Below are 72,089 nucleotides of genomic sequence, written 5' to 3' on the forward strand. Positions count from 1 at the left end.
ATCACGGCATTATGTAGGCTACGCTGACAACGCTGATATGAGTGTGATGAGAGCTCTCGCAATAGCCAAGAAGTTCCCAAGGAATCTCTCCATCTCGTCGTAGTCATGGATGTGTTGGTATTTGTTTACATCAGTTGTGGACATGAGACGCTCTCAATGACGTCATCTCACGGCGCCCTCTTCTTTTACGGGTGTTCTTTTGCATTTTCATTTTTCATGAGAAGCGCCACCTTCTGCTCGACCTGTTGACTTCCAATACTTGCAAAACAATAATGAATGGAAACGTGCATAAATTCGCATTTTCTTTTGTGCATTTTCACAAAATTCGCTTAAAATTTGCGATACATTTGGATGGAAACACAGTTACTGTGACTTTCTGGAATGGTGCCACAAAAACCATTTGTTATCTTTCAGACGTCACTGCTTTTCCAGCAGGGATAACGCCATGAAAAGCAGCATTTGCTCTTTGCGCTTCTTGCTGGGATATTACTATGAAAAAGCAGGTGTTCTTCCAGAGACCTTGCAGCATTTCCTACTGGGATAGTGTCATGAAAAGCAGCTGTTTTTTACAGACATCAGTGCTTTTCCAGCAGAGATAATGACAAGAAAAGCAGTTGTTTTTATCGAGACATTGCTGCTTCTCCAGTGGGGATAATGCCACGAGAAGCAGCTGTTTTTTATTGAGATATGGCTACGTTTTCTACTGGTTTACTTTTTACCGAGATGTCTCTGCATTTCCTGTCAGGATAACACTATGAAAAACTGGTTGTTTTTTTACTGAGATTTTGCAGCGTTTCCTGCTGCGATAGTGCCATGAAAAGTGGCTGTTTTTTTTTACAGACCAGTGCTGCTTCTCCAGTGGGGATAATGACAATAAAAGCAGTTGTTCTTTACTGAGACATCTCTGCGTTTCCTGCCAGGATAGTGCCATGAAAAGTGCTTGATTTTGATTTTGACATTGCTGCCTTTCCTGCTCTGACAGTGCCACAAAAGCAGTTGTCCTTGAAGCGGTTTCCCTTGTAAAAGAGATTGTTGATCTCAATGGGACATGCCTGGTTAAATAAGGCTTAAATAAAATGAAAAATAAAAAATTCTTCACGGAGATCTTGCTCTGTTTTCTGCTGGAATAGTGCCAAGAAAATCAGATATTTTAGGCCAAAACATGAACTTTTCTTAACCATAACCGAGTGGTTTTGTGTTTAAGCCTAACCACTCGTTAACCACAGTGTTGCTGAAGCGTAAAGTAAAGTAATGTATCTGCTATGTTACAATGTACAAATGTTACATGGTTTGCAGAAACGTACAACACCAACATGTCTTCTGGAGACTGGGTTGCCTCTGTCCTGGAGTGATAAAGCACACACTGAACACACAGAGATAGAAAGCTTGAGACTGACATCCTTCTCACCCTTCTCTCCTCTGCTTCATCTCTTGCTCTGCCTCCCTTCATCAAACTATGTATCTCTTTCCTCCTCTTTTTCCCCTCTCTCTCTGCTCTCCATCTTAATACAGCACGCTCTTATTTAAGCCTGTGCTTTCAGGGGGGGTCGGCGGCGACACTGTAATTTAACAACGGGTCGTCCAATCCATCACACGGACAATGTACACACACTGCTGCCATGCATCACCTGCAGGCGAGTGTGTGCATTTGTGGCTGTGGTGTGTTTGAGTAAGAGAGAGCAAAAGAGTGAATCAGTAGGAAGCAAAAGGGGCAAAGGAGGGGAAACAGAGGAGGGGAGGGGGGGTTGAGAGGAAGAAGGGGGAGGAAACGACGGCAGAGATAACACAGGGTGTAATATAAAGGCAGGGAGTCAGAGCCACAGAGGAAACACACAATAATGGCTGTGAGCAGTGTTGGACAGAGCAGGCAGTGATAAAAACAGGAGTGGTAGCTTGATGATAGGATTTAGAAGGAGCAGATAGAGACATGCAGCTTTAGCTAAAGTAGCTGGACAGCAGGAGTGGGCGGGACACAGAAGCCCCCTCTGCCGCAATCAAGCCTCTGTCACCATCTGGACGCCATTTTAAAACCATCAGCTCTGGTTCCCCATGTAAACAAGGGCGCGACCCCAAACATGCTCCCCTCACTAAATGGGCTCTTTCTGGCAGCTGCAGACCCCAAAATGGCTGACCTTGTGGGGTGAGAATTGGAGCCAGAATGGCTGACGGACTGTAATACAGGGGGAGCACGTTCTGTTCTTCATTATTGCAGCGTTTCTGACTGTGTACAAAAAGATGTCAGGTTGTCATTTATCCAAAATGTGTCAGTGGTGGTGAGTTCAGTGCTCCAACAGCCCCAGGTGACTTTCATGAAAAGGGGATGCATGGTGTCTGGTGCGACTGAATTTTTCATTTGCTCCAATCTGGAGACAGATAGGCAAGACAAGGAAAGATGTGACGGTTTCTCGATAAATTACAGATTTTTTAAAAGCAGAATCAAGTAGAAATTTATTTGTACGGACATAATTATCATGAAAATTCAGTTAAAATGATTTAAAAATGGACACTAATTCGACTAGATTTGTCTGCAGTCTGAACTCAAATGTTGAATTTGTCAGATTTTACAGTTAATTGTAGACAATTTCCCCAATTTATTCCTAATCAACTGGTTGATAAAATGTCAAAAAATGGTGCATCACAATCCTCATAACCACAATTTCTCAACGCCAAAGTTCTCTACTAATTGCCTGTTTTTCTTTTCTGACCAACAGTTCAAAATCAGGAGATTTTTTATTTGCATAGACAACTATGAAAACCAAAAAATATTCAAATTGCAGAAGCCAGTGGAAACTAATCTGACATTTTTATGCAGTCTGAATCCAAATGTTTGTCCAATTTCCTCCATTTAGCCAGTAATAACAGTCAGTGCTACAGCTGATAGTTTGTTTTGTTATTGGTTAAATCTGACAAGTTGATCTAATTAGTGTAGATACACAAGTATTCATCTCAAGCTGTTCACTTATTAGTGAATATAATTTGAAATTAATGGTTATATTTACTTTTTTAATGATTTTTTTTTTTAAAAGTAGGATCAATTTGTCAGATCTTACAGTTAATCCGCCAGCGGTTTTCCAAATATGCTGATAATCAGCTGTTCAATAAATGATAAAAATTCACATTAAAATTGTCATGATGCAGGGGCGTATATAAATATAGACAGTGAAGGGTCCCTGGGGTGGGGCGGGGGGGCCCATAGTGTTGGGAGAAGGATGGTCCCTTGGAGTTATTCAGATTGCCACCTCAAAAAAATATATATGAATAAAATAAAAAATAAAAAATAAATAAATTAAATAAATTAAATAAAATAAAAACTCACGTTAAACTAAAAAAAAGGGGGCATTTGCCATTTATTCCCTTAAAATGGCAAATGCAACTCAAAATTAACTTAAAAAATTATATGCTTATTCTACAAAACTTTAAAAATTACACACTTAAGAAAAAACTTATTCTGTTAAATGAATCATTTGTAATTTCCTTTGGAATTTTTGTCATATACAGATTTCTAGGCTGTTGGGTAATATACATGTTGTCCAATGTAAAGTCTTTGACGAGATACAGCAGCTAGTTTTGACTCAAAATCCGGCACCAGGGCCTTCATAATATCAAACAGTGTGGCCCGTCCTCACTAATTTATGCTGGTGTCTCAATCACAATTTGACGTCTTCTAATTGCCTGTTTTTATTTCTGACCAACAGTTCACAATCAGGAGGTAGTTAATTTGCAATCATAGAGGATTAGGGGGGAAAATCAAATTTGAAAAGCCAGAAGCAGTTCCTTTTTTTGCTTAAAAATGACTTAAACAATGAATCAGATACTAAATTTGTAGATTAATTGTCTGTCTGTCAACTTATCAATTCACCTACTAATATTTTTAGGTCCAATAACAGTAAAATAGGAAAATTATTTTAGTGACATTCAGTCAAATCACTAAAATGCAAAATGTATATAAAACAAAACAGGTTGGCGTCCCTAAAATAAGCGTCAGCATTTGTTGCCATTCCACTAACAGGTTAGCTTTAATTGGCATTTAGATTAACACAAACAAATAAGCAAACACGGATCATGAATGGCAGATTATTGAGAATTATGATGTGCTTACATGGGTGTGGGACAGAGATAGAGAGATAGACTCTATGACAGTGAGAAACAGAGGGAGCGTGTCAGAGGGGTGTGTGTGTATTCCTGTGGGGGATTGTGTGTGTGTGCGTGCATGTGTGTGTGTGTGAGAACATGTGTGTTTGAGAGCAACACAAAGAGAAACAGTTGAAGATCTGATGCAAAGTTCAGACACACGCACACGGGCGTGCACGCACACACACAGGCACGTATCGCAGGCAGAAGTGTGATAATGACATGGAAATGATATGGTAATGATATGGTAATCTGGCAACATTATTCTGCCCACCAGAGACTGGGAGGGAGAAGAACCTGCCACAAACTGCACACAGACACATATACACACACTCACACACACACACAGAGGCGCGTGCACACAGCAGCACAGAGGGATAAGGTGAAATCTATGGACTGACATGGCTGAGGAGAGTTCGACCAGTGTGGGGGGAGGGGGTGTGTTGCCAAAATGTTGATATGTGAGAGGACTGTGATCACACACTGACACACACTTTGGCACTAAACTGTAATATAACTGTGTATGAGTGTAATATATGGCTATATATAACACTTTTTAAAACTTACATATGAGTGTTGTGCTGCAGAAAGCAAATTTTACATGTTAGTTTGACAAAAATAAAAAACCTCACTCAAGGGCCACTTACTTGATTGTATTTAGCTTTAGCTATTTAGCTTTTCATGACAACTGAAGTGTTCGCTGATGAACTGCAACAAGATAAGCTCTGTCAGAAGACTTGTAAGTGGATTTAAATAAAATTTTTTGTTAAGCTACCTTTTCTGAAGTCTAAAATTAACATGTAGCTCAAAATATAATGTATATTTGTAATTATAAAGACAGAATATATGTAAGGAGATGTCTGAGATTAACCTAAAAACAAAACTACAGCACCAACACAGAGAAGTTGGCCATAAAGCAGTGGACTATTAATAGACCTTTTATTACACAGGCTGCAACTTTTTACATTGAATGCAACACTGCCACCCTCTGGTTGAACCTCCACACTGCAGTAGTTATGGTGTACAGTACACCAAGGCTGTACAACTCATTTTGGTTCATGAGGCATAACGAGCCCAGTTTGATCTCAAGTAGGTCGGACCAGTAAAACCATTACATATAAACCCATATAGCAACACCTTTAAATTTTTCTCTTTCTTTCAGTGTAAAGAATTGTGCTGTGCTCAAATTGTTCATGTGGCCAAATTTAAAGGAACTCTTCACCCCAAAATTATAATTTGTAAATCCATTCCTCACCCTGTGTTATGTTAAATCCGTGAAGAAAACTTTGCTTTTCTAACATGCCTGTGGGCAGGGGTGTCAAACTCATTTATCGCAGGTGGGCTGGACCAGTAAGACCATTGCATAATGTCCTATAAATATAAAACATCTCCAAATTTTTCTGTTTAAAAAAAAAAAAAAAAAAAAGATAATCCATTCACAAAACAGATGACAAACTGATTTCTTCAGAAGAATAAATGCAATTTCAACAATATGTCTCAGTTTTGCCACATTCAGTCAGTCTACTACTCATTATATGTTATTACATTTCCACTCTTGTAATCCCAACACATTCTCACTCCGACCTCGTCACATATTGACGTTTGGTTCCCACGTCAACATACGACATGAAAGGTACCCTGGGTGTGTTGGTTGCTGACGTTCTGGGACGCTGAGTCAAGTTCTGCCTGTTACATGCATTGTCTTCTTTCAAAAGACACTTTAGTTTTCACAGGAAATGTAACGTTTACATACAGTCTCTTTCAAAATAAAAGCACTATGTCAGTACAGCACCGGAAATTGACTTTTTTTCCTTCAACAACAAACACACATGGTTAGGCAACAAGAGCAAATAGTTAGGTTTAGGAAAAAAGAACAGGGTTTGGCTTCAGAATCTTACAGGACGTGAACACCGCTCTCTCGGATGAAAGTTGTGGTTTGTTTGACTCATCCACCACCGCTCCCGCCGACCCACTTGGACTAGCAATCTATTCTACAATAAAATCATATGTGCACTTTACATAAACTCTAAAACAACAAATAACTTGAATGACTACCTTCTCATTTTATTTGTTATTTTTGTCATATACAGATTTGAGTCGTAGGCACTTAAGATGCAAAATCTTGCACTAGGGCCCATCATAATAATGTGTACTTACTGGGGCCCATCCTAACTACCATTACACCCTTGAACAAAACTATATCAAAACATCAGTTTCTAAACTCTGACACAACTTCATCTTCTTCTAACCGCTTCATCCTCTTGAGGGTCGCAGGGGGGCTGGAGCCTATCCCAGCTGACATCGGGCGAGAGGCAGGGTACACCCTGGACAGGTCGCCAGACTATCGCAGGGCTGACACATAGAGACAAACAACCATTCACGCTCACATTCACACCTACGGACAATTTAGAGTCATCAATCAACCTAGTCCCCAATCTGCATGTCTTTGGACTGTGGGAGGAAGCCGGAGTGCCCGGAGAGAACCCATGCTGACACGGGGAGAACACGCAAACTCCGCACAGAAGGGCTCCCACACCCGGGATCGAACCGGCAACCCTCTTGCTGTGAGGTGACAGTACTAACCACCACACCACCGTGCCACCCCTCTGACACAACTTGTACAGTATAAACCAAGTGTCACTTATTGAGTCGTATGCTCAGTACTTCTTAAGCACATGCATTTTTGCAAAGACAGTAATATTTAAAGGGGAACACCACCTAAAGTAAAAATTCAAGTATGTTATTACCTAGAAAGTTGGATCAATAGTAATGAACATGAGAAGTAAGTCTCAAACTTGTGATGTCATCAAGTATAAAATCTGGAGCTGCTCCATAGACAATGAATGGGAGACTGATTTTATGGACCCAAAGAATGTTTGTTTTCTTTTTTCATACTCAAATGAGCTGAAACAGAAAATGTCCCCATATACTCAGAGTGTTCCCCTCAGTGCTCCCAGTGTCATCTAGAACATCTTCCACTATTCATTGTCTATGGAGCAGCATCAGACTTTATACCCTATGACATAAATTTGAGTTTTAGCAATCTAGTTTTTGGATTTTAGAGAGACTTGTTAATGTTTACAAATATTTTTTGGGCTGTCTTAAACCATAGGGATAACATGTACGAATTTAGAAAATGGACATAGTTCCCCTTTAAAATGCTTGTGCATAGACCAGGAGTGTCAGACCTATTTTAGTTCATAGGTCAGACCAGTGAAACCACTGCATAATAATCTATAAAACACAAGACTTCCAAATTTTTCCCTTTCATTTACTGTAAAGACGTACACATTAATTTGCAAAACAGATGAGGAACAGCCTCAGATATCTTAAAAAAATAAAATCGATTTAAAAAATATGTCTCAATTTTTCAACATTAAGTGGAAATCAGACACACATTCAGACTCAACTACTGTAATGTCCTTTTTATTGGCCTCCTGAGGAAGAAAAAAAACATTGAGAGACTGCAGCTCATTCAAAACTCTGCAGCTCGGCTATGAACCAGAACCAAGATGAGAGAGCACATTAGGCCAGTCTCAGCTGCTCTGCACTGACTTCCTGTATATGACTGTCCTGTAGAATTGATTTCAAGGTCTACCTCCTTATACACAGAGCCATAAACAAGCTACAACTCCCTTGTTAACGATTTGCCTTCAAGAACACTATGCTCATCTGCTGCTGGTTTATTGGTGGTTCCCAGCAACAGCTGAAATAAAATCGGGGATGCAGCCAAAAGTTTTGGCAGTGTCTTACCGATCAGGTTCCAACCAGTTCTTTTGCATTAAAGCTGCTGGTTGACAATATTCTGCACAATGTTCTTTAATTTTAAATATCACCACAGTAAGTATTCATACCTGTTTCAGATGGCTGTGTTCTGGTCAGGGTGGAAAGCCTCTGAAGCAGCATGAAGTATCTACTCATTGTTAAACTCGCTCCTGACACCTGGCACCTCTTAACCTTCATGAGTGCATCAGTTTCAAACAAAAAATAGGGATGGTAACAGGATGTGGTGCGTGTGAATTTAGATCTTGTGAAATTATGCAATAATATCACCATGCACCTCACAAACAAAACATCAGTATAATCTAATAGATTTATTGTTCAGGTGACTTGACTCAGAGGTGATTTTTTTGTAAGCTTATTGTACGTCATGGAATATTGTCACATTACAGTTTTGCTGTGATCACATCCTTTTCAAATCTACTGGATTACAATTGTTAATTTTGTTTCCAAATATTTTACAAAAAGTATAAATGATTTAAATCATTTATAGAAAGAAAGAAAGAAAGAAAGAAAGAAAAAGAAAGAAAGAAAGAAATCAAAAAATTATAAACAAACCTGAGCAATAACATTCATTCTTTACTTTGGAATCGACCACTGTCAACAACCTCTACATACTATTTTCTTTCCTGAGCTTTCAACCACATCTTGAGGTCTTCCCATAGACTGTATAAATATAATGGACGTACCTACCATGATGTCACCTGCTGGTGTGTGGAGTCCTGTGTTGAAGCCTGAAGTTTCGCATTTTGACTGTCACCATCATGAATTTTTGGAGACAGGAGTGGGGCGACGCTAACCCTTAGCTGTTAGCTTGGTAAGTATGGTGCATCTCCAGCTATGGTTAACGCTTTATTTCCACAGTTTTGTTTTGTGTCCATATTTCTAAATAGTATAAAGCAGTCATTAGTCCTTAGTCATTAGTTCAAGGTCCACAATACATTCAGCGTCATACTTGCGTTTGTCCATGTTGTCAAGCTAGTTTGCTGTCTCTGTCAAGTAGCTGTCCTTTCTCTCACTCATTCTACAGCAGGAAACAGTACTTCAAAATAAAAGCTATGTGCCAGAAATTCATCGTACCTCAAAATAAAGTGTTTTTTCCACAACTTAACACGTTTGCAAGTCACTTGCAGTCTATTCAGAATGCACCTGGAACCCGCTTTTGGACCGCAACCCACCAGTTGAATAGAAATGCCACCGTAGACATAGACATAGAACAGCACAGAGGCAAAAATGGGACCACTAATATATGAATGACAAAAAGTGAGGAGGTTGGCCTGTCAGGTGTGAAGCCACCTTCGCAAAATATTTTGTTAAAAGATCTATGATCTATTATGCATGCCCTCTATATGTTACACAGCAAGCATGCTATCAATGTTAGCTAGTTAAAACATGTGGTCAAACGTTTCACTTAGAAAAAAAAGCAGAAACAGAGCTCTGTTAATTTTTTCAATCTGTTCACTAATTAGTTTTTATGATAACTTCCTGTAGTACAGTGCATACAGTCTGTCCAAAATCTGCCACAAAAGTACTTGAGGCAAATTCCAGACTGACAAACAAACAAACAAACGAACAAACAGAAAACAAAAGTGTGAGTTAAGAGTTCTCAAACATATCTGAAATTCTCATTAGAAAGAGTGGACCTCAGCTGACTCGCATAGATAGAGCTATGTGGAAACAACTGTGATATTGCTAATGCTAATTTTCGATAGCGAATAATGGGCTTAAAACAAAATTACTAAAAACATCAGGTACTTACTGGAAGACCTGAACATCCTCAGATGAACCAACCAGTCACTGAGCTTGACTTTTTCAGGCAACCAAAACATCCCAATTAACTTTTATAAATGAAAACATGCTGAAATAGCGACAGCTACAGCTACACTCTGTGAAACTGGCGTTGTCATGGAAGCAACTTGTTTAGGATGGCACTCACCTGCAAGTCAAAAGCAGCTTAATTAACTTAATTATACATAACTTTAAGCCCTAATAACAATTAAACGTGTGGGTAATATGAAAATTCACCCCCCCTGCAGTTGTCATGAACGGTAAAATTTGCTATAGAGACTGAAATCGTTTTCTGTACTAGATTGCGAACATGTTTATTTCTGCTGTAAAGTTTGGCATCTTAACGTGGGGGTCTATGGGGATTTACTCACTCTTGGAGCCAGCCTCAAGTGGCCAATGGAGGAACTGCAGTTTTTGCCATCTTCCTGTCGGCTTCATTTTTCAGCCCTGGATCTGCTTGGATCGTCTTTAGTTAATTACGTTCCCTCCGTTATTGTTTCAGACTATTGTACAATTCTACTTCAGTTTACTGAGCAAACTCTGCTTTAATAAATAAGATCACAAGAAAAATATATTTATATGTGTTATAAAAATAAAGCTGCTTGCAAAGATAAACTTTTGCTAAAAGGCTGATATACCAACATCACCATTTCTTATTTCTCTCCCTTCCTACCTTTTCTCTGCGGTTGTCAGTGTTTCCCTCGCTGCTCCCCTTTAAGTGGCTGTGATTGACAGGTGGGCTATATCCATGCAATATCACCCAGCGCACGTTCCTATTCCCTCCTGGAGCCTTCATCCACCGGTCAAATTAACCTTCCGTGCCAACGGGAGGGGGCCCTGCGTGGGCCAATCAGCAGGTGATTAGGCCGGGGGTGGGAGGGGTGAGGGGTCACTGCGATGGGGCCATCGCAAGCCTGATTGGTTTCAATCAGCAGCCAGCCGCAAGGACAGCTGGGAGCTGAGCCGCAGTGAGCGCTAATCAACGCGTCCCACAGTGAGGCATGAACAGTCACTGCACACACACACACACACACATACACACACAGTCACACAAGTAGATTGATGTTGGTGTACACACACTGACAACACAGACATCTCTGTGTGCACACACTCACACAATGACAAGAAACACACACAAATACACACAGCAAGACATGGGAAGCAGAAATGAACAGTCAAGACCACAACAGATAAACAGAAAATCCCATAATGGAAAACCAGAGAGAGGCAGAGACACACTCACAGCAGCCACAGAGTCTCACAGTAAATTGAATGACTAATTGCATTGGATTCGTTAATTTGACCACTGGCAGATCTGATAGGAAGCCCGTGACATTGGTTAGCAATGCTCTGTCCTACAAACCACAACAACACCTCTTCTATGATGTCTCAAATGTGGAACAATTCAGATTCTCCCCGCTATGTCCGACGCTATGCTAATTCTTGTTCGAATCTAAAGCACAGCACTGACCAATCACTGATCGGATGAGACGGGTGAAGTCACAAAGACGATATTATAGTTCCCCTTCAGTGGGTTGAAAGTGGAGAAGACACACTGATCTGCTCTGGTTTCTGTTTATGACAGAGAGTGTTACTGAGTGCTTTGGGTGGGAACATGGAGAGAAGAATGTGTGCAGAGCTGCAGGAGGACGACCTGAGTGTGTCTGCTATAAACTGTACCAACATTATACGAACGAGAGCTGCTTGAGATTCAGAGGAAATGTAAAATTATCTGTTCCTTGCAGCAGTGCCACCACCTTTTGATGTCTGACCTTTAATGTCATCATTTTATACAACATGCCACAGTTTTTATCTTTACATTTCTTCTCTTTTTACCCCGCAAGGAACATAAAAATCAAACAGAAAAGCAGATTGCTTCCTTCATTATTCAGAATTGTAGAACAGAGTATGGCGTCTTCTTTAAATGACATTTAACAGGAGGCATTTTATATATCAGGAGCAACATAATAGATTAAAGATAGAAGATCAATGTAATTTGTGTTAGTGCGATACATATAAAGCTACTGCATGTAGCCTGTTAGCTTAGCATAAAGACTAGACTAGACTAGGCTATTTTTCCAGCAGCTGTTTATGCACCAAACATGGGATCTGTCGCTATTTTTCTAGCGGCTTTTTAGGCACCAAATGTGTCTTCTTTAGCAACCTGTCACTGTTTTGCAAGTGGCTGTTTAGGCACCAAAAGTGAGTATAATTTAGGGAAGCATTGCTGTTTTTGCCAATACTTTTTAGGCACTAAATGGTGGTGGTTTATGACCTGTCAGTGTTTTCCAGCAGCTTTTCATGCATCAGATGAGGGTGTTTTTAAGCAACCTTTTGCTTTATTTCCAGTAGCTATTTAGGCACAACATGGGCATATATTAGAGACCTGTTGCTGTTTTTCCAGCTTTTAGGCATCAAAACTTGATTTCTTTGGAGCAATCCATTGCTGTCTTTCTAGCAGCTTTTTTAGACACCAAAGGAGGGTGTTTTTTAGCGACCCTTCGCTGTTTTACAAGCAGCTTTTGAGGCACCATATCTGGGTGTTTTATAGGCAACAAACATGGGTGTATTTTAGGAGTCTGTCGCTGTTTTTCCAGTGGCTTTTAGGCACCAAATATTGGTGTTTTTAGCAACTCGTCGCTGTTTTACAAGCAGCTTTTTAGGCACTAAACATGAATGTTTCTTTACGGATCAGTCGTTGTTTTTCCAGCACCTTTTCGGCACCAAACATGGGTGTATTTTAGGGACAAGTTGCTGTTTTTCCAGTGGCTATTTAGGCACTAAACGTGAGTGTTTTTTTGGGACCAATTGCTGTTTTTGCCAATACTTTTTAGGCACTAAATGGTGGCGGTTTGTGGCTTTTTTAGACACCAAAAGAGGGTGTTTTTAGCGACCCTTTGCTGTTTTACAAGCAGCTTTTGAGGCACCATACCTGGGTGTTTTATAGCAACCTGTTGCTTTGTTTCCACCGGCTGCTTAGGCACCAAACATGGGTGTATTTCCACTGGGAATAGTGCCATGAATTGAGGTTGTTTGTTACAGAAACATCACTGTGTTTCCAGCTGGGACAGTGTCACGAAAAGCAGGTATTTTAAACCAAACCATGATCTTTTCCTAACCATAACCAAGAGGTTTTGTAACTAAACCTAACCACACGTAAACCACAGCCTGACTGAAACATTAAGAAACATAATGTTTCAGTATATCTGCTACAAAATATTGTACAAATGCAACATATTTGTGGCTTAAAGAAATGTATAATGCCAACAGTTTTTTCTGGCTGTTGGGTGTCGTTTTGGGTGTAAAATATAAAATGCTGGCTTCCTTCTTGGTACTGTAATTAAGCTATTCCTCTGACTGCATGACAGTGAGTCAGCAGAGGGTTAGACACATCAAACAAAATGTTTTATTTAGGTGGCTGGTTGTGCAGTAGTTCAGTGATGCATTGCATTGACATTTTGGTCAAACCACGCCTGATTGCAACAGTACAATACCAGTATCTTAACTAGCACACTTGGCTTGACAAATTGTTTCCCCAAATGCCTTTACAAAAGGAAGTCATGTAAAGTAGACTGCTCTTCCACCCATGTTCAACTAGTTTGTTGAGTCATTCTTTATGTTTGTGTGTTTGTCGGCTATTTTGACCTCTAACCCTGCCCTGTGCATTTAAAATAACTCAGGTGTAACAGTGGCTCCAACAGCAATAACAGCAGGTGCTATTTATTGTGTCAAGAGTGATTCTTTTGACGAGAAAATGCAAAATGAGATAATGAAAGTAAATCTTGACTGTGATGTTTGTCAGCATGACTGAGTCCAGTTAATGGAGCTTGAGCTGATTTTCTGTTTTCTCACTCGTGAGATTAAACCCAGTTATTTAACTTCAATTCAGTTAGCTTACATTTTAAAGGCAGCTAGAAAATTTGCATTTTTAAGTTAAACCAGCTTATATTTTTTACAGCATACCCTTCAATGTTTTAAAGTACTTGTCTTCTACTTGAGAAGTTTAAATTTGTGCTATCTAATACTCAAGTGCATTTCATGCATATTTAACAGCTGTAGTAACTTTGAAGACTAAGATTTTATATTACTTTATGACTAAAATGTATTATCATCATTATTGAGGGTGAAGCATTATTGTAACTGCAGAATGAGAAACATATTTCAAGGCCCAATAAGTGTGTACACATATATGGAATTTGACTTTGGTTTCTGTTGCCCTCAGTGTACAAACACAGAAACAGACCTACAGTTAAAACAAGGACAACAAAGCTGAACGCAGGTAAATGTAACATTCGAGTACAGTAATATTTTTTAATACTTATGTCGGCTGCATTTACTCTGCAAGTGTTTGTGGCATCACTTTTATCTGCAATTCACTTCTTAAAACCTATTTGTATACAAAGGCATTTTCTTAACTTTTATTTAATTGATTATTTTAATTATTTTATTTAGTTGTATTATTTGCATTTTACTCTCTCATATGTAGTGTGAAGTTAAGTAATTCAGGACACTTTTTGGTAGATTACAAAGACCCCCCCCCCCCCCCCAATAAAATGCAACATCCTACAACCATTTTTGTTATTATAGCCTTATTGTTTTAGCTGCACTTCTATTACCAACAAGAGAAAGTCAACATGGCCACGTAGTTTACCTGGCAAGTTCAGAGAGTTATGTCCTAGTTATGTCAGTCCAATCAAAATAGCTATTTAATGTAAAGCACATTTGTAGTAACAATGCAGTAACATGTTTGGTGATTGGCTGCGCATAGTTAAAGAACCTCAGATGTAAAATCTTATTTGTCACATTTTATCTGGTGTCTCAAATTATCTAGATCCCTTTGCACAAGGTTGTATAACTTTTAAACAGTTTTTAAATAGTTTTAATTTCCTTTATTTTTGTAAAGCACTTTGTAACTTTGTTTTGAAAAGCACTAAATAAATTAAATGCATTATTATTATTATTATTATTATTATTATTATTATGACTCGTGTACACACACAGACACACACACATATATATATTTAATTATATATATCTATTATAATTAATCTAATTATATATATCTATATATATATATATATATATATATATATATATATATATATATATATATATATATATATATATATATATATAAAGTATACGGTATAAACGGTACTAACAGGGGGGAGGTCCTTACTGTGTTCCTGTGGGCTCGCGGACTGATTGGAACCCTGAGCACGAGACAGCTGTCCACTGAGGCTCCTTCTGCGCATATGCGGAACACAGAGCGGAGAGAGGAGGGAGCGGAGAAGGAGCTCATCATATTTGGAATATTTACAGAAGAAAGAAGTTTCCTTCTCCGCGGATCTAAAGACAAACACACAGGTAGGACAGTCCACATGACACACACACACACTTAGGCACAATATAAACGCGGTTTCCTCTATTTTTAGACAGGTAAATGAAGTTAAGTTAGTCAGCGGATGTTGACTTAGCCCGGTGGCAAAGTTTTGCTTACCTCATTAGCATGAGCAAACTTGTCGTGTGTGAACACTGTGGCTTCCTTGAGACGTCTTCGGTGGAAGACGACACGCTTTTGTTTTGACGTTAAGTTAGGGGAGTTTTACAGTACGTGTCAAAAGAGAAAGTGTGTTCAGGGAAAGTTGTCAGAGCTGAAAACAGCTGTTGGAAAATGAAGAGGTTTCAGTTGGTGCTTGGGAAACGCCTGAAGTCAAACTGAGAGCAGACAGGTTCACATAACATATGATGAGTTATGCTTGTTTTAACGTGAGGGATAACAGACAGAAGTCAACGGTGACAGCAAACAGTATAAGTTTTTACTGCGCCCGCGTGACTCCATGTATTTCAGGGAAGGTGGGGCGCGAGGGCTCTGTTAATGACTTGTGACCAGAGGAATATGACCAAATAACACGGTGCTGAAACACACTGTCACTGACAGCTGCTTTCTCTTTGCTTCCGGCCAGCAAGGTGTCAACAGGTCCTTAACGAGTCTTAAAATGTCTTAAATTCAATGTCACAGCAAGCATGTCACAACAAGCATGTCTTAAATTTGAATTTGCGAGGTCTTAAGTACCACAAACATTTTATTTAATTTTATATATCCATTTTTAAGTTCTTCTTGTGAAAATGAGTGAAGCTTTTCTATGTAAAAGTCCACATTTCTAATGTTACAAATCTTTAAAAGACTATAATACTGCCACTTCATACTTGCATTTACCTGTTGGCAAAATGTAAATGAACTTAACTCACACTAATAACTGGCGGCATGATGGTGCAGTGGTTAGCATTGTCGCCTAACAGCAAGAGGGCTCCTGGTCTGAACCCAGAGTGGGGAGCCCCTCTGTGCTGAGTTGAGCTGTGCATGTTCTCCCTGTGTCAGCGTGGGCTTTCTCCAGGTACTCCAGCTTCCACCCTCAGTCCAAAAACATGCAGGATAGGGTAATTGGCGACTCTAAATTGGCTGTGCATGTGAATGTGAGCATCTATGTGTTACCCCTGCAATAGTCGACCCATTCAGGGTGCACCCTGCCTCTCAACCATTGTCTCCAGCCGCCTCTTGCCCAAAGGCTCCAGCCCCTCCGCAACCCCCAACAGGATAAGCAGTTAACGGAAAATGAATGAAATAACGCTAATAAAAAAAAAATGTATTCCTACATAACACTTACCTGCAACTGACAATTGTTTCATTGTCGACTAATCTGTAGATTATTTCTGCAATTAGTCAACTAATCATTTTATCGAAAAATGTGTTAAAATGTTGAAAAATGTCAGTCTGTCTCTCCCAAACCCCAAAATTACACTGCCTGGCCAAAAAAAAAGTCGCCACCTGGATTTAACTAAGCAAATAGGTACGAGCCTCCTATTGGATAATTACTGCATGGGCGATTATCTTTCAGCTGGCAACAAGTTATTTAACCCCAACTGGTGCAGTGAGTTGCTTCTCATTTCCTAAACAACCATGTCGAAAGACACATCCCGTGGTCGTGGAAAAGATGTTAGTCTGTTTGAGAAGGGTTAAATCATTGGCATGCATCAAGCAGAGAAAACATCTAAGGAGATTGCAGAAACTACTAAAATTGGGTTAAGAACTGTCCAACGCATTATTAAAAACTGGAAGGATAGTGGGGACCCATTGTCTTCGAGGAAGAAATGTGGCCGGAAAAAAATCCTCAATGATCGTGATCGGCGATCACTTAAATGTTTGGTGAGATCAAATCGAAGAAAAACAACAGTAGAACTCAGGGCTATGTTTAATAGTGAAAGTAAGAGCATTTCCACACGCACAATGCGAAGGGAACTCAAGGGATTGGGACTGAACAGCTGTGTAGCCTTAAGAAAACCACTAATCAGTGAGGCTAACCGGAAAAAAAGGCTTCAATTTGCTAGGGAGCATAAAGATTGGACTCTGGAGCAATGGAAGAAGGTCATGTGGTCTGATGAGTCCAGATTTACCCTGTTCCAGATTGATGGGCGCATCAGGGTAAGAAGAGAGGCAGATGAAGTGATGCACCCATGCCTAGTGCCTACTGTACAAGCCTGTGGGGGCAGTGTTATGATCTGGGGTTGCTGCAGTTGGTCAGGTCTAGGTTCAGCAACAGTATGTGCTCAAAGAATGAGGTCAGCTGACTACCTGAATATACTGAATGACCAGGTTATTCCATCAATGGATTTTTTCTTCCCTGATGGCACGGGCATATTCCAAGATGACAATGCCAGGATTCATCGGGCTCAAATTGTGAAAGACTGGTTCAGGGAGCATGAGACATCATTTTCACACATGGATTGGCGACCACAGAGTCCAGACCTTAACCCCATTGAGAATCTTTGGGATGTGCTGGAGAAGGCTTTGCGCAGCGGTCAGACTCTACCATCATCAATGCAAGATCTTGGTGAAAAATTAATGCAACACTGGATGGAAATAAATCTTGTGACATTGCAGAAGCTTATCGAAACAATGCCACAGCGAATGCGTGCCGTAATCAAAGCTAAAGGCGGTCCAACGAAATATTAGAGTGTATGACCTTTTTTTTTGGTGGTGACTTTTTTTTTGGCCAGGCAGTGTATGTCATCTAATGTCTTGTTTCGTACTCACGCCACTCACGTTTTAGTTCACCGTCATGGGAGAGTGTGTAAAGCTGTAAAGAGTATTTTGGGGTACTTTTATATGAAAAATGACTCAAACCGATTAGTCGACTACTGAAATAGTCACTGATTATTTTAATAGTCGATTACTCATCGTTTAGTCGACTTATCGTTGCAGCCCTACACAAAACCACATATATACCACTTGTCTGCAATGCTTACCTGTGATGCTTAAATAAGTAAAACATGATTTGTCCAGAAATCCGTCCTAAATTTGGTTAAAAAGTGTCTTGAACTGGTCTTAATAAGCATTAAATTTACCTGTCTGATACCTGTAGACACCCTGGACAAGTCAGGACATGACAAAGTCCCCTAATTCCAAGTTCAAACATAGACAAATTAAAAAACACTGTCCTAATTCTGATGATACACATGTGTTTCAGTATATAGGCCACTCAAGAGGTGTTAAACTTACCAAGCAGTGGTGTTATGTATTTAAGTACATTTACACAAGTACTTCCTGGCAGAGCAGGGCTGCTATTGTGACTATTGACCTGTTGCACACTTGGTACGTTCCTACTGGCACTTTAGTTTTTATTTGCGACAGTTTAATTTGCACTACTGTATATTATTTGCACTGTTTATACTACAGGGTTTTTTCATTGCACTTTTTATGATTACCTCCTAGGCTAGTGCAACCTTAAGGAGCTTTTATTCTTGTAGCCTTACCTGATATGATAAAGTTGATGTATTTATTTCATCCAGGAGTCCTAATTGCCCGCTTGGGACAATAAAATTTATCTTATTATCTTTACTTTACTGGAGCACAATTTTTAGTACTAGGGATGCATGATAGTGGGTCTTATCTTATCCGATATCTGATATGCTGATATGTAACATCTCATCTGACTGATAACTGACATTGATATCAGTATATCCACTTAATTCTCTTCCTCATTGTAGTGATCATCATGTCTCTTCTGTAGCGGAAATACCATCATATTATGCATGCATACTGACAACTTATGCTTCAAAGAGGGCATGTAGAAGGTCTGAATACAGTCACTTTTTATTGACATGTAACAGATGAATATCAGTCTCCAGAAACTAAGTAGGAAAATGCAGCTGTGGTCACAAAGTGGGATAGTCAAGTCACTAATGGTACAAACTACACATTATTACACACGTCAATAACTAGCATAAACCTACAAACTACTCAGTCCAGCATGCTGGAAAATGTGGGCATCGCTACAATACTCTTAGTGTGATGGCCCACCAGCAGATGGTGACACAAAATATATTTTCAATGTATGTAAAATTCATTCATTGTGCGAATTAAGAAAAAGTGTTTTAGCCAATTCCCATAGTTCATTTTAAAGCCAATTTCAGCCAATACTGATGACGTACTGATATTATCGTATATCTCTAAATTTCAGTATTTCCATTTGGTGAAGTCAGGTAAAATAGGCTAAATACGATTCTACATCTGTGGATCTTTGAATATTAGCAGCCAATTACCAAACATGTTATTGCACCATTACTAAATGCACTTTACTTTTTATGGGAAAGGTTTTAGAGTGGGTACTTAATGCATTCTGGTAAAGCAGGACATCTTTCTGAAGTGAAGCCAGCATGCTTTTAGCACAGTAAAGTAATGGACAAAGCTACTGTGAAATCCCCCATTGTTTTGTAGACTTCTGTTTTGAAGCCTCAAGGTTGGCACTTTGGCTGTTTTTTTGAGCCAGAACTGATCATATTTGGGTAAGAGGCTGGAGCTGTGAAGGAGTGAGGGGTGGACCTGACTGAGAAGCCGAGGACACTATCAGCAGACAGCCTGTCACTCACTGCTGCCGCCTTTAAATATGTGTAACTTAAATTATTCAAAATGTAAATGTGAGTTACAAAAACAAAACAAAAATCACCCCCCACACAGTTGTCATGAAGGGGGAAATTACCTATAGAGGCTGTAAAGTTGATCATTTTAACATGGGGGTCTGTGGGGACCGGCTTCAAGCGACCATTCAAGGAACTGCAGTTTTTGGCACCTCTGTGTCATTTCATTTTTCAGCTCCAGAGGTTGCCGCTGAGTTTTTAGGCTGCTTACTAGGTGCCATAAAATCATAAGGCATGCTGTTGTGTGGCACCCTGTATTATTACAGACATTTTGGTATTTTTGTCACAAATATTTAAGATGATGCAGCGAGTTCATGTCTGCCAAAATAGTCCAGAATTAGTCATTGCTGTCCAGCACACTCAAGAAAACAGGCATGATCTGGTGATCTTTTTTATGACATAAAACATTAATGATTTATTGACAGAAAGACTGAACTGATTTAACCATTTTAAAAAAAGAAACATGTTTATCCCATTGTACCTGAACATGTCCTCAAAGTTCTTGATGTGACTGAAGGTGTTTTATATGGCCACATGTTTTCTTTATAGGATCATAGCAGAGATACATAACAAGTTATTAAAGTAACGCTCAAGCTAGTCTTCAGAGTTCTAGGTGGCTTTCTTAGTTACCTACCAAAACACGTCTTAAATTACCTGATTTAATCCCTTATGTTACTGTGTACTGCTCCACTATAATTCAGATGTATATATTGTACTTTTTTATCCTCTGCATTTACTAGTTAATTTGAAGAATCAGATTCAACATACAAAACAGGCGGTCGGTTTCTGAGATATGTGAATACATTTCTTCGGCTCCAACAGGTCAAAAAGCTTCTAAGACAGTGATGCATATATAAAGAATGATAATCCATGGGTTTAATATATGATAGAATAACACCAGAGGGACCTGCTGTATTTTTAAGGGATATAAATATAAACTTAACATACCATAACTTACTTCAAATTTAGAGTGCAGGACTCTTTCACTGCAACCAAAGACAACACTAATGTTCACAGTCCTCCTCTCTTAACTGGTCTGATGTCTGCTAATCACTGATATCATTAGATCTTATCTTTACATTCCTGTTACTTCTGTCTATTCATGCAGCTACTGATTTCTATCACTTCCTTCATATTTTACTTTAACGTGCACCACTTTATATGCTTATATCTAGACTCTGTTTTTGTCTTTACATTTTGTCATTATTATTATTATTTATACATATTTAAATTACATTGCTGGAGGGAGTCTGTGGCCCAAGTTTTTTTAATGGCAGCAACTGCTCTTGCGTTTGTTGTCAATTTGACAACACAATGAATTTTAGACTTTGAATTCTATAGTTTAAGGAATGAAAAGTTCTTTAAAAAAAGCTAATAGTTGCTTAGTTGTAAAGTTACAGCCTCTTGGTGTTTCCATGGCACACTGTTGCTCACCTTTGATAGGCCATGGAGTCTACTGTGTTGAGCTGAAATGATCAGCTGTTTAATCTATTTGTGAACTGACAGAAAAGTTTGATAATTGATTAATCATTTAAGTAATTTCTCAAGCAAATATACCCAAAATTAGCTGATTACAGCTTCTCGAATGTGAGAATTTGCAGCATTTCTCCGTTGTATGTCATTGTAAAGTTTCAGCAGTTAAAGACGTCAAGTGGGGCTCGATCAATCAGGGAAATTATATATTAATTAATAGTGACAATAATTGGTAGCTGCAGTTTTATTTTGCTGCGCTGTTAAGGTCTGACGTCTTGCAGGTATTAATTCCAACATCACACCTCATGGTTGATAGTAGGGATGAAACTGCAGTAAAATTCCTGACATTAACTATTACCATTTAAGTATTTGATTATCATTAAAACAATATTTGGTTACTTTGAATTGCTCACAGTAAATCCTGTCCATCATCAACCAAAGTTAATAATAGTCTCTCAGCTGCTGGTGTAGTTTGCAGTGTAGGTTTGTTTAGCTATTCCTTTGTTTACAGAGTGGGCGTGCAGCAGGAAAACCAGTGATGCTACTGGTCCCATGTCCTCATCTACACTGACACTGACACTTGGGCAAGCATTTCAAAGACAGACTACCTTTAATGCTAATTAATACATTGCTGATATCGTATCTAAATGGCAATATGGCTAAGTGCAATATCCAAATCGCAGGAGCTGCAATTTTTTTGATAAATACACATTATGTTACATCATCCAATTATAAATAAAGCATTGTGGTGCTACAGAGATATTGGAGAAGTAAGGGAACATGCTTGTTTGGTACAGACCCAAGCAAAAATCACATTATCATCATTTTTAGATTTTTTTCCAGTGAAAATTAAATGCAAAAATTACCATTCCCACTGAAATCGCAACTCATATTGCAGCTGCATTATCTGACAAAATAATTGCAATATGATATTTTTTTTGCATGTTACGCAGCCTTAATTAATGTTGCAATCAAAAGTGCATAGTGCTGCTTGTTTAATTTGTGGTTTTAAGTATAACAATGTCGTGATAATACTAGTGTGATAATTCTGGTCACTATAATTGTGATATGAAATTTTCGTAGGTAGCTGAAGGTGTCTTCGTCAGTCAAATCACATATTCAGAATCTGCATATATGTTGCACAGACTCTTGATACTTTACCTTCATGTTTCTCCTGCACAGACAGTATCCCTCCATGTTTACTCTCCTCTTTATTGTGGCACCCAATTTAAAAATGGATCCAGTAATAATGTATTGTTCTTCGTAATGCAGAAAATGTACCACCTACAGTTTTGTTAATGCATTAGTCATTTGTGAAGCAAGTATGTTCAGACATTTCATTAACAGCAGTTAATAAAAAATAATGAAAAGAACTGTCGTTGCCATATCTCAATATATACCACTATTCTCTGCAGACGAACTGCTGGTTCCACTCCAGTGATGTCTTCCCTGTGGTGGGAGCAGTGGCCCCTGCAGGCGGCAAACGGAACCTCTCCCCCCGGCTTCGCTGACAACAGTAGCTGCTACAGCTCCACACAGAGTACTGTGCTCAAGGGAGTGGGCTTTGGAGGAGTGCCAGTCGTGCTACTGATTGATTTCTCTGTCTTTCTGGTATGTCTAATAATCGACTGTGTCTGTCTGCCTGTGATGTGATCAACTGAGAGAAGACTGCGAATCTGCCTGTGTTGTCCTTAGAGGCAAGAGACAGTCCCTACCAAAGTGCTTTATGTTTTCTTTGTTTCTTTTACTAAAAAATTTGTAGAGAATATATTTCCCATTTTGGAATATTAAGCAATACACTAACTAGTGAACTGCTCAATCATTTCAGCAACCACTTCTTTATTTGTGTCAGTGATGCAACAAAATATATTTTACTGTGTGCCATGAGGTGAAAGCTGATTGTTTCTACTTCTCATGCCACCTACAGGTGTTGCTGGTCGTCTTCTCCATAATCAGGAGGATGTTCTGGGACTATGGGCGTCTGGCATTGGTTGCAGACAACGATGGGTCAGTTCATGATCTCACACACTCAAAGTTTTACTATTGGACAGATTCTAAATGTGAATTACTGACGATGACAATTGACGATTTGCTTTGGTCTTTGACTCTGTACTTTCTGTGTCAGGTTTACTGATTCAACACGCCGTCGCTATGGACACAAGTCATCCTTAGTGGCCAGTGTGGATGAGTTTGAGCAGGAACTGGTATGTAAAAGAAAATCTTTGTCATCAATTTCAGCACAAAATTCACTATTTATAATGGATAAATAAATAGCCCTATTAACCAAGAGGCGTAGCCGTAAAATAATATCAAGATATTTCAAGGTATTTTTGCAATGACGTTATTCTTGGCGACATGACAAATTTGTTAAAAAATAAATGATTATTAATTTAAGAGCATATAATTGCAACAAAATAAGTGATATAGTTTTACAGTTTGCCTTCAAATATTCAGTAAAAACTAAACAGAAATGATCTCTCATTTCTTTAGTTTGTGAACAACAACAGTAACTCAGTGAGATTCAGATTCTGTGTACAATATTAATAGTTAAACAAAATAAAATCTACCACAAATTACACATTTAAACAGCTCCCAAATACAAAAATGTCCCCTGGGATCTATATGTATATAAATCAACAGGTGATTTCCTTCTTTTAGTAAAATCCTAAATGATTGAGTTGTTTTTTTCCACCTGGACCTTTATACTCTGCCATTTCTCCTCTAATCATCACGCTGTAACCTGTGACAGGCTGTTATGACACCATAACTATCACACATTCACATATATGGAGTTTATTGTCGAGAGGTGAGTGTCACATAGATTTACATTACCAAAGGTTTATGACAAAATCACTGGACGACAGCAGCACAGCGAGAGAAGAGAGGGAGAGACGCTGTGCTGCTGCCAGAGGAGCTGCTGAATGAGTTCCTTCTGAGCAGTAAGTCACTAAAAGAGTCTGAGAAGTCCAGGGCTGTTCATAAAACATTCAGGACGCTACAGTTTATTCCACACTACTGAAGCTGCTCCTCTTTTTGGAACCACTGTAGAGTTTCTTGTTGTTGCCATGGGTAACAGTATGATGTCAATATGTCATTGTCAATATGAGTATCGTGATATGAATATGAATTTTTCATATTTTTTTCTCTCTTCGTTTTTGAGCCATACAGGACTTACCAAATATTTCTCATTAGTATAATCTTCACCATATGTTTGTGTAATAAAAACATCTCTCTTCCTGTTCAGGGATTCTGCTCCTGGCTGCCTTACATCCTCAGAATGGAGTGAGTGATCCTGTGGTTTGTTGTCTGTTCTGTTGGTTGTTGTTTCATAACTTATGGCTCAATCGTGGCTGTTTCATCAGGCTCTGTATACGAGTTGGTTCTTGCTAATCTGTGTCTGTGTGTGTTTCAGTGAGGACAAAATAAAAACCAGATGTGGCATGGATGCTGTTCACTACCTGTCATTCCAGCGTCATCTCCTCATCCTGCTCATGGTCGTAACTGTCACCTCCCTGGCAATCATACTGCCTGTCAACATGACTGGAGACCTGCTGGGTGAGTTTTGCTCTGTTCTCTGTCTGTTAAAGGAATGCTGCAGCATCTAAATGACCATTTGTTTATCAGCTGACTTACTGTTTTTTTTTTGTTGTTTGTTTTTCTTGCATGCCTCCAGTGAACGAATACAATACAATTATATTACCTTATATTCTTACAGTTTGGCCACTTGTATTCTTTTTGTGTTCATTCTCGTCTCTTTTTATTTACATTTCTGCTCAAAGTAAATATGTTGTTTTAATGTTCTTTATTTCTTTCAGATAATGATCCACACAGTTTTGGAAGGACAACTGTTGGGAATCTTCAAAAGGGGTAATAAGAGAGTGACAAAAACTGTTTGGAAGATCCATGAAAACAGTTTTGTGTCTTGGTCATGACAAAGTGCTTCTTTGTGTCTGTCATTTTTGCTTCTAGAAACAACCTGTTGTGGCTGCACACAGTGTTTGCAGTCCTGTACCTGATCCTGACAGTTGTTCTGCTGAGACATTACACATCACAACTGAAAGGCATGCGCAGAGAAACAGTGAGTCACTCTCTACTAGGCCACAAGATCTGATGTCATAAAAAAAGTATGAGCATTCACACTTGGTTTAAATGCCTCCCACAAACGTACACATTTAAACTTTGTCCACATTACTTGATTTACTGTCTTTATTTATTTTACATTGGATTGTCTAGGACAGGGGTCGGCAACCTCTACTATCAAAAGAGCCGTTTTTGCCCCCCCCCCCCCCCCCCCCCAAAAAAAAAAAAAATGTCTGGAGCCACATTTGTGCCTTATAGTGCCGGCAACACAGCCTATTTAATCTACATTAGCCTATAACATTCCCAGTAGGTCTTAATGAGCATTCATTGATTTGCTACTTATAATTATTTGGTACTTAAACTTTGCAGCGTCAGTGGTGAAAGCAAATAAATCTGTCTACTCACTACGAAATTCTCTATTTTCCTCTGTTTTATTTTGGATGTTTTCTTTTTCAGATTGGGAATCAATAGCTAGCCTCGCTACAGAGAGTCTAGCTTAGCCATCGCTACTGACATTCTGCAAGGAGAAAGCGCCAGGCCGTAGACGTATGACACACATAGTTGATGAGATGTTTAAGCATTTTTTTTATTCAGGGTGTAGGCCACACATTTATACAGTTGGAAAGCTGTTATTTATTTCCTTTTTTTTTTTTTTTTTTTTTTTGTCAAAGCCACATTGAGCTACTTGAGAAGGGCTAAACAGCCTCATGTGGCTCCCGAGCCTCAGGTTGCCTACCCCTGGTCCAGGAGGAGCTAAGCACATAATGATAGCCAGATTAGTGTTGAATTCTACAAAAGGAATGCTTCAACCCCCAAATGACCATTTGTATATCAATTACTCACCCTGTGTGTTGAATTTGTGAAGGTGACTTTGTTTTTCTCGCATGTCTCCGGTGAACATAGAATTCAAAAACTGATGAATTCAAGTCAGTGGGCTCTATTTAACAACAGCTAAACTATATCAAAACATCCATTTACAGACTCTCACACAACTTGTGCAGTATAATCCAAGTGTCGTATATCCAGTCTTATGCTCAGTACTTCTCAAACAGTCAGTCCTTTCTGACGGGGAACTGAATGGGAAGTGAAAATGTTCTATGCTCTCTTCAAAGCCAGACTCCATTGACACAAACAGTAATTTTACCTCACTGAAAACAGGAGCTGCTGGTCTACTGCTGCCTCCATCATGATTGGTTTGTGTTATTGTGTGACTTTGGTGTTTTGAAGGGTTAGTTCGGATTCACCGAAGTCACACAATAACACAAACAAACTAACTGACCAAGGTTGTGGTAGACCAGCAGCTCCTGTGTTCAGTGAGGTAAAATTACTGTTTTTGTCAGTGGAGTTTGGCTTTGAAGAGACAGATAAATTTTACTTACGTTCACTTTCAGTTGGAAAGGGAAGTCTGGGCATGTGACTGGAGAAATGAAACTTGGATTATACAGCACGAGTTGTGTGAGAGTTTGTAAACAGGTGTTTTGATTTAGTTTTACTGTTATCAAAGTTGTCCCTGTTTACTTCAATTCCTCAACAGTTTTTTGTTTTTGGATTCTCTGCTCACTGGAGGCATGTGAGAAAAAACTGTTTTCTTAAGGAGTTCAACATAACACAGGGTGACTAACATATTCAAAGGGTCATATGGGGGGTAAACTATACCTGTAAGTAGATGCTGAATGTCACTGCTGACACCTGACTGATCCCTCATTCTGTCTTTGTTTGTAGACCAGAAACACCTTGTTTGTGTGTTCAGTCCCTAAAACAGCGACAGAGGAAGCTGTAAAGACCCATTTCATGTGAGTAGTAGTTGTAAAATTTACTGGAAAATTCCATATCTTGTAAAATCAAATGTTGCTCTTGCCTAAGTGTGCTTGCATGTTATCATAAATAGTAGCCACGTGTTTCGTCCCTCAATGTCAGCACTGTTTTTGTACAGAGAGGCGTACCCTTCCTGCCGAGTGTGTGCTGTGACCCTGGGCTATAACGTGGCCAAGCTCATGCACCTTGATAAGGAAAGGTGAGAAATTGGAAGTGTGATTAATGCCCTCTGTGGCACTGACTGCATGCCAGTTGTGCACAGTTCATTGCTGATGATTGTTTTTGATGTGTGCCACAAATAAATATTTGTTTTAACAATATATCTAATTGATGTATGTAGTGACAAACCAACAGAATTGTCACCCAGCTCAGCAGCTCTTTTTAACTCTTCAGCCTCTTACAGCTCATTATTCTGGTTTTATGGCCTCCAGAGTTTCTTATGTGTTTCAGTCTCACTCTAACTCTTCAGTAGGTAATATGTTTTTAGATGTTGCTGCAGCAAAATGGTTGCAAACAACAGCATATGAAGCATATACTAGACTTTAAAATGTGTTTAAAATGTGACAGCTCTGTGTATGGACTGCATATATGTAGGAACTGTATGTATACATTTTTTGTATCTTTAAACAGCAGGTAAGGCATGTACCTAAGACAAATTGCCTTCGGGACAATAAAGTCTATCTTATCTTATGTTGAGGGACGTTTACTTTGGGCTTTATTTTCACTCAGTTAAACTAACTTGTGTGTTTTTCTTTCTTCACCCCAGGATACGAGCTGGAAAAAACCTGCGCTACTACGAGCGTGTGTTCGAGAAAACAGGGAAGCGTGAGCTGATTGACCCTCGTGTGTGTAGTCAGCTTTGTTGCTGCTCCAGCTCTTCAAAGGTGAGATGGATCAGGTAGTGGAAAGGTTTGTGCAGGGTGTCTGGATGCTTTTAGGTTTTATTTTTCATGTAGAGATGTTCTGATGCTATTCTCCTTCCCCACACCGATACCTTAACTTGCTTAGCAGCAAATACAGAGTATTGATCCGATGCCACTGGGTTAAAAAAAAAAATTAACAGCTGTATACTTGTAATTCTGTTTGGGTGTGATGTGGTTGCTCTGATAGCATGGCTTTATAAGACTGCTTGAGTTGAAATTGGCAACACTTGTGCCACCCCTCGAAACTAAAGCTCTGCATACTGCACACATTTTCTTTTTACTGGTAGGACTTTCCAGTGTTTAGTATCACCATATTTCCAACATTTAGCTAATGGCTAAAGTTACATAATCTACTGAAAACAAGTTCTTTTTGCTGTTTTTTGTTATGACTAAAAAGCTCTAAATGTTGTGATAAAAGAAAAAAGGTTACAAATATATAATATTGTATTTCATAGTATTAATGGTACGTTAGACTTGCAATAAAACATACTTTACAAGCTAGGCCCAATTTTTCTTTTACCCACTTTATCCAGATATGAGTCTGTGACGGGGTGTAAAGATTTGAAGTAATATGGCCGAAATTCTCTCAGCACACCTAGCATGTAGCTAAACAAAAAAATCTGGTTTTATACAACACATTTTGAAAGTTTCATTAAAAAAATGTTTTCCTCATGTTTTTTACGTGATGGGGTTGAAATGTGTTGCGTGACAGGGAAGGTTTTGAAAGAAAAATGTACTGATAAATCAAAACTCCCCATTTGAATGTCATTTCCTCTAAGTGATGCCACTAAAAGGAATAGCACATTTTTTTGCAGAAATACATTGGTGTTAAGGGGAAGAAAATGAAACTAATGGACACACAATGATGCTGTTTTAACCAAAATATATATTTTTTATTATTAACACATTTCCCATGAAAAAGGAAGTATTTACACCCCTAAAAAACAAAAAAAGTCCAAGATTTCTGCAAACTTTTTAGAGTGTTACCTCACAGAAATGTACAAGAAAGGACATGAGGAAATAGAGTTATAAACTATGGTTTAACAGAAAACAGTTAAAGTGTAAAAAGTGCTGTTATATTATTTGTTTTTAATTGCTTATTTGTAATAAGTACACTTAAATTAGTGTCTCAAAGGTCGTTTCAATTAAGCATTTAATCTGTGCGTGTGTTTCGTCAGGTTGATGCGATAGAGTACTACAGCACTAAAGAAAAAGACCTGCTGGAGGAGGTGAGGAAGCAGACAGAACTGGTGCCACAGCACCCCCTGGGGATGGCCTTCGTCACCCTGCAGACTGAGGCTATGGCCAAGTAGTGAGTACCAATTTAAAGGTGTCTTTTCCTGTCAGTACACGTCTATTTACAGGTGAAGCAAACAGCAGGAGCATCTGTACTGCCTGGTGTCTGGCTGTGTAGCAGCAGTGGTGTTATGTCAGCTGACTGTGCTTGTTCCTCTGCCTGATCAGGGCGGTGATCTCTTCGATTTTATCGTCACCACGTGACTTTATAGTGAAAGCAGACCTTTGGGCAGCTGCCATTGTTGAGAGCTGGTAAATGTGTATCACTAACAGCTGTCATTTACTCTCTTCAGCATTTTGAAAGACTTCAACGCACTCGAGTGTGGCGGGACAAGCTGCTGCTGCGGGAGGATGCCCCAACCTTCATCTGAGAGTGAAACTCTGAAAGTGAAGAAGTGGAACGTCAGCTACGCACCCCATCCCAAAAATGTGTACTGGTAAGATACACCAGTCTATAACACAGTGTGTGCTCCATGCAGATCATGACTTTTTAATCTTGGTGCCAGTGAGTCTGGGCAGTAATTGAATATTATTATTAAGTAACTTTTTAGTGGAATCATGTGGTGTTACCGTTTTAGAAAATTCTGAATGGATGATTCTAATTAAATTATAATCAAACAAAATTAGTTTTTTTAAGTTTTTTGTCTGATGTAATACAGAACAGTGAACAGTCTTCTCTTCTGCATTGATCACCAGTTTGGTTGTTTTACATGTGATCTGGCAATATGACAATTTAATTTCTTCTTCAGGGTTTCCTACACTTTTATTTATTTCTTGCGGTCCTCTGTGATTAAAACATCTGCCGCCAGGTTTCCATTTTCTATTTTTGGAGCTGGACGCTTCATTAGCGTGCACTGTTGGAATATACAGTACAGGCCAAAAGTTTGGACACACCTTCTCATTCAATGCGTTTTCGTTATTTTCATGACTGTTTACATTGTAGATTCTCACTGAAGGCATCAAAACTATGAATGAACACATGTGGAGTTATGTACTTAACAAAAAAAGGTGAAATAACTGAAAACATGTTTTATATTCTAGTTTCTTCAAAATAGCCACCCTTTGCTCTGATTACTGCTTTGCACACTCTTGGCATTCTCTCCATGAGCTTCAAGAGGTAGTCACCTGAAATGGTTTTCTAACAGTCTTGAAGGAGTTCCCAGAGGTGTTTAGCACTTGTTGGCCCCTTTGCCTTCACTCTGCGGTCCAGCTCACCCCAAACCATCTCGATTGGGTTCAGGTCCGGTGACTGTGGAGGCCAGGTCATCTGCCGCAGCACTCCATCACTCTCCTTCTTGGTCAAATAGCCCGTACACAGCCTGGAGGTGTGTTTGGGGTCATTGTCCTGTTGAAAAATAAATGATCGTCCAACTAAACGCAAACCGGATGGGATGGCATGTCGCTGCAGGATGCTGTGGTAGCCATGCTGGTTCAGTGTGCCTTCAATTTTGAATAAATCCTCAACAGTGTCACCAGCAAAACACCCCCACACCATCACACCTCCTCCTCCATGCTTCACAGTGGGAACCAGGCATGTGGAATCCATCCGTTCACCTTTTCTGCGTCTCACAAAGACACGGCGGTTGGAACCAAAGATCTCAAATTTGGACTCATCAGACCAAAGCACAGATTTCCACTGGTCTAATGTCCATTCCTTGTGTTTCTTGGCCCAAACAAATCTCTTCTGCTTGTTGCCTCTCCTTAGCAGTGGTTTCCTAGCAGCTATTTGACCATGAAGGCCTGATTGGCGCAGTCTCCTCTTAACAGTTGTTCTAGAGATGGGTCTGCTGCTAGAACTCTGTGTGGCATTCATCTGGTCTCTGATCTGAGCTGCTGTTAACTTGCGATTTCTGAGGCTGGTGACTCGGATGAACTTATCCTCAGAAGCAGAGGTGACTCTTGCTCTTCCTTTCCTGGGTCGGTCCTCATGTGTGCCAGTTTCGTTGTAGCGCTTGATGGTTTTTGCGACTCCACTTGGGGACACATTTAAAGTTTTTGCAATTTTCCGGACTGACTGACCTTCATTTCTTAAAGTAATGATGGCCACTCGTTTTTCTTTAGTTAGCTGATTGGTTCTTGCCATAATATGAATTTTAACAGTTGTCCAATAGGGCTGTCGGCTGTGTATTAACCTGACTTCTGCACAACACAACTGATGGTCCCAACCCCATTGATAAAGCAAGAAATTCCACTAATTAACCCTGATAAGGCACACCTGTGAAGTGGAAACCATTTCAGGTGACAACCTCTTGAAGCTCATGGAGAGAATGCCAAGAGTGTGCAAAGCAGTAATCAGAGCAAAGGGTGGCTATTTTGAAGAAACTAGAATATAAAACATGTTTTCAGTTATTTCACCTTTTTTTGTTAAGTACATAACTCCACATGTGTTCATTCATAGTTTTGATGCCTTCAGTGAGAATCTACAATGTAAATAGTCATGAAAATAAAGAAAACGCATTGAATGAGAAGGTGTGTCCAAACTTTTGGCCTGTACTGTATATACTGTTCGGTTATTCAGTGTGTCACACTCTTGTGGTGCAGAGCGTACTCAAGGCACAGGCGGAGCAGCAGAATGCCAGGTGTGGTTAAAGTAAAACCTAACCATTAATTGCACTGGGTCTTAAAGTTTGCTTTCATTCACAAACAGCTGCTCCTCTTATTCATTAATCTGATCCAATCTTGATCAGCTCTGATTGGATCGACTGAACAATTATCCACCTGCGACTCAAAGCTCCACAAAGTGCTGCCGAGGGTTAAAAGAAACAGAAGAGTGGTGCCTGCGCTGCGTTCACAGACCCAAAAAAACCTCAGAATTTAGAGAGAAGACACAGACGGTGGAGGAGAAATGGCGCAGAATTGGCAAAAAAGTTTGCAAAAAATATTTTTCATTATTTTACAAAAAGCATTATGGTCTTTTAAGATAAACACTTCAGTTCACATCGGTAATATCAGGGCCAGCCCTAGACTTTTAGGGGCCCTTAGCTGGATCTGGTTTGGGTGCCCTCCTCATTGATGTGTTGCCACTTCACATGGCACTGACCAAACGAGTGTGTTGTAAATATTAGTTTAATGCTACTTTCCAGGCAAGTTTCTGAGCCCGTAAGTCACCACTTCAAGTCATGACTCACGACTTCATAGTGTTCCAGGCAAGTCACGCCAAACTGTCAAAGCAACATGGGGGACCGTGTGGGGTTTATGTTTATTTATGATCACTTCTATCCCCAAAGGTGCCGGTTCCTTGCTCATTTGAGCGAAACGGTGGAGGAGAAATGGCGCATAAGGTCACAGATGCTATTATACTTTTTATTTCACGCTATCTGTGTATTTGGAAACATATTTTGTATTGATATAATAATGCGTTAACATTAGGGTTATTTTTTGTCTATTTCTCACCGTGTATCACCTGCATCAGCACCGCATCCATGGGGGCTGCCATTGTTGTTTAGAGGAGTAAGGTAATTGGTTTAGAGGGCTGTGTGACGTCAGAGAGCATTGTTCTGGTACGAGTTTACAGGTGGTAAGTTACGGGTTTGACTGCCGTTCCAGTGCACTTTCACAGGTAGAAGGTTGTAAAAACACAAGTTACGGGTTGCCTGGAGCGCACCATAAAGACACAGAATGTGCAAAGAGGCAAGTAAAGACTGAAGACCTATCAGCAGCAACGCTATCTTTAAATAGACAACAGTAAATATAGTATTTCTTCTAATACCCCCAAACAACCTGAATGGTCCTTCTCAGAGCCTTTTACTTTGTCTGGTTATTGTCTGAGGAATATTTTGGTGATATGTTCTCATTGGAAAGGACTGAATCTGGCCTGTCGTCATGTTTAAGATGTCTGAATGTAGAAAGGACATGTCCAAAAATATATGACTCGTAAGGCAACTATATAGTGAAAAAGATGCACAGTGATGAAATAGAATGTTAACATAAAATAAAATTGCCCAAGAAAAAAGCAAAATTTCTAGCAACAGCCAAAATGTAAACCTTTCAATACGAACCAAAACTGTAAATCACCTGTTAATGTGGAGCACCAGTTTTTCTTCTTCTTCCTCTATAAAAACATTTTGACTTAGTTCCCTGTGGAAAAGGGAATAGAAATCTGTGGGAGGAATCAGAGTGTACTTTCCACACTGATATGTTGTCTCGTTGCTTCTGTTCTCCTGTTTTCCCCGTCCTACAGGGACAATCTGTCGTTGCGCGGGTTTCGCTGGTTCATGCGCTATCTGATGCTCAACTTCCTCCTGTTCTTCCTGCTCACCTTCCTCACGACTCCCACCATCATTATCAACACCATGGACAAGTTCAACGTGACGAAGCCCATCCGCTATCTTAATGTGAGGCTCACACATGCAGACACACACACACACTTTGCCACAAATCTGTTGTTGAAGCTGTGAATCTAAAGTTTGTTTTGTTATTCCCACCTAGAGCCCCATCATCAGTCAGTTCTTCCCCACTCTCCTGCTGTGGACGTTCTCTGCACTGCTGCCGACCATAGTGTACTATTCGACAATAGGAGAGGCACACTGGAGCAGGTATTATACATACACACACACACACACACACACACACACACACATTGGTAGCGCAGTAATGGTTGCTGTCAGCAGAGGAAATGTTTTGATCTGGTGCCATTTGTGTGTCAGGTCCAGTGAGCAGCTGAGCATGATGCGTAAACTGTACTTCTTCCTGCTCTTCATGGTGCTAATCCTCCCCTCGCTGGGACTCACCAGGTAATTTGCATCAGATTGAATAAGCAACGGTTTGCTCAGCATCGATGTTGATGGTTTCTCTGCAGTAATACTTGAGCTGTAGTTAACTCAAGTGTGTTTATGACTCACAGTTGACTTGTTTAATGCATGAACAGTAAAATAAAAAAGGTAATGTCAGTTGGCTGAAAGGGATTCCTCAGGCTAACAGGTGCATTTTAGTATAAATGGATTCAGGGAGAACCTTGCCTCACTTTTTCCACTCTTTTTGTTTTTCTCTGTTAGTCTTGCAGTGTTTTTCCGCTGGCTGTTTGACACAGAGTTTCTCGCAGGTGGGAAACTGAGGTTTGAGTAAGTAATCCTTTTTTTTTTTTTTTTTTTTTTAACAAAACATTTACTAACAAATTAATTTGAATTTAGGTATTTAAGAATGTTGTTCTAATATTGATAAGTAAATTATAAAGAGATAAAAATCTGTCAGTTTTACTCTCTATATAAAATGGCCCTTAAGCCTCCTACACATTGTAAGATATTATCAATCTTATAAGTTTAGTGCAACTACATTGTGCAGTCTGGCACCTTTTTATAAAGCCCCAACTTCACCTGAGCACTGTGCCCAAAACTCCCTGAGCACAGAAAATAAGAAGACAGTTAGAGAGTACAGTCAGAGGGCAGAGTCTCTGCAGAGAAATACACTGCGACACACTTTTAGTGGGTCATAAGTGACGATTAAGAGAGATTACTGCTGTATGGGTCTATACGTTGTATTTTAGAAAAATCCTGCATAGTGTATCTTTAAGAGTGGTTGTAATTTTAGGGCAGGAAATCCAACGTGTAGAATCATTTTGACTACATCTAGTATGGTTGAGACTTATAAATACTCACAACCTCTTCTGTGGTACCCCTTGCTACAGACGGTGTCACCTCGACCACATTTTGACTCTCTCACACACACACACACACACACACACACTCACAAGGTGAAAAAAACCCCAGCTGTGGTGACATTGTCACGGCTGGTAAAAAGGTTCTCGCATAAAGCCAATTGGTTTTAATAAAAGTGCACATTTTATTTTCTCAAAATCTCCCCTTTTCATTTCTGTCTTTTCCTTATCGTCATCATATAATTTATCTTTTTCTTTCCCCTCACCTCAGGTGTGTGTTCTTACCTGACCAAGGAGCGTTTTTTGTCAACTACGTGATCACAGCGGCCCTGGTGGGCTCTGGGATGGAGCTGCTGCGGTTGCCAGGGTTACTGATGTACACCATTCGTATGGCATTTGCTCGCTCTGCTGCTGAAAGGAAATATGTCAAACAGGTTAGTAAATTGTCCATTAAAGGAATACTACACCTAAAAGTCTTTGGTGTATTTTATATTAACGTAATCTAGACCAGGGAGCACCGGTGTATTAAACTGAAGAACTACCTGTGGCTTTTTCATTGGCCTGGAGTCCTGCTCAGTTAAACTTTTATTTAGCAATGTTACAGTGAAAATACCTGGTGTTTTTTTATGCTCTCTGCATGAAGGCATGTAGCAAGAAATCTTTGGTCAGGTGTTTCAGACAATGCCAGATGTATTTACAAGCGTAAATTGGCCTGTAAACTGATGGACAATGTGTAATAGTAATATTTAAAGTGCTCTGGCCAGGAGTCATTCATGTATTCACTAAATTCAAGTAATTGTAAAGTTACAGAAGAAGAAAAGAACGTTTTCTTTGCAGTTTGCTTTAATGTCAGCCTCACCTCAACATTTACAAATCAACTAACATTCTGACTTCTGTTTACAGAACCAGGCCTATGAGTTTGAATATGGAGCCATGTACGGCTGGTTCCTGTGTGTGTTCACTGTCATTATGGCTTACAGCATCATATGTCCCATCATTGTGCCTTTTGGTGAGCACACACCTTTCGTCATGCACACTATATTCTCGTGATTGCTTCACTCTGTCAGCCTAAGACCTCAGTATCTCTGGCACACTTCTTTACATACAACATATTTCCCGTCACTTCCATAGTGAGGGCTTTAATGCTTGTTTTGTGTGTGTCTGACTCCATCAGGTCTCCTGTACATGATGCTGAAGCACCTGGTGGACAAACACAACCTGTACTTTGCCTACCTGCCTGCTCGCTTAGACCGCCAGGTCCACCTAGGAGCTGTCAATCAAGCTATGGCCGCGCCCATCATCTGCCTCATATGGCTCTACTTCTTCTCTGTCCTCAGATCAGGTTAGACACAAGAAAACTTGGAGAAAGTTAACAGTAATAAGGTGACCTGAGATTTACCGACTGCAGTTAAGGGGTGACTTTGCTGTTTGGCAGTCAACTTCCTTCTATCTTGCCAGCGCCCAAATCTCCCTGCTCGCCTCCCAGCTCAACGCTAATTTCCAGGGCTGGTACCTGCGGTTATTCCACAGGCTAGTTAATAACATGTCGGGCAGGAAATCCAAAGTGTGGGATCATTTTGAGAAGGTGAAGGACGAACCCAAGGTGATATGTAAACTCATCTTCATTGGTCGACTACAAACATGACGTATCATCTGAAACATGGAAGTAACTACATGCCCATTAGCCCACAGCGTCATTAACAGGCGGCTCGCTCAGTGTGTGACGTGCACTTGTAGATAAAATATAGGTCTATATTAATGAAGGTTCATTAGTACGGTTTTGTGTTTCTCTGTAATGTAACACAGTGTTAACAATGTTACTGATACTATTCTTTCTCACACCTTCAACTCAAACCATTGTGTTGCCCCGCCTTATTTGTGTATGTGTGGTGTGTTTCAGGTTTCTGGACGGCCACTTCTCTGTTCACGCTGGTGGTCCTTTGCATCACTGTCTTCATCTGCGTCAGCTACACCTGCTTCGGCCTTTTCAAGTACCTCAGTCCACACAACTACGCGGTGAGCGCTCAGTTTCATGTACAAACACTGTCACGTCTTTCTCGTCCTTCACGCTGAGCCCTCATTGTGTTTGTGTTCTTTCGCAGGTGAAAGACGAGGATGAGGATACAGTGGAGGGAGTGGAAGAAAACACCATGGTACTGTACTTATTCTATACAAAAGTCCACAGTGTGAATAAAGAGCTGATGTATTTAGGGCAGGCGTGATCTTGAGTTAACTTACCTGAGCTGAGCTGTTATTTCTCTAACCCTATTTGTCACTCTCATGATTTGTTATTCATTTACAAAGTAAAACACCAGAGCTTTTGAGGTCAGTGTTTTCTGAACAGTGTGTTAAAGAACTGATTGTTCACACTGAGCTGTTCTTGTACTGAACTTTGGTCCTCACCAGTCACAGGTTCAGACCTAATGTTCCTCCGGAATTTTCAGGAGCTTCATCTTTCCCTAATCTTCAACATTCTTTTGTGTTTAAATCATTCTTTGGCCATTAAATGCAGTATTGCATCATACACATCAGGGAGGATGAAAGAACACACAAAAAATATGTTAATAAACATCCTTAAAGGGGAAATATGTCCATTTTTTAAAATTAACACGTAATTCCTGTACATTTTTGCATTACGTTACTCATGCAAGTTTGAATACGAGAATATTTTGTATTGACTCATTTGATACACGCCACTAACTTGTGTCATACGCGTGTGACATCGCTGAACCGATGAATGAACTTGCACTGGTATGTCCTCGGCGCCATACATCTCATAGGATCTCAAAGCTGATTGGCTGTCATGGACGAATTGGTCGTTAAAGTTCAGATTTTTCAACTCTTGTGAAAAAGTGTATAACGGCAACATCTTCTTACGTCCTCAGAAGTGCATTACACACTGAGAAGAAAAATAACAACAACTGCTCCCCTTAAAAAATCTCAGTCGATTGAGAGTTCTCCAATGGATACGAATCTTAAACTACCGTACTGCATTGTGGGATATTTATGCCTGTAGTGTTTTTGGCTGTGCAAGAGAGTAGCTCATGTTCACAAGTACTGATTGCACTTTCTTAGGACGTGGAAATAACATTGGAATCTTTAATTTAGGTGGTGTTCCTCTTTTGTTTGTTCTTCATCTCTTTTGTGTTGTATAATTACAGGTCTACCTTCCCAGAGTGCTTAATCCCAAATCACCTGCCAGCACAACAGAGGAGTCTAAACTCCAGCAGTCTTACGGCTCTACAGACGGCAGCCCGGCCCACAGCCCCACCCCCGTGACAGAGAGCATGTCCGATGGCTGAATCAGCGTGTTTCAGCGCTGAGTAAAAGCTTTGGAGTCAAGACGCCCTCGACTCCTGATTGTAAATCTTTCTTCTTTATCATTATATCAACATCGAAGTCAGAGTTTGAATTCACCTCCATCCCGCTGCTCAGTCAGACACAGTTTGTCCCACTGAGAGCAAATCTCCAGATGGTACAAGAGTAATACAGGAAATGGACTCCAAAGATATGAGCTTAAAGTACCAGTGGGGACAGTGGGTTAAATTTAAATTGCTTTCTGATGGAAAGAAGGCACAATATTAGTAGGAATTTATTTAATATATTCAGATTATTATTTGCACATGATCAGCACAAACATCCACGAGGAATTTGCTAAGTAGGGATGCACCGATTCATCAGCCAAACATCAATATTGGCTGATATTTACCTTGTTGACCGTCAGCGGCCTAAAGGCAAATAAGAATACTTTTACCAATAACAGTGGCCGATGTTTTTCTGTTGTGTCACATCAATTTTGCGCAGACTAAAAAGCAGGGCTCAAGACTTATGTCCTGTCGTCCAAGGCACAATAGAAAATTGGGACAAAGAAAGATCTTACCAGGGGCGTTATCAGGACAAAAGGACTGTCAGTGTGTCAGGGGATGCATTTGTCCTATTTATTCCCTGATAATGCACATTATGAACAACAAATCTGTGCTGACATCGGCCGGAGGAGAGCTAGTTATCGTTAGCTGTTAGCATCTAGAACTTAGAGCGAACAGAGGTTTAGACTGACTGACATTATGATGCATTTAAATTTTATTCAGTAAAAAAGAGTATTTGGCAAAGGTCAACTATAACATATATGTTTGTATGTAATCTTGTAGAACAGGCCTATTCATTTGGAGGCCCGCGGCCACGTCTGCAACCTCCGAGTGGCCCGGCTAGGGATGAGTACTGAGACGTGGTATTAAACGACCCCGATCAAAATTAATCAAGACTGTAGTATTAACAAGCTCCAACATTATCGGCACTTTTATCAATACTTTTTAAAGTTTTGGTTTCATGTATCATAAGGCTACTTTTACTGCATTAATTTGCATTTGTTTAAAATTTGTCATTACCAAAAGCTAATTAGAAATTTCAGTAGGTCACTTGTGGCTGAAAATGTCTGGCCCATCAACATTTTCTGGTTTTAAAATTAGGCTCAATTGAATTTTTAATTGAATAGCCCAACTTTTGAACTTAGTGTTTGGTGAGACTTGAATAAATACAATTGTTTGAATGAGAATTTTTTTTATGTTTTCACAGCAAATGAAATAGATAATAGAGAGGGAATTAGGGCTGCCCCCTGATAGTCGACCAAAAGTTAGTCGACCAGTAAGGTCAGGAAAAAAAAAACGTGAAACTCTATTAGAAGCTGCGCCTTATCAAAATAAATCAAAATCTATATGACTGGACCATGTGGGAATTTAATTTGAAAGGACAGACACAGGAAGTGTCCATGCTCAGCAGTCAGACAGGAGTCAGGTTAATTTCCAGGACTGGTACCTGCGGTTATTCCACAGGCTAGTTAATAACATGTCGGGCAGGAAATCCAAAGTGTGGGATCATTTTGAGAAGGTGAAGGACGAACCCAAGGTGATATGTAAACTCATCTTCATTGGTCGACTACAAACATGACGTATCATCTGAAGCATGGCAGTAGCTACATGCCCATTAGCCCACAGCGTCATTAACAGGCGGCTCGCTCAGTGTGTGACGTGCACTTGTAGATAAAATATAGGCCTATATTAATGAAGGTTCATTAGTACGGTTTTGTATTTCTCTGTAATGTAGCACAGTGTTAACAATGTTACTGATACTATTCTTTCTCACACCTTCAACTCAAACCACCAAGATATATCATTTAATAATTACATCAATATCATAAACATGTGGGCGACTAGTCGACTAATGGCCCTAAATGACGACTATTGGTCGACCAGGAAAATTCTTAGTTGGGGGGCAGCTCTACAACTTGTAAAACTTGAGAAACTTGAATAAGTACAGTTGTTTGAATGAGAAATTTTCTGATGTTTCCCCAGCAAAAGAAAACAGATATTAGAGAGGGAATTATGATGTATTATAATTGGTAAAAAGGCTTTGGAAGACATTTTAAAAATGTGTTTTTCATGACTGAATTTGTAGCTGTTCCGTTTTTTTTATCATAATGAAGATTTGTTTGTTTCCCCAGCACAAAAGGGGAAATAAACAACGACAAAAACAAACAAAGCAGCAACATAAAAAACCCGTTATTGCCTATCAGCCAAATTGTTATTTTCCAACATTGGTATCGGCCCGCAGTTTCACAATCGGTGCATCCCTTCTGCTTTGTCTTCGATTTTTACTTACTGTAGAGACCTCTCTGACCAAATCATCAAGGAATGTTTATCCAAAACCTGCCAAGTAAAAAAAAGCCATAATGTTTGTTAAACCCTGGAATTCATTTATTGCACATGGTAAAGCCAGTTACACAAGTATTACCAGAAGAAGACAATCAATCCAACAACAGTGATGCCAAAGAGTCGGACCAGCAGAGCTTTCTGTTTGTTCATTTATCCAGATTTCTTCCCAGTGCCTTTTCTTTGATGTCAGAGGACAACACCTGCCAAGGGAATAACTTATTGCCTCATGTTAATAATGCACTTTTTGTATCAGGAGAGGCCTGTTTTGTGTTTACTAACAACATCTTAATGTTGGCTTTTGTAATTAGACACGAGAACCAATGTTTATATCAGTATTGAAACCAAAACTTTTTGTTTAATCCACACATGAGAATGGTTAGAGACATTATATTGTATTATTGTTTAACAATAGACAATCATGCTGTTCCTTTAATTAAGGAATGTTTAATAAGGTCAATGTTTATTTGTATTTAATGTACTTTAAAGTTATGTTTTTAGAGCTTTTTTTTAAATTCTGCATTTTAACAAGGAGCTGAAACAAGAAACCTGTAACTGTACAGTGGGTTGGTACTAAGAGTGTTTAAGTTCAGACTGTATATGTAAAGAGAAACTCAGCCTTAGCTTTGTATATGGTGATTTAAATTTCAATTTTACATGCCGTTTTAAAATACACCAGGAATTGCTTTACAGTTATGAGCGTGTCTTGTCATTGGGGGGCACTGTTGAGCTGCAGTGAGCAGGAGTTATTCATCCTGCAGTGAAAAAAGTACAAATGCACACTGTTGCATTGAGGATTTTAAACTTATTCTGACATTGGTATGAGCCAGTTCACTGGGCGACAATTGCAGTAGCTCCACCTCCTCACCTGATCTTTCACTCGTCTTTCCCTCTCTGTTTCCTTTTGCCTCCTCCTCTCTACTTTCTCATCACGGTACCTGCCTCAGCTGAGAACGACCTCTCTTGTCTATGTGAGGACTTTTAGTGTGCTGTTGTTACATATGGCTAATGAACTGCTAATCTAAACAACATATACAGGTTATTAGCTGTAGTGCAAAGATGGGTTTGGACTATTGGACGAGGGTCAGTGCACCCTGATGGCGCCTGAAGGCAGTTCTAGAAGTGAACAAAACTCAAAAACAGTAGCGACTGAAGCGCTCCGAGTCCTTTCTGGCCAGAATATCGACCCACTTTTCTCTTGGGTTCCATCATTTGCATTTTGTGCACACTTTCAGACCTTAGTGATATTTTAAAGAGACAAAATCAAATGAAATCAAAAATACACTCTCCAATACAATGGAACTAGATGGCACTCAGCTTGTGGTGCTCAGAGTGCCAAGCAGCAATGTCTCTTTCCAGAAATCATGACCTGGTTACTCAAGATAACCCACAGACCTTGTTGTGATCAGTTTCATGTAGGAACTATTTTCTCTCTGCTGAAGTACACCCAACTCATGGACAAAATGCTTGTGCTTGTGACAGTGTGAGATGTAAACATTAATGGCGTCTTGCTCAGCTTATCTGTAATGTTAAGGCCCAGACACACCAAACAGACATTAAAAGAATAGCGGTGACCAAGGGCGTCTGTTGCGTCGCCTCACGGTGCCTGTTGTACCTGAACTCACCGCAAAGACTACAGCCAATGGCCAACTAGCATGTATGTTCTGCGCCTGCAGGAGAGGAAGTAATTCTCCATAGCAGCAGTCTGTATTCGTCATTCAGAAAGGGAAACCAGAAGACCAACAGGACAGATTTAAGACTCTAGTTGGCCAGTTAGCACCTTTTAAGCCCAGTTCAGACCAAAGATTTGTGACAAGACAAGTCGAAACAGGCAACTAGTTGCGATGTGCCATTCTGCAACATTCTAAAAACCTGCTGGTTCACACCGATGCAACTAGATAATAAGGTGTATCATCTCTATGCAACAACTCTCTATACTTGTGAGTGAGAATGTGTGTGCCTGAGGGGGCATAAGCACATACAGCAAACAACAGCAGCGACCCACTGTCCGATATGGGCACACCTTGGGGACGGAGCACCTGTCGCAGCAAGTGAACACACCGCCTGCGGCCATTTTGACTTGACCAGCAGGTTTCACTACAAGCCAAACAGGTGACGTGCTTTACGTTCTAAAACCAGCTGCTAGCTATTCGACCAGCTGAGTTGCAGGTGACACCATCAGCCAACTTGAGTCGAGCTCAAACTAACCAGTTCACGCTGCTGCAACCTTTCTCTGCAACATTCGAAAACAGTTTCTTCTAATTGCAAATCTTTCGTCTGAACTGCACTTAACAACACAAACGGATGTTGAAAGAACAAACCACATGAACAGTGCGCTAGCAAACAGTAGCACCAACAATTACGAACCATTTCTGCGAAAGAGAAATTCGTACCCAGTAATTCCTCACTTCTGTTCTATTGGCATACACTGAGCTGAACTGCTAATCAGAGTGCTGACATTCACTGACGGGCTTTGCTGTCTGCGATGTCGATTTAACATGCTTAATAAGCCGACAAGGGTGCAGGAGGCACTGCAAAATCTAGGGTGACAGTTTAGTTTAAGTTTATTTCCTTTATTAATCCCCCTGAGGAGAAATTCAATGTTTTCACTCTTGCTTGTCAATTACACACAGGTCCGAAAGACACACACATGCACAAACAGGACCTATACATGCACAAATTGGAGAGATGTCAGAGTGAGGGGGCTGCCCTTGGTGAGGCGCCCCGAGCGGTTGGGGGGTTCGGTGCCTTGCTCAAGGGCACCTCAGCAGTGCACTCCATATTTTGGTCCGGACGGGGACTCGAACAGGCGACCCTCCGGTTCCCAACCCAAGTCCCTATGGACTGAGCTACTGCATGGACATTAGTTGATCTAGGAAATGAAGGTAAAAGAAATGATTTGTGGCACATGTTTTGAATAACAGTTTTTCAATTTTTGGGCTTGGAAGACAGATTTTTCAAGTCAAAAGACAAGAATGGTGTAGTAGTTCCTACATGAAACTGCTCATAACAAGGTCTGTGGATTATCTCGAGTAACCAGGTCATGATTTCTAGAAAGAGACATTGATGTTAAGTTTTTCAAATGTATTTTTTGGCGCTTTGAGCACCACAAGCTGAGTGCCATCTAGTTCCATTATATTGGAGAGAAGGTAGACACCTCTACAGCTGATATCTTCAACACTCTGCAACTCACACCAAAACAATCCAGACTGATAAACAGCACTACGGGTAAGAGGAAAAATATGTATTTTTGATTTTGGAGTGAACTGTCCCTTTAAAACTGAAGCACATAAGCTGCTAACTTTTTAGTCACACATGTTTAAAGGTTGTTTTCAAAGACACTTTGAAAAACACTTAATTTCACTTTTTTCCACAGCAGCAATATAAATGTTGTAATATCTGAGTGTGCAAAGGTTATTGACTGTGCTTTACCCCTAATGTCGGACAAAGATTAAGCATTACAAAACAATCTCTGGCTTGTTTACTCTTTCTCAAGTGCTATTTCATTGTGTGTGCACGATTGAGCAACACAGACACTGCTGTCGGCACTAAATGGTCTCCAGTATGCTGAAGAAGATAATAAAACCCACAACATAACCTGGGTTTTGATGAAAATCTAATAATCAAACAAACACACACTGCAGGACTCCCAGTCAAAGAGACTTGGAGACAGATTTGAACAGACATACCTCAACAAAGTCACATGAGAAAGCTGCGCGGGGTCAGGATGCGGGGGCACTAATAACTTGCAGACATTCTCATGCGGCTCCAAGGATGAGCTGGGAAAGAGACGAACGTTTGATATTAGATACCTGATATAGGCTATTGTCTGTGCTGTGTGTGTATTGAATGTGTTTAATGCACTTGCTGTCACTGAAGACTATCTCCTGCGAGCTCAGTGGAGCAGGAGTAATGGCGGCAGGATCCTGGGAAGCAGCTCCGTCCAGCAGCAGCAGCAGCAGCAGCCAGAACTACAGCGAGCAGCTTTCCAAAACCCTAATCCAAACTTTGACCCGATGTTAAACACACCGCCAAATTCACTGGCTCAGTTTAGGCCCACATGGTTCTGAGCTTCTAGTAGTGGGTGTGTGAAAGTCTGATCTGGAGTTTGATCCAATTACATGCAGACTGGGAGCGGTTTTCATGTTCAAACAGCTCACTCAGATGTTCTCAGACTTATACTGAAGGTGCGATGCTCTACACCTGAACACCCAAACAATTCCTCTCACTTAAAGGGGCAGTTCAACCTAAATTCAGAAGTACATATGTTTCTTCTTACCTGTATTGCTGTTTATCAGTCTGGATTGTTTTGGTGTGAGTTGCAGAGTGTTGGAGATATCAGCTGTAGAGATGTCTGCCTTCTCTCCAATATAATGGAACTAGATGGCACTCAGCTTGTGGTGCTCAAAGCGGCCAAAAAATACATTTGAAAAATTCAACAGCAATGTCTCTTTCTAGAAATCATGACCAGGGGTCCGTTTCACAAAGCAGGTTCAACAAACTCTGAGTCTAATCCTGAACTCTGAGTTGATCTACTCTGAGATAGGAAACTCTGAGTTTCCGGTTCCAGAACAGCTGATTTGAATCAGTTTAATCAACTCGGAGTAGTTTCACCTGGAGTTAAGCGCGTGCACCACAACTATAAAAAGCCAGCATCACTGGAGCCCCGATTCGACAAGTCACCATGGCAACGGGTTTTTTCACCCCACTAGAATTAGAAATCTTAATGCGCTTATACGGCGAGTTTGCACACGTTTTCAAAAAGAAGTGCAACACTGCTGCAGCTGCAAAAGAGAGGGAAACGGAGTGGGAGAACATTGCTGCTCGGGTCAGTGCGTAAGTTTAAATGTAGTCCTTTGCAATCACAATAATATTACAAGGGAAAACTGCTTGAATGATAGCCTATTAATTTATTTCATTTAGGTGCAATCCCACAGGGGAGAAGCGCACTTGGCAGCAGTTTAGGATGAAATATAAAAACATTGTTGAAACAGGTAAGACCTCGGCATAATCTCATGGGGGTACCTCATTTTGATCATGTTTTACATTGTAAAGTAAATATTAAGTGGCTGTTTGACTGTGCAGTTGTTTTATCCCCAACATAATGCTGTTTTCACACACATAAATGTCTTCTCATCTGTATCATGTTCTGTTAAATAAGTAAGCCTATTTAAACTAACACAGACTTCTACTCAGCCAACAGAAAGAAGGCAGATGCCCGTAAAACGAGCACATTTTTCTGACCGCCCTGCATACAGTTGCCTTACTCAAGTGCTCAGCATCTCCGACGTTGTACAAAAAACTTCCATTTGCAAAGAAACGCAATGCATTTTTATACAGTCTGTGAGCGCAACACACAATATCTGCTGGGGTGTGAGAGCATGACTGCGATTGGTAATGTTGCAAATGTAAGGACGGATTAGGTTGTGTATGTAGATGATGGACTGTGACGTGAAACCGTATAGCTCAAAAAGATAATTGTGTGGAAATGCTAGAACATCTATGCGCGGTCTGATAACCATCTCCCGACGAATATTTAATTCTCTGCGCAGTAATGCTTTGATTTTTTTTAATGACAGACGGCAGAACTAGGCTACGCCAAAACTCGCCTGCTGACTGAATGAATGAGGAAATCAAATAGAGTATGTGGCTCTGAAAGAGGGCGGAGACAGAGAGAAACTCGAGGTTCATTGAGAAAAACCTGGTCCCGACCAGGTTAGGTTCATAGAGTCTGTTACTATGGTAAGTGACCGAGACCTTAAGTTACCTCTCCCTCTGAAACAGGCTACAGTTACCCCTCTTTCTCTGGTTTGAGTTACCTCCCTTTTTGAGTTTCCCTCATTTCAGGGTTAACAGACTGAGTTTTCACTAAACCTGCTTTGTGAAACGGACCCCTGGTTACTCAAGATAATCCACAGACCTTGTTGTGAGCAGTTTCATGTAGGAACTATTTTCTTTCCACTGAACTACACCTGCCAACTGTATCACCGTGCAGGAGGAAGCACCACTGAGCTAGCTAACATTACAGCTCAGATGATGAGGACGCCATCAATGTTTACATCTCGCTCTGTAACGAGCACAAGCCTCTCATCCATGAGTAGATACATGCTTCCAACTGCGTGGTAATACAGTGGGCGGGTGTAGTTTGGTAGAAAGAAAACAGCTCCTACATGAAACTGCTGACAATGTTTTTTTGTGCTCAAACAGAAAATCCGTATAAAAACAGGTGGATTTAAACGCACCCACTGACACAAACTGCAAACAGTAATGCTGGATTACATGCATGCATCACTCTCTCGGAATCACCAGTGCAAGTGAAGGCAGTCTGAATGGCGGACCCCGCCACTAACAATTAACACTACTCTGTGGATAGTCTCGCTCACCAGACCTTTCTCAAGAAAAGAAAGGTCTGGCTGGGCCGACTCTCACTTTAAGATTGGAGAAAAAAAACGCCCCGGCTGCTTGTATTTCTTTCAACCAATCACAATCGTTCTGGGCGGTGCCACAGCAACGGTGCGCTTGCAAAAATATTGCCGGGGGGAAACAGGTTTTGGTGTAACACACCCACAAAAATATCACCTACAGGACGCGAACCATGGCAGAAAAATGGCTACATCCCCGCAAGACCAAACACTGCAAAAGTTAGTAAAGGACGTGTTGAAAACGGTTGAAAACTGCTACACAACCGGAGGTGGTAGGGCGGGACTTCAGCGGGTGGCTCGTTCTGCCCAATGAGAGGCTGATCTCTGCAGCGAACTTCCACCCACTCAGACTACTCTGTGGATTATCCTGAGTAACCGCATCATGATTATAAAAAGAGACATTGCGTTTTTCAAATGTATATTTTGCCGCTTTGACCACAAGCCAAGTGCCATCTAGTTCCATTATACTGGAGAGAAGACAGACAGACATAGACATGATGTATTTTTGATTTGGGGGTGAACTGTCCCTTTAAAGAAAAGTGGTCAACATCAAAGCAGGAGAAACTGGATTATCTTGACTTTCAGTTCCTTGTATGGGACCAGATCTGAGAATGTTGGACCCTACATTTCCCATCATGTAAAAAAGAATAGCCCCAATGTCATCTTACAACCCTGATGATGTCATCAGGGTTGTAAGATGATATCATCTTATAGACACTGGTTGTAAATTACCTTAAAAATATATTTGCATTTCTATACTAGAATTTATTGTCACTTAATAGCTGACACACTGAAACAGACAGACATGAGACAAGCTAATATTGGCCGTGTCAGCATCGTTGCCTAAATTGTCTGTATGTGTCAATGTGAGTGTGAATGGTTGTCTGTCTCTATGTGTCAGCCCTGTGGTAGTCCAGGGTGTACCCCGCACAAGTGTAAATGCTTGCAATGGCGTAGGGTCTGTATAGAGCTGACACACAAGTATAAATCTGCCTTAAAGTGTCGACTCACTGGGAACAAATAGCATGGACATTAGTTGATCTAGGAAATGAAGGTAAAAGAAATGATTTGTGGCACATATTTTGAATAACAGTTTTTCAATTTTTGGGCTTGGAAGACGGACTTTTCAAGTCAAAAGGCTCAAGTCCAAGTGAGTCACGAGTCATTTGTGTTAAAGCCCAAAGCTGAGTTGAAGTCTTTTTTTGAGTTTGTCAAGTTATATCATCCAATTTTGACTCAAGTCATGTGAGTCATGTGACTCGACATGTGACCTCTGTTTATTTCTAATCCAAACTAAAAGGGAGAACATGCAGATAGATTTAGGAAACAGAGAACTAAAGGAGGAGAGAATCAAAGAAAGAGAATAAGCCTTGAAATTTAAGTAAAACAGATAAAACCTATTGATGATAATAATTACTGGTTTGGGACAGTTTGTTGGCGGGTCAAATGAAACAGCAGTGATTCAGCGTGTAAGGCATTACTAGTTTACACAACACACCCCTTCTCCGGATCAAAATATTTATCCAGTGTTAATCCAAAACCTCTGTGTTTGTGTGTAGGTGTGCAGCCCACTGAACCCAGTGGCCTTTAATGCATTCTTGGTATTGTTGTGGCCGGTGCTTTTGTATAGCACAGACACTATTATTTAGTCACTTCACTCCCTCTCTCTCAGTATTCACTTAATTCTGCACTCCCAGGCCTCTGGACTTAAGACAGAGCCCCTGTGTTTATATATGTGTGTGGGTATCAAACGGGAATTAAACCCCCTCAGAGTCCTGAGGTTTTGAGGTCAGGTTTCCTTCATGTCACCATCAAGATCGATGGATGTGACCTCTGACTGCTCCAATTTGTATATAAACATAGCACCGGCCAATCACAGCATCGCGTGGGACGTTGCCAGCCAATAAGAGGGTCTGGCAGCATCGTGCTCTGTGGCACTCCCATCTTTTGTCCGTCAGGATTACTGCCGTGGCAACGCTGGTCGCCTGGGAGGTGAGTTTCCCAGAGCAGCGGGACCAGGACAGAAACAGGCTGCTTCACTCCAAGTATTACTTCCTCGCCGGCCAATTGGGAAACAGCACTGGAGTGGTGTGTCTGTGCGGGTCACTCCGGTGCTTCCAGGTCCAAAAACTTCCACCTACACTGCCAGCTCTAATGAGGTGACATCCTGAGCCACAAGCTCAGAGTGTGTTTGTCTGTGTGAGTGGCTGGGTGGGTGGGTGCGAGGCTGTCCTTGTGTGTTCTCTTCACTGTGGGGTACTCTGTGGAGAAGTCACCCCACTCTCCCTCCCCTCCCCTGTTGGTGGACTACATTAAGCCAGAAGGGCGGAGGGCCAGACAGCTGAAATCACCGCTGCTGATGAAGCATGTGACTCCAGACCGAGGCCCTTTTGTTTGGACAATTACAGCCAACACACAGAGCCCTGGAAGAACAGTGCAGCATGGGAATAGGCAACCATGGGAATGAATGGACATGAGAAATTATTAAAACCTGCTAGTGTTCTTGAGAAAAACGGCCTGAGTGCGCTTCTTAAAGTCACAGCCCTCAGGATTTTCTGTGAAATCAAACCTCATTCTTGACACTATTTGTTTTTGCTGCAATAGCCACTCAATGTATTAACACTCTGCAGTGACCTCTTTAGACAGTGGTTTTCATTGTTAGTGACAGGGTCCGCCATTCCCATGCTGGATTCAGATTGCCTTCACACGCCCAAGAGATTCACAAGAGACAAAGCATGCTTCACATTAAAGTGGCTGCAGGAGAAAAAATGGATTGGCAACAGCGGTAGCTTCAAACAGTAAAAACTAAGGCTAATATCAGGAGTTGGAGGAATTTTTAGAAAATCTGCAAAAGAAAATGAGAGTTTATGCGCTTTTTCATGCTCTACTGCTATATGTGAATACTGGGAGTTGGTTCATTGAGATATGCAGTAGGTGGTGCTAATTATCCTATCAGATAATAATTAAAGGAGAGCAAGTCAAACCTCAAGCGAAGGACAATGGTGGATTTATAATAACAGAGAGCTCAACTGACCCTTTGTCAGTCCCGCCCCCGAATGCAAGTTGGCCAATCATAGCGTAGCATTGGGCCGGCTCAGACCAGGGTCCGACATCAACACAGCTGTGCTTCATTGACTCTAATACAGTCGTTTCAGATGTCCTTTTTCAGGCTGGTTTTGTGGATTTGGAGCTAAATGTTGTGCCTGGGGCACGTTGTGTATTAATGATACTCGTTACCTGGAGAGGTTGGAAAAAGATATACGTTTCTTCCCTGTTCCAAAACCAAAATCAGACCCTGAAAAGTGTAGGGTTAGCTAGCTAGCTACTGACGTTATAGCCTACTGAATGTATACACATGCTGCTTTTGCTCTTTAATGATTATAACAATGAAACAAAGACCGACCCTGCTGTACAGGAACCAGTGAAGGGAAGCAGGGAAACTTTGCTGATATTCAACCAGCTGTGTGTCATCACAGTGTGTGCAGATGAACTTTGTTTGACTTTCGAAGCCAAACACTGTTCATCTGCACACACTGTGATGCCACACAGCTGGTTCAATATCAGCAAAGTTTTCCTTTATATTAATTGTCTTGTGTGGCGATCAGCAGTGATGTGGTGGTTCACTTTTACACTGTGATCTGTAGCCTATAGTTTGGCTTTAGCTTCTAACTATCTTTGTCTTTTTAACCTGTTGTTGCTGCTGAGTCAGTTTGACATCCTGGATATATCCTTCAAACACACACTGTAGACCCGTCTGTCTGCTTCTCTCTGGAATCACTCTTTCATTTCTCCAAAAATATGATAATATTTCTTCAGGGAGTGCAGTTAGTTACAGTGTGGGCTCCATGCTTACTCTGACAGCTTGACGGATCATCACAAAGGGGCGGGGCTTAGCGAAAGGTCAACTGGCAGTGGAAATTTCTCTCTTTCTCCTTCACATGTCATACACACGCAGGCCCAAAATACACACACATGCACAAACAGGACCTATACATGCATTAAACGGAGAGATGGCAGAGTGAAGGGGCTGCCCATGGACAGGCGCTCTGAGCAGTTGGGGGTTCAGTGCCTTGCTCATGGGCACCTCAGCAGTGCCCAGCAGGTGAACTGGCACCAGTCTACACTCCATACTTGTTTTTGTAAGGGTTAGTCCCTATAGACTGAGCTAATGCCACCTCCATTTACTATTTATTGATACAGTAACTTCTTCACTTCCCAAGCGTAAAACCTTTTCTGCAATATTTCAAGATTGTTTTTTTAGCTGTTTCCAAAATGTGTATAAAAACAGATGGATGGAAACACACCTACTGAGCCAAAATTCCACACAGTAACAATGGATTACATGCATACCTCATTTTGTGTGCATCACCTGTGCATGTGAAGCCAATTTGAGTGGCGGACCCCACCACCAGCAATTAAAAAACTACTGCATAGAGAGGTAATTACGAATACGATTGCAGAAAAAAAGCCAGACATAATTAGTATCAAAAATAGGGTTTGGTTTCATGAAAATATTTCAGTGGTGAATACATGAGGGTGATAAAACACAGCCCTGTTTTCCATTGTTTTGTTCTATTTTATTTAATTTTTTGGCATCTTAATAAAGTTTACAAACTCAGAAACCCAGGAACTAATTCATCCAGTGGAAGCCCAAGATTGTCAAGCAAGGTGAGCGACCAAAATAGGTTCACCAACCCCAAGATTAGCCCAACACTGGCAGACTGTCCAAAATCATTTGTTGGACAGTAGCCAATCATATTTTTCTAAGTGTAACTTGAGCCAGCTTCACACAGTGTACGCTGGCTCAGACTCCTGGATCCGAGCCAGGGTAAACCAAACAACCGATGTTCGTTTAGTGTCTTTTTCAAAAGAGTCGCTGCGTATGCTGCTCAGATGAAGCGGTGGTTTCAGCAACACTCAGTCTGCCTGTGTATAGACCATGCATGAGTTCAGGAAGTTACATCACTGCCAGTTTTAATTAGAAAAGATCGACTGGTGGTAAATGATTACATTAAACTTGATGAATTTGTGAATGAAAGCATGGGAAAGAGATGAAATACTGGAAATGTATAAATGAAGATTTGAGCAGGAGGAAAGATCTTTCTTATTGACCTACATAAAGCGAGCCAAAGCAAACACTACATTACTAAAGTTTGGCGATACTCAAGACTTGAAATCCCCCAACCTTGAAAAGCAAACAGAATTTACTGTGAAATTCAGATAAAACAACCAACTGCAAATATTCTGGACAATCACACAGAACACACTGACACCTCTCCCCCTCTTCCTCCGCTCCCATGCTAGATTATGTTTCAGCTATTTCAATCGCATCCAAACCACCTCTGTAGCCTCAACAGACATACTCAGAAACACACTGTGTCTGTTCTCCTCTCATTTCCCGGCTCTAAATCCTATTCATGAAACTTCAGTAAGCCTGAAAGAAGACAGACTACCGTGTGCTGTGAGTTCGTGTCACGAGGCGGTAAGTTACCTTGAACTGTGGGAGGACTCAACAAATTTCTCTCCGCAGTATCTCATCTCTAATTACACAGGTAATTGTTACTCAGGTGAACACCAGCACTCTCTCATGCCAATCCCCAAACACAGACAAACACACATAATGATTGTGCACACATAGGGAATGCACCCTAAGATGATTTCTGAGCACTGTTCACTCCTATTCCCATGAGCTGTGCCGTCGTGTTAGAGGGATCTAGACATGCATCCTGCCAGCTGTGCAAAGGGCTTAACTGACTCTCTCTTCCACACACTTCGGTTGAAACTGCCAGACACAAAACTGCCAGAGTCTTCAGTCCTCCCGTTCCTCTGCATGCTTCCCTGTCTTTGGGCTTCATGGGTGAAAGACAGAGAGGGCTGGAAGCCTGCACACACAGCCCACAATATGCCTCACAAGAGCTTAAAATGTGATGTTCTGGCTGTTAGACAGATGGAAGTCACGAGTAATAACAATAGCATCGTATGTTGAGTGCTTTCAGACCTAGAGTTGTCTTGCTTTGGTCTGAATCAGTGACTAAATTCTTTTCAAAGTTACATAATTGCCTAGAGTTGGTTTGTGTTCTCACGGCAGCATTTACAAGTGGACCAGATCAAATTCCTTGCACGAGAAAGCTGCTCTTGATTGGACAGAATTTCCATGCGGGAAAAATCCAGGAAGTAAACCAAACGTTGAAGAAGAGCACACTTGCAAGATAAATGTGACACTTTCTAATGTCACAATGGAGGGACAACTACGCAGGTTGATTTTAGCGCTGCTCATCGTGGACTATATTGCTGTCATTGTTCATTTTAGTCAAACCATACAGTTTGAAAACAAGGCGCGGCTCCAACTAGAAAACAATGTTTTGATGCATTGGATGTGCTGAATATGCATATTAAGGCAGTACAGGAGGAGGTGCACATTAATAATCCTCCAGGACTGTAACATGCTCATGTTTAACCCAAACAATGTGTCATGTGACTGCAGATGGTTCAGATCCAGGTCGGAACACGTTCTCACCACAAACAAACTGCACCATTCAAATAAACACAAGAAGTTTGTGCTCTAGAAAAGGATCAGCACTCAGTGAATAACCTCCTAAGCCCTATGATAAGCTATTATGGCAAGGCTTAACTATACAGATCAGTGAGCAGTGATAACTAACATGTCTTTGGGGTCATCGGGTGGGAACCTCCTTTCACCAGTGTTTCGTCTAGTTGGTCCCACGACACCTCCAGGAGGCTAGACAGTGATCTCTGGTGTCCCAGAGACACTCCTCTAATGCCAGGTCCCACTGCTCCCCGCACCAACCCAATAACCTCCTTTACCTTACTTACACATGGCTTTCTCAGCCCAAACAGCACCGCCACCTTCAACCAAACCCAGACTCCGTACATGCGAGCTCCAGGTAGAAGCAGTGCTGATACTACCTTTCCTAGCACTTTCACCATACTCTATTTTACATGCTACATAGCATAACTACAATATAAGCTAAAGTTACAGGAGATAAATAAGCTTACAGGATCAGCAAACACACTCACCTTACAGCATGGTCTCAAACAAAAGGGATTCAAATAGGCCACTCCCACACTTAAATAAGCTTCCTCTTCCTGGATTTCCTCCTTATTTATGGTGCGTTCCACGCAGGCTTTTGAATTCGTAAGTCACGACTTCAAGTCACGAGTTACGACTTTGTAGCATTCCAGGAAAGTTACGGCAAACTGCCAGTTACTTCCTGTTTAACATTGAGCATGGCGAACCGTTTGTTTGTGCTTCCCCATTATTGCTATCGCCAAAGGTACCTGCTCCTTGCTCATTTGAGTGAAACGGAGGAGGATAGGGTCACAGATGCTATTATAGGCTATTTTTTATGTTATCTGTGTGTTTGGAAAGGTATTTTGTATTGATTTATTCTTGTACTAGAAACCAGCTGTTAGAGGGGCTGCCAATAATGCGTTAACATTAGGGTTATTTTATGTCTATTTCTCACCATGTATCACCTGCATCAACACCGCATCCATAGGGCTGCCATTGTTGTTTAGAGGAGTAAGGTAATTGGTTTAGAGGGCTGTGTGACGTCAGAACCGTAACTGGGAGTACATCGATCTGGTACGAGTTCACGGGTGGGAAGTTACGGGTTTCCAGTGCACTTTCACGGGTTACAGGTTGTGAAAACACAAGTTACGGGTTGCCTCTAGCCCCAACCTCACCAGGGAGCACCTGGGTAGACATAGACAATGTCAAATTATTGTGTTTGATTTTACTTATTATGTTCGTGACACACGTTTTGTACTTTAATGACTGTTCTACCATGTTGAAGGAGGTGGTGTTGGAGGAGGACACTTAGTACAGGCACAAATCCTCAGAAGGCTTTAGTTGTTCAGACACTCCTACGCAAGGTAGAACAAAACACGACTATGTTATTTTATAAGTTGGACATGTCCCTCTTTGAAACAAATGGTCATGACAAAATCATTTTATACAGCAAAGCAAAAAGTGATGAAAAAATGAAGTGAAAGTATTGCAAATATGGCATCTGAACTACACCTCAAAGCAATATGACTATCAGAGTATTTATTATAAAACTAGAGCCTACAGGCTTTTGAATACATAGTTGTCATAGGTGGAAATTTCACCTTTTAAAAAGCAAGTTACTTTTATTTTGAGGTAATATATGATGGTATATTGGCCCAGTTCAGGCTGATCTCCTGTACTCTATGCATTTTACTGTGCACTCATCATATGATTAAGTAAGGGACTGTGACCGAATGTATTTGTACACTTTGTCTATTTCTAATGTATTTTGACATCTGTCTCTTAGCGAGGGACAGCTACTCAGAGTGTTTTGATGCAGGTTGTTTACTTTACTATGCATTTATGGCCTAATTGTTAATTGAGGGACAGCTACTCAGTACTTTATCCTTGGTACTGTGCACTTGTGATCTGTTTGCTAATTGAGGGACAGTTACTCAATGACCTTTTTGCACTTTATTGTCCTTACTGTGCATTTGTGATCTGATTGTTAATTGAGGGACAGCGACTCAGTGACTTTTTTGTGCTTTATTCTTCTTACTGTGCATTTGTGATCTGATTGTTAATTGAGGGACAGCTACTCAGTGACTTTATGCAGCTTATATCTTGTGCATTTATGATCTGATTGTTAATTGAGATTTTGGCACTTATTCTGCTCCTTTATGCACATATTTTTTACTGCTTACTGTGTCTTTCTTTATGTACACTTTTGATCTGATTGCTTATTAAGTGACAGTTACTCAGTGACTTCTTGCAAGTTTTTCCTGCGCATTTATGAGCTGATGGTTATTTGACAATTGGGTACTTTATTTGCCCCCTCAAGCACACGTTTTATTGTTGTTCACAGTGCCTTTTTGTACAAGCAGAATTTATTATGCATATGTATATCTATTTTCGGTGTATCTACTGCTATTTTGCTGTGACACACGTGTTTGAGATTGTTGTATTGTTATTGTGTTTTTCTTTGCCTGTGAGTTGGCACTACATTGTATGGCAGAAGTGTAAATTGTCTTTCCACACACCTGCTCTGATTGCTTCGAGCGTACTTAAACGCCACTTCCGTAACCTGAGTTACACACTGAAGAAGACTTTCTGTCGAAACGTCTGCGTTTCTGGTAACGCCACCCAGGTTGGTTTATTAAATTTACCAAAAGGACATTTGTGAGTGCTGGCATCTTTTCTTTTTTTTTGCTGTTTTTGGCCATGCACCTGTCGAGTGGATTTATTTTGAGAGTGCTTGCTTCTTTCCTACACAGTTCAGGCTGTCACATTGATATAGGAACTTACACTAAACAATAAAGGAGGTGTAATAAAGCAAAATGAATACAGTGGGAAGTAAGACAAATTTATTCTTGTAAATATGTCACAGAGTTTGCAAAGAGATTTGATCTCTTTAACACTTTTGGTGATTTATCAGAAACACAATTTAAATTCCATTAAACTCTGTGGAGCTCAAGAGTTTTTAAGTGTTTCTCTTATAATGTTTAAACATGACAATCAAAGCTCCACTATTGTCACAACTTCTCCGCCGTGACCGCCTGTGACATCAACATGGATGTGTGTGTGAGAGAGCTTTTATTTATTTTTACATTTGTGTAAATGTAGTGTGTTTGGTGTGTTTTGGTTTTTGTGCCTTTCCTTCCTCCCTCACTCTCTCTCATTGTCCTGCTTTCAGCACACCAGCTCTCCATCGCAATCAGCACGCCAGATCTCCATCTGTAATCAGCACACCGCTCCTCCAATCAAGCCACTCCTGTACACTACATATACTAAGAGCCTATTTCCAGTCCCTGAGGGATTGTAGTGCCTACTCAGTTTGTGATGAGTCACGCATCTAGCTCTTGTTCTGTTTGCTCGCCAGTCTTTTTAAGGTATTTGTTAGTTTGCTTACCGACCTCAGACACTTACTCCTGTCCTCATTCCACCAGAGCTGCCAGCCTTCACTCACTCATCAGCCCCTGACACCAATCACATCATCTTACCTGTCTTGTGTCTGCATTTTGGTTCAGCTTTAACAAATGTGACAACAATTATAGATAACATTGCCACTTTTAAAGATTTAACACAAATTTGGGAAATTCTTTTTAGTCAGTTATAGACCCTTTTAGGGCCGACTCTCCACCACAGGGCTGTAGGCTACATAGGAGTCTTAAAATGTGGTCTTGTTGTGTTATTGGGAGCCAGAATAGAAGGAGTCATGGCTCAAAACGTTAGCTCAACGTAAGCGTTCAAGTGCCGTCTTCCTTTGTAAGACTGGCATAGTAATCAACCACAAAGCTTCCTGTGACATCATCCATCCACTGAGTGAGAGCATACGGGTTGGCCAGTCTGGTCCCGTTGCTCAGTGTTTACTTATTCAAGTAACACTTGTGGTCCCGGAGAGTGAGTGACCTGACATGGTGTGTTCATAAATTCAGTCTGAAGCTCTACACTAAAATGAGAGCCCTGTTGGTCGCAGAAATGGAGCGTTATATTTCTACATGAATTACGAGCAGTTAAATTAATCACACATTCACTCCGCTCGATGCTCTGCTGCTACAAGAATGCGCTGCTATGGATAAATGAATGGCACATTCCGACAGCGTTACGAATTTCCGAATGGTCCACTTTGTGCCGGAGTGCGTTTTGGCACTTGGAATGAGTATCCCTGAGTGCACCACTCACATCATCTCCCTCCATCGTCTAAAACAAGCCAACAGAACTTGCTAGGTAGCGCTGGATGTCTGTGGAGAACTGTTTTACCTCCAGCTAAGCTAAAAGGGTCTATTCTTATCTCCATACCCTCTATTAATTCTCTATGTAATTTCCTACAGTTTATAAGATACAATAACCATCCCAACTTTTCAAATCTTCAGAATTACACACATTGGTGCTTGTGTCTTCTGTTCTTAAATACATTTATAACATAGTTTTCACACTGTATAAAGGCAGAGGGGTCCCATGCTGCCTTCTGCAGGGGCCATGGCCCCCTGTGTCCCCCTGTAAATTACACCCCTGTGTGAAATGAGTACGTTTGTCTCTAAGCAGTGGTTTAGGGTTTACTCCTCACCAGTAGTGTGTGGGATGAGACAGAAAGCTGCCGGTTCTTCTCCCAGGGCGACAAATTAAACTAAATACAGTCAATATTTATGGACGCTGCCTGCTCTCCTGCTGACTTGCACGCACTCACTTGAAAAGACGGGGGGGATGACGTCAGCCCAGACTCGCGCGTGCTCCGGTTTGTCTAAAACACTACAAGCAAACATATAAACAAAATGTGACCTTAGCAGTTTACTTTCCATTTTAACTGTGACTTACTAAAAGACAAGTTATGTGAAAAACAAACAAGTGAAAAGAAAGAGAAGAAAACGGGCGCGTTGCTATGACAACCAGCTCAACAAGCCTTGTTGTCATTAGCAACCACACCAGCGTTCGGACCTGAAGGCTCCGGTTAGCTGTTAGCTAGCAAGCAGGTAGTTTAAACCGCCAGATAACGGTAAGGTAACTAGTTTTAAAGTAATTTATTACTCTAACAATGGACTCAGACTCGTTATATTACTCTCTGGAGCTCGTTGGCGGCAGCGGAAACACTTTAAACGTCGAGCAGAGAACCGCGCTGCAGACTTCCTTAGTGCTCCTGAAGAAAAACTACAAGTTCCATCGAGTCTTGTTCTGGGGCAAAATACTGGGGTTAAAGGAGGATTATTTTATCGCTCAGGGGAGAGGAGAGGATGAAATGCAGGATAGAAAGAACCTCTACAGGTGAGAGAGCCTCAACTGTGGTGATGTCTCACTGTATGTCTCTTAACAGTGTGAAACACCTGTGTGTCTGTTTCTGTCCAGCTTCAACTGCATGGACTGGTTCCTGCTCCCTCCTGCCACAGACTCTATGATGGAGGAGGTGTCCAAGGCTGCAAAGTGTCGCTTCACAGGAGACCCCTCACATGTGTATGAGCATCGTGACATCCTCAGGCAAGGAGAGAAAGATGAAGAGGAGGTGGTGGTGAGTATGATCAATACCACTTGTGTGCACCTCAGTGTTTTTTGGGAGTATGTGTACTTTACTTGATTTTTTATATTTCTGTCAACTTTCACTTTTACTGCGCTACATTTCCTAAATAAAATGTATACTTTTACTCCAACACATTTCCCCAAGCATCTTAGTTACTTACTGCAAAATAGGGAAGGAAGGAGGGAGGAAGGTAAATCAAATGAAGGAATTAGAGGGAGGCAAAAACTGGATTTTGTTCTTTTAAATCCTTGAAGTTGTGAAGAAGACCTCATTTTTCTTTAAGTGTAATATACGCTTCAAGTGTGATAAACGCTCCCTTAGTAGATTTGCACAAAACACTCTTAAGTCTTATTTTTAAGGTTTCCTTAAAATGTTCATGCAAGTGTTTTTCTCCTTGTCCTGGTCTTATACCTAAGGAATCCCTAGACCAGGGGTTTCAAACTCATTTTAGTCGATGGACCACTTACAGTCCAATTTGATTGCAGGTGGGCTGGACCAGTAAAACCATTGCATAATATCCTAAAAACACCTCCAAAATTTTCCTTTTTTTGTTTAAAAAAGTACATTTTCTGGCGGAGGACCCCCAAATCCCATATGTGCACTACAATGTTAAAAGAAATCCTAAGCCCTTGTAGCACTGTAGGTTTGTGCAGTAGTTTTATTGAAGCTAAAGCAAGGATGGATGTGGGACCAAAATCAGACATACTAAAGAAGATGTAACTGAAGAAGAGATGACAGACACGCTCACCATGAAATTCAGGCCAGCTGCAACAAACCAGTGTTTTTGTTCATGAAGAATTAGTGTGAACAAATTTAATCTCAAAGCTGCATCAATGATTTATTTTCTCTGGCAGATATCAGCACTATTGGTACAGCCGTGGAATTCCAGCTTAGTAATGGACTGTTCTTGGTTTCAGACCAAAGTCAATGAGGAGAGCAGACTAGCAGTAACAGTTCATCACATCGATGACGAAGTGTCTGTGATACCACGCGGCGCCTTCATCAGGAGTCCTCACGGCCTCGTCCAGATCAACCGCAGCTTCGGTGGTAAATATATATATATCACTCTGCCACATGGTGTCTTGTGGGGTGTGAACATTTGCTGCTGCGTGTGAATGACCCCGAGGTGTTTCATAAAACGTGCTATTTATTTTAATTGGACAGATATGATAAACAGCACTTTAGGAAACATTTCATAACACTTCTCCAAATTCCGCTGAAAAGTTGCATCATCACTGCTGTGAATCAGTTTGAGTTATGTGCCAGTGTGCACTGCTCCTCAGGTCTGTCTCACTCAGAAGCAGGGAAGCTTGACAACTTCCTTCACTTCAGCCAAGCAAAGAATCCAAAGAAGAAATCCATCCTGGAAATGGGTGATTTGAACCCAGCCGTCGACTTCCTGGATGTACTGAGTGATGATATTCCTAAAGGTGAGACCACAGAGTTCAATCTTTCCCACACTATAACATGTCACCAGTTGATTCATCACATACAGGCGTATCCTACAAGGTTTGTTCCAGTTATTGAAATGTATTAACACAGCTTTAGCTTGCCCCTTTTTTATTTTATGATCACTGAGATTTAAAAGGTATTGTGAAGAAAACTACAGTATTTCAAACAAGAGCAAAAAAAGATCATCCTATGATCTGGAACCAAAAACACACAGCTGTTATAGCGTTGTAAAAAAAACTGATAAGACTGGTAAACTTCATTGTTTTTTTTTGTTTTTTTTTAAAAATACACACTCATTCTGAATTTTATATCTGCAACATATTCCAAAAAGGCTGGGAGGGCCATATTTACCTCTGTGTTACATCACCTTTTCCTTTTCAGTAAGTGTTCAGGAACTGAGGACACTCACTGTTGAAGTTTTGAAAATGAAATTCTTCCATTTCTTGCTCGATAAGGACCGTTTTAGGGCCAACTTCGCAATGATGCCAATTTGTTATCTGGAGGCAAAACCTGCCTCTCCACCACAGGGCTGTAGGCAACATAGGAGTCTTAAAATGTCATCTTGTTGTGTTATTGGGAGCCAGAATAGAAGGAGTCATGGGTCAAAACCTAAATTTTACTTTTTCACTGCCCGTCAACACAAACAAAGACAACTATGGTTAAATGTGATAAGATGAAAGGACTGGACGGAGGCAATCATCAAAAATGCTCACATGTGCAGCACACACTTCATATCAGGTTAGGGGAAAAGTATTTCCTGTTGTAGGGATGAATAACGTTATGTGTATTAAAGGGCCAGTGTGTAAAATGGGTTGAAAACAGTGACATCAGTGGTCAAATTCTAGATTGCAGGGCTCACTCGCTCACCCCTCCCGTCGGGTAAATGACGGTGGCCTCATAGGGACAAAAAGCCTTGTGCAGACACAAGTTTTTCAGGAGTAGGTCTATCTAGCGACGAGGTGAATATTTATTTAGAAATCTAAAAAGGAGTGAAGTTGCGTCTTCTTTTCCTCGCAGATGACGGTTCGGGTTCATTCTCTCCTGTTGCGTGGTAAGTGTGGTCCATTCGCAAACTTTATAACTAAAAAAACTTTTCACTACTTTCTACCAACGAACTACTAACACTCTCTGCTGTTTCTTCCTCCTTCTTCCTTCCTTCTGCTGTCTTCGTTGGTTTGTTTATACACGCGAAACGCGTTCTCTGGCTGGCTGGATTGTCCGCTCGGGCTGCCTTACATACATGGCGGCGCAAGATGGCGACCTCTCTAAAGCAAGGCCCTTGCTATACATACATATATATATATATATATATATATGTATATATATATATATATATATATATATATATATATATATATATATAATATATATAATAATAATTAATTATAAGGCTATGAAAACCAAACAAATTTTATTTTATAGTGATTATACATTTGTATAAATATATTAATGGGTAGAATATTCAGATTCAGATTTGACAATAAACCATGCCAAATATTACACACTGGCCCTTTAAGGGTTATCATGTCCACCTCATCAGAAACTGGGGTGTGGTGCTGGATAACCCAACAGTACATCCCGACAGCACTCTGAATTCGGTCCAGTTTGTCCCAGAGTGCACTCTGGCACTCAGAATGAGTATTACTAAACGCACTGCTTGCATCATCTTATTCCATTGTCTAAAACAAGCCAACAGATTTCTCTCTCTGTAATGTCCGTAGAGAATTATTTTGCCTCCAGCTGAGTCCCGCCCACCAAAAAAATGTTTGTTATTTACTTAAAATAGTAAAAGAGTCTGTACAACTTCAGTTGCTCAACACTCCAGGGTCTCTGTTATATTTTGAGTTTCTTAATGCCCCACACATTTTCATTGGGAGACAGGTGTGGACTTCAGGCAGGTCAGGCTAGTACCTGCACTCTTTTACTACAAAGCCACACTGTTGTAACACTTGCAGAATGTGGTTTGGCATTGTCTGGCTGGAATAGGCAGGGACAACTCATTGTGTCAGTTTATCTCAGTTTATCTGGCTTGGGGCCAGAGAAGTCAGCAGCGTTTCTGAATGCTGTCATTATATGGTTTTTACTTTTTTCCGTAAGAGTCTTAACTTGCATTTGTAGATAGTAAATGGTAAATGGACTGCACTTGTACATCATCCTTGCTTGTGAACAACTGAGCCTGCCGAGGATGCCCCTCTCATACCCAGTCATGATACTAACACCTGTTACCAACTAACCTGTTTACCTGTGTTCCAAACAGGTGTTTTCTGAGCATTTCACAGCTTTCACAGTCTTTTCTTGCTCCTGTCCCAACTTTTTTGGAACATGTTGCAGGCATCAAATTTAGAGTCTGTGTATATTATGTTCAAAAAGCAATGAAATTAGTCAGTTTGAACATTAAATATCTTCTCTTTGTACTGTATTTAATCAGTGCAGCTCGAAAAAGATTGGCAAATCATTGCACTTTATTTTTATTTATGTTTTACACAGCATCCCAGCTGTTTTGGAATTGGGGCTGTAATCTTGTTTATCGTTAATCGCACTAATGATGCAATTAGCATACTAAGTTCATTGTTAGTTTGGAACATCTCTACTAAGAATTTTAAGTAAACTTAGATGAAGTCTTGTTCAGTGTGCTTTTTCCCCTGGGAATCCAGTGGTAAATCATTAGGTTTTTCTTTTTTAGTGTGCTCCAATTCGTATGCAACATTACAGCTAAATGAAGTGTAATTTCAACACGAGCCATTATGGTGATTCAACTGACGTGTTTCTTCCAAGTGAAAACAAATGAATCATTCTAACTGTAAAATGGTTGGTTAATCAAGGCTATCTGATAAAATAAATTCATTAATCTAAAACATCAAGAAACCTGCCATGATGGAAAAAGTTTTCTGGGAATATGTTGGAAGAAGGTTTGCATATAGTGGTACAGTAATCAGATGTCCAGTGCCCACCTACTGAGACTCAGGCCACAAGTTCTTCATCGGAAAATTACACGTCATTCTACTATCAACATAAAAACCAGGACTGAAACCAGAAAACGGAAATAGGACCACCTAAAGGCAAACTGATGTTAAATAAGTAATGGGATTGTGAACATCTGTAAGAAATCAAACACCACTAAACAAAAAGCAACACTTTTGTTTTTGCTCCCATTTTTCACATTATAAGGCCAAAGGACTTCATTAAAATCCATGTTAGTGAGCACTTCTTTGTTAAGATAATCCATCCACCTGACAGGTGTGGCTAATCAAGATGCTGATTAAACAACGTCGTGACTACACAGTTGTGCCTTGGGATGGTCACAATTAAAAAAGCCACTCTAAAATGTGCAGTTTGAACTCAAAACGTAAACATTATTACGATTTCACATCACTAGTGCTACAGAAATGCAGCTATGGTCACAGATACCCTTAAGAATCAGTATCTGATGTGACCACCATTTGCAAATCAAGACACTCATATTTTGATTTTTAAAGAGGTACAAAAAATTAAGCAGTAATTAAGCAGTTTATTTTTACGGGAAAAAAACAAACAAAATGACGTTAGCTTTAGCGCTGCATCTCAAAGCACTGTCCACTAAAAGGTGGTGACATTTTAATGTTTTGTGTTGTAAATATCTTCCCTTTAATTTTATTTTCTGTTGGCCTTGCTGACAGACTGCCGGCTCGACACGTTAACATGCTGAAACATAGCGCCCACTGCACACCCCCCAGTCTCCAGTGGTTAGCTAACGTTAGCCTTGTCCGCATCAAACTGCGAACTGTCCGGGTCAGGTTGGAGTTAGCTTGCAGCGCCACTCATTTGGTGAGTACTTGTAGTGCCGTCCTGGAATGGCACTGCTGCAGCACATGGTGGCCACCCTCTAATCTCCCCTGCAGGTAGCTACGGAGAGTAAGCGGGTTCATTTAGGGTGGCAAAACCTCTTTAGAACTGTTAAATATGTTAGCACCACTGGCCGTGCTGACACCGCTAACAGTATCAAGAGAGCTAATAGTAGTTCCAGTAGTTAGTTAGGGCCCAGTGTTTCCACAGCAATGCTGTTGGGTCAGGACGGTGTTACAAGCAGTACGACACATCTCCTGTGGGCTGTGTGAAGTTGCTGGATATTGGCAGGAACTGGAGCACCGTGCTGTACACACTGATCCAGAGCATCCCAAACATGCTCCACGGGTGACATGTCTGGTGAATATGAAGGCCATAGAAGAGCTGGAATGTTTTTAGCTTCTGGGAATTGTGCACAGCTCCTTGCAACATGGGGCCGTGCATTATCTTGCTGCAACATGAGGTCATGGCGGCAGCTGAATGGCGTGACAATGTGTCTGAGGATCTCGTCACGGTATCTCTGTGCATTCAAACTGCCATCAATAAAATGCACCTGTTTTTGTTGTCCGTAGCTAATGCCAGCCCATACCATAATCCCACTGCCACCATGAGGCTGTCTGAATCAGCATTCCGTTCACCCTTAGGCGCCATCTGCCTAGTACAGTGTAAACTGGGATTCATCTGTAAAGAGAACTCTTCTCCAAAGTACCAGATGCCTTCTAACTTGAGCAGTTGCTCACTGAAGTCGGGCACGAGTCGACAAACTGCTGACAGGTCAAGACCCTGGTGAGGACGACCTGCATGCAGATGAGCTCCCCTGAGACGGTTTCCAACAGTTTGTACAGAAGTTCTTCGGTTTTGCGAGCCTATTGCATCAGCTGTTTGGGTGGCTGGTCTCAGACAATCTCCCAGGTGAAGATGCAGGATGTGGAGGTCCTAAGGTTGTGAGGGCGTTTGGATGTACTGCCAAATTCTCAGAAACGATACTGGAGACGGCTCGTGAAATGAACAGCTCTGGTGGACATTCTTACAATCAGCATGCCAACGGCACGCTCGCACAAAACTCGCGACATCTGTGTCATTGTGTTGTGATCAAACTGCATATATTAGAGTGGCCTTTTATTGTGACCATCCCAAGGCACACCTGGGTAGTAATAATGCCGTTTAATCACTACCCGTCAGGTGGACGGATTATCTTAGAGAAGTGCTAACACGGATTTTAAGAAATATGCGACCAAAATTTGAGAGAATGAAAAAAGTTGTAGATCTCGTTTGAAAAATGGGAGCAAAAACCAAAGTGTTGCGGTTAAATTTTCAACATTCAAAGACGATGAAGTTGTTAATTCTTTCTTGAGGAGGGTACTAGACCTTTATCACAGCAGACATTTTGACCTGTCATAGTTGGAAAAGCTCAGGTGTTACTAATGACACCAACGATGGTTCTTTTCTCTGCAAGAGTCCCAGTGAGTGTGACAGTGAGCATGCATGAGATCCTGAAATCAAAACAGCTAAATGGAATTCAGCCGTCATTCATTTAATTTTTTACCAGTTTTTTCCTACTGTGACATGTCAAAATGTCTTCTGTGGAAAAAGGCCTATTCCCCTGTATTCTGTACGGTCTTTCTTTTTTTGGGGGGGGTGGGTCAAATATATCATGTGTAGTAATGCAGTTGAAAGCTTATTATGATGATGAGTCTCTCAGGTTTGCGTATTCAAATCCTGGTGGGAAGCTCAGACATCTGGGCTGCTGAACGGCACTACACATGCTGGAAAAATCAAACCCAAGTGGCAAACAATAGCAAACATGGATACTGTGAAAATAATATGAATAGTTTGGAGGTTTCAGCTGGATGAACTCGAGGTCACAGTCAATGTAGGTGAAGTAGACGCATGTGTGTGAAAGAAAAGAAATGTTTAGCGCCTGTGAACTAACACACAACAGATGTCCGATTTAAGAGGGCTTCCACATGTGTATATGTTTGTGTGTGTTCCTCGAGTTGATACGGATGTCAGCGGTGTCATCACCTCAGCCGACATTACCCAGCTGTCTCAGCGCCACACTCGCTGCAGCCGGCTCAGCAGCAGATTGCACGCTGAAAAGGAGGAATGAGTTAACAATTTTCAAACCGGGGCTGTGTGGAAAATGCGGTATGATGTATCTCCTCTAAAAGACAGGTGCTTTCCTCTGAGACCCTGAGTTGGGCTTCCCCTCTTTTCCACAACACTCCTGCAAACTGTTTCCAACTCCTGATTTATGGCTGCAGGTTTCTCCTCCCGCAGTCATACAGTTAGGCACCAAACATGTTTCTACTTCTTGTTGATTCATGCTTTGCCAGATCACTTCAAAGACAAAAAAGTGGTTTAACAATCGTCTAATTTGTCTGAATCATCTTCCTTTGTGTAATAGCATCAATCAGAGGGCTTTTTATGTTTACATACTGGCAGATCCAGTTCTTGCTCCTTGGTTCCCAGGATCTCGGGTTCATGGTCATACCCTAAATTATTGGGAAACAGGTTAGACTGAAGATATCAAAGGCACAAGGGCTTGATTTATAGAAGCATCCCTTGGCTGCCTCAAACATGTGTAGACTATAATTTTCTTGGACTCCAAAGATTATCTCTGTTTCAATTCCGGTTAATGATGTGGCAACTTGGTTGGGATTTTTTCCTAACTGGAATTTGACCTAAATGGGATATAATACAATAACTGTTTTTAGTGTATAATCACCTGAAAACAATCTGCTGAGATCACCATGTTGCACTGCCAGGTTCTACAGTAGCCCCAAACAGACAAACTTAAAACGTCTGCCACCATAGTTAGAAGCCCCTCTGCGATAAGAGCATTGGAAAACATTGATTTTTTTTTAACATAAAACTGCTGTATTCAGTGTTTTTACCGGTTTTAATCACCTGGTTTGTTTGGTTTGGAGCGGAGGAGAACTCTGCGGATATTGAACATCTGGATCTTAAGTTATCAGGGAAAAAAGGTGAGCGATCATTAGCAGGTTCTAGGCTAGCGGCCCGTCTCTGACGTGCCAAACGTTGTTGGAAAAACACTGCCATGTGACACAAAACTGCTTTATTAAGTGTTTTTACTGGTTTAAATCACTGGGCCTGTTTGTTTTGGAGAAGAATTGACCTCTGCGGATAATTTGGCTTCCAGTAAAAACTTCCAGGACATCTGCGTCAGGAATAAGCTGAACACACAATAAGTTATCAGAGGAAATAGATGAGCACATATTAGCAGGTGCTGGGGTGGCGGCCTTTCTGTGACATGCTGAGAACGTATTTTAACGTGAAACTGCTTTATTTAGTGTTTTTACAGGTTTAAATCTCCTGTTCTATTTGTTTAGGAGAAGAAGAGACCTCTGGAGATAATTTGGCTTCTGTTAAAAACCTCCTGCACAAACAACACTTAAGGAATCCCAACTGAGAGAAGTTTCAGCTGGTTTCAATCTGCAGTCCTCACCGATAGATGCCACTAAACCCCCCTGAATCTTACACACTGTTCCTTAAAAGCTCAGTTCAGACCAAAGATTCGAGAAGAGAGGAGTTGCAACAGGCAGCTACTTGCAATGTGCTGTTCTAAAAACTTGCCGGTTCACACCAATGCAACTAGATGAAACGGTGTATCATCTCTGTGCAACAACTCTCTGTACTTTTGTTCTGATTTCCAGCTTTTCAGGTTTATTTTGTGGCTGAATATAATTTGTAGCTTCTTAAAATATGAATGATGATAGTGATAGTGAGATACTGGCTACAGCTGCATTTGTAGTGGTGATGAAACAGCGAAAAACACAAGTGCAGCCTTTGTATTCCTGTTTTTCCCTCTGAATTTTATTGTTTATTGTCATCTGTTTTACCACCCTCAGTGATTTACATGGTTAACCACAGCTGCCATCACAGAGCCTGTCAGCCTGTTGTGCATTTTAAGTGTGGTTTCAACTTTTCAAACATTTCGACTCAATGAACATCTAAGTAGCATCTAAACGTGGTCTCGGTTAAACATTTGTGGCATGAAGTAGGTGTGCAGGAGTCACTTCTTCCCTTGACGTAGGCTGTTCTTTGATAGTCTTGCACCCACGTGATGTGCGTGTCATTATCTCCTCCAGCTTCCTGCAGTTAACATGCATAGTTTACAGCAACCCTTCTTTGTTTGTGTGTAGGATCCTGGAGCCTTCAGTTTGAATATGCCAGCAAAGTGTGCGTGCTTCGCAGCCTGTTGTGGCTTGGCCTGACCTTCTACCACGTGCCAATGACGCCACAGCACGGTTACATCTACATCGGTGATGGGACCAAGAATTTGGACCTTCCCTTCATGATATAAAAGGACATCTTACACTTATTTCAAGCTATGAAATTCTCATATCTATGTTCACATCAACCCTTAAAATGTACTCTGTGTAACATATTGCAGGATTTTTGTTTATGTTGTCTTATAACAAATAAACTAAAGAGGTACAGTTATGTAGTTTGTGTCTACAAGCTTTTTGATCTGATGTATAAAAGCTAGTCCTATACAGTAAACACACGCTGAGACACAGAAGTAAACACACACATTTTATTTGCACATCTGTGTTGCCTTGAGTTTACACAGTCAATATACCACCTACTTTGAAAACTGTGACACTGACCCAGTTGTTACTCACAGTCGCTTGTCAGCGAGTTCACTTCAAGGGCTTTTTGAAAACCAGCGGACAGGATAGATGGTTCTGGGTGGAGCCGAGCATTAAAAGATTGAGCTCAGCTTCATAAACAAGAGGGAAGAATAAATACAGATGGATGAAGCTTTTAGGCCTTTTTCCCAGAGCGGGATGACAACCCAGCTGAAAGTGCGTCCTCAGATAGAAAGGTTCCGCCCACTCTTGTCCAGCTGCTGCACTGATACATCAGACTTCCTGTCCTTCAGTGTTTCACGTTTAAGGGTTTGACACCGTAACGCACATTGCTCTGGAGTATTGGGTGACCAACAGCCATGCGCTTCTTACACCACTTTAGTCCCTTTTTGTAGATGGGTTTCACGGAGTTAACGGACCAACGAGTCAAGTATCTGTACAACAGAAAATGGTTGGTAGATCAATTGCACTGGCTCTGGTGTTAACGATAGATGATGATGAAAAACTTATTTAAGAAGACGCGTATGTATTACCTGTTAAGTTTTTGTTTGGGCTTCTTTGGGACGTGGCCCTCTGGAAGTTTGGGTCTGTGGTCGGGGAGCAGACCTGAAACACAGAGAAACAAAAGTCACAATTATGTACTTCATTTAAAGGTCCAACAGAAAGTTGTCATATTTGCTGTAACTGTCACTATATCCTGACAGTAATAACACATAACCTATGAAAAAAAAATCATGTTTGTTTACCTCCTCATAGTACCTTTAATGGCATTTGCTAGAATCCACCACACGTGAATGAAAGCAACCAATCAGAGCAGAGGTGTCTCTAACACAGCTTTTAATCCCTGTTCATGAACTGGTCAAATTGTTAAACGAGGCAGTGCTGACCAAATATGAATCAAGATTTTGTTACTGCATTGCCTATTTTTTACCTCAGAAACATATTTTAGTAAACTGTTTAGCTGTAAAATGAGAACATTTGTGACCCAGCTGCCATATTTACAACAGTCAAACGAAAACCAGGCACTGCCCACTGGCCGTACCAAACGTTCTCACTTTACAGCTAAACAGTACACTAAAATGGGTTTCAAAAAAAAAAAAAATCGGAGACAAGAAAACCCTTGGCTCTGACCGGTTGTTTAAGTTTGCGTGGTGAATTCTAGCCAATGCCAAGCGCAACAAGGAGGGACATGATTTTTTTCAGATTATCTGTCTCATGTACTGCTGTGTGGACGTAGTGACAGTTTTAGCTAACAGGACAAAACGTTACTTTCATACAAGTTACCAACTGCAGCTTTAAGTTTCACACTAATCCAAGGAACTAGCACAGTTGAACCACCGCATCAACACTTTTACCAGCCTTATCGTCTGTTTTAGCACAGTTTAAGTGAGAGGGTAACAATGAGCGCGTTTACATGCACACTAATAAACCGATCATTATCTGATTTCTGGAGTTACTTGATTATTCAAGTGGTCATGTAAACAGCATAATCCGATAGGCTTTATCAGATAAACGCCATTATCTGATTATGAGAAATCAGATAAATACATCTAGCTTTTTCCCCAATAGTCAAGATTATTCGGTGCATGTATACCCTTTAATCTGGTTTCTTTCGGGTTTTGCTATTTTATACTCCCACTCCACTACATTTTAGAGGGAAATATTGTACTTTCTACTCCACTACGTTAATCTGACAGTTTTTGTTTCCTTTCAGATAAAGATTTGACAGAAAATAATATATTTTTATATTCTCAGTGTTTAAATTGTCACTTTTATTTTATCTTACTTATATGTTATGCACTTTGTGTGACAAGTTTATATACAATACACTTGTATATTGCACTTTGCAGTACGTTTACTCCAAATCTACCCAAAGTGTGTAAAATTGGCTCCACATTGATAAACTACACATTAGAATACTCTCACATGTATTTGTTAATGATAAAAACAAACAGTACTGTAAGAATATAAGCTGTCAGCATGATGAGTGCTTTATTTTGCAAATATATGACTTGCGTACTTTTCAAGGTTTTTCAAGGATATGAGTACCTACGGTAACAGGAAGTACTTGTACTTGAGGAGAAATCCAACTTAAGGACTGAATCATGTAAACCAGGTTTTTCTGATTATCAGATTATTGAAGTGCACGTAAACGCGTCAAATCGGATCATTACCATTACCTGATTATTCAGTTATCTGATTATTGTGCGCATGTAACCGTGCTCAATGTCTTTAAAATCAACAGTGCTGAAACTATGTCAATTAACCAATTAAAGGACAACTGTTGACAGATTTGATAATTATACAAGCATTTCGGTCAATAATCAAGCAGAAATGCAACACATTTCCTTAGTCTTAAATGTAAGGATCGCAGCCCTGAAAAATCAGTTATACCCAGCATCATGACAGGCGGACAAAATTTAGTTACAGCACTTTGGTCTGCTATTAAAAAAAACAAAAAAAAGTTGATTAATTCACCCTTTTTAAATGCCTGAATCAATATAATTAAAATGCAGAGGTGGAAATTATTAACTATTAAAAACACAAACACGGGGCGTACAGTGACACTGACCTGCTCTGTGAGCCATCTGAACACAGATGGCAATTTTGCGATGCTCCTGTGGACAGAGACCAGTGACTCTATTCGGCAACATCCCTCCATCTGACCTGATGAACTGACTGAGCAACAAGACATCCTGGGAATAAAAGAGAAAGAAAACCAGACACAATAAACAGCTGATGCACTTTCCATAACGTCAAGTCAGCACATGTCGGTGGAGGCATTTACCGTGTAGTTATATTTGTGCTGCAAGTTCCATCTGTAGATGGGACACTTGGCTTCGGGGTTTGGAGGCTCTGGTGCTGCTGGAACGTCCAGTATTTTTCCTTCAACCTGACAGACAGTTAGTGAAATACAAAGTTATGGAAGGTTCCTTGTCAAGTTTATATTTACATGTGCAGTAAGAGAATGCATAATCCCTCTGTCCAACTACCCTAGCTAACTGTAACTGTTGGTCATAGAGCTGTGCCTCCGCATGTCATGCTGCTATGCTCTGTACTGCAATGATGTAATCTTGATGCTTAGATGACACCTTTGAAATGTCAATGATGTGTATAATTGCACATTTTGATAAGTACATTTCTCCAACTAGATAAAAAATACCAACTGCACACATACTCCCCATTTTTATTTTG

General features: G+C 40.6%; 3 protein-coding genes across 3 annotated transcripts in view; 2 read left to right on the forward strand and 1 right to left on the reverse strand.

The window, feature by feature from the left end:
* Positions 1–14,938: 14,938 nt before the first annotated feature.
* tmem63a (transmembrane protein 63A) lies at positions 14,939–41,258 on the forward strand. The gene is made up of 23 exons (XM_033648020.2): positions 14,939–15,066; positions 22,566–22,761; positions 23,078–23,157; positions 23,276–23,354; positions 24,395–24,432; positions 24,563–24,705; positions 24,966–25,017; positions 25,120–25,228; positions 26,953–27,023; positions 27,164–27,244; positions 27,812–27,929; positions 29,147–29,280; positions 29,558–29,701; positions 33,445–33,598; positions 33,693–33,799; positions 33,911–33,997; positions 34,259–34,324; positions 35,129–35,291; positions 35,761–35,866; positions 36,032–36,199; positions 36,758–36,873; positions 36,960–37,010; positions 38,019–41,258. Exons 2-23 carry the CDS (start codon positions 22,591–22,593, stop codon positions 38,157–38,159), a joined length of 2,379 nt encoding a protein of 792 aa, XP_033503911.1. The 5' UTR covers positions 14,939–15,066; positions 22,566–22,590; the 3' UTR covers positions 38,160–41,258.
* A 16,825-nt stretch (positions 41,259–58,083) lies between these two features.
* rsph9 (radial spoke head component 9) lies at positions 58,084–68,745 on the forward strand. The gene is made up of 5 exons (XM_033649161.2): positions 58,084–58,754; positions 58,836–58,995; positions 59,922–60,051; positions 60,288–60,434; positions 68,445–68,745. The coding sequence occupies exons 1-5, from the start codon at positions 58,528–58,530 to the stop codon at positions 68,603–68,605; spliced, it is 825 nt and encodes a 274-aa protein (XP_033505052.1). The 5' UTR covers positions 58,084–58,527; the 3' UTR covers positions 68,606–68,745.
* Positions 68,746–68,825: 80 nt separating this feature from the next.
* Positions 68,826–72,089, reverse strand: part of mrps18a (mitochondrial ribosomal protein S18A) — a 5,011-nt gene continuing 1,747 nt past the window's right edge. Inside the window, exons 3-6 of the mRNA XM_033648231.1 lie at positions 71,683–71,787; positions 71,467–71,590; positions 69,428–69,500; positions 68,826–69,328 (exon numbers count right to left, since the gene is read on the reverse strand). Coding sequence (XP_033504122.1) covers positions 69,184–69,328; positions 69,428–69,500; positions 71,467–71,590; positions 71,683–71,787 — 447 coding nt within the window. The 3' untranslated portion in view covers positions 68,826–69,183. The remainder of the gene's footprint in view (positions 69,329–69,427; positions 69,501–71,466; positions 71,591–71,682; positions 71,788–72,089) is intronic.

The sequence above is a fragment of the Epinephelus lanceolatus genome, chromosome 13 (assembly GCF_041903045.1).
Source record: "Epinephelus lanceolatus isolate andai-2023 chromosome 13, ASM4190304v1, whole genome shotgun sequence".
NCBI classification, from domain to species: domain Eukaryota; kingdom Metazoa; phylum Chordata; class Actinopteri; order Perciformes; family Serranidae; genus Epinephelus; species Epinephelus lanceolatus.

Bases quoted from the DNA above. Each gene is read 5' to 3' on its own strand.
- tmem63a (XM_033648020.2), top strand. From the start codon at position 22,591: ATGTCTTCCCTGTGGTGGGAGCAGTGGCCCCTGCAGGCGGCAAACGGA. The intron at 24,433-24,562 runs GTGAGTGATCCT...TGTGTGTTTCAG, and splicing joins CCTTACATCCTCAGAATGGA to TGAGGACAAAATAAAAACCA. The intron at 34,325-35,128 runs GTAAGTAATCCT...CCCTCACCTCAG, and splicing joins GGTGGGAAACTGAGGTTTGA to GTGTGTGTTCTTACCTGACC.
- rsph9 (XM_033649161.2), top strand. From the start codon at position 58,528: ATGGACTCAGACTCGTTATATTACTCTCTGGAGCTCGTTGGCGGCAGC. The intron at 58,755-58,835 runs GTGAGAGAGCCT...GTTTCTGTCCAG, and splicing joins GATAGAAAGAACCTCTACAG to CTTCAACTGCATGGACTGGT. The intron at 58,996-59,921 runs GTGAGTATGATC...TCTTGGTTTCAG, and splicing joins AAGATGAAGAGGAGGTGGTG to ACCAAAGTCAATGAGGAGAG.